Source organism: Coptis chinensis, chromosome 6 (assembly GCF_015680905.1).
Source record: "Coptis chinensis isolate HL-2020 chromosome 6, ASM1568090v1, whole genome shotgun sequence".
NCBI classification, from domain to species: Eukaryota; Viridiplantae; Streptophyta; class Magnoliopsida; order Ranunculales; family Ranunculaceae; genus Coptis; species Coptis chinensis.
Window position 1 is genome coordinate 45,725,781 of NC_141461.1, and position 72,089 is coordinate 45,797,869.

The 72,089-nt window shown below is 37.7% G+C and overlaps 3 protein-coding genes and 1 pseudogene across 4 annotated transcripts; 2 read left to right on the forward strand and 2 right to left on the reverse strand.

Annotated features, from left to right (window-relative positions):
- Positions 1-5,983: 5,983 nt before the first annotated feature.
- Positions 5,984-10,913, reverse strand: LOC147493230 (putative disease resistance protein RGA3 pseudogene; annotated as a pseudogene). The gene is made up of 2 exons (XR_015198993.1): positions 8,525-10,913; positions 5,984-6,200 (listed from the first exon to the last, which is right to left on the reverse strand). The product of XR_015198993.1 is annotated as a putative disease resistance protein RGA3 pseudogene (transcript).
- A 12,899-nt stretch (positions 10,914-23,812) lies between these two features.
- On the forward strand, positions 23,813-24,349 carry LOC147493231 (uncharacterized). Its single transcript, XM_086567790.1, has one exon. It carries the CDS (start codon positions 23,813-23,815, stop codon positions 24,347-24,349), a length of 537 nt encoding a protein of 178 aa, XP_086423916.1.
- A 1,528-nt stretch (positions 24,350-25,877) lies between these two features.
- LOC147493232 (uncharacterized) lies at positions 25,878-26,576 on the forward strand. The gene has a single exon (XM_086567791.1). It carries the CDS (start codon positions 25,878-25,880, stop codon positions 26,574-26,576), a length of 699 nt encoding a protein of 232 aa, XP_086423917.1.
- An 11,174-nt stretch (positions 26,577-37,750) lies between these two features.
- On the reverse strand, positions 37,751-38,764 carry LOC147493233 (protein FAR1-RELATED SEQUENCE 5-like). Its single transcript, XM_086567792.1, has 2 exons — positions 38,452-38,764; positions 37,751-38,382 (listed from the first exon to the last, which is right to left on the reverse strand). The coding sequence occupies exons 1-2, from the start codon at positions 38,762-38,764 to the stop codon at positions 37,751-37,753; spliced, it is 945 nt and encodes a 314-aa protein (XP_086423918.1).
- Positions 38,765-72,089: the final 33,325 nt, after the last annotated feature.

Sequence of the window (72,089 nt, forward strand, 5' to 3'; positions counted from 1 at the left end):
AATTTCAACAACTTCATGCCGATTTTTCTGAGCGAATCTTCCGGGGGAATCTTTCCGAGTTAAACTTTCCGACAGCGCCATTATTTTTTCTAAGACATTGAGCCGATCTTTCTCAACGAAACTTCTTTCAGCTTCTTTCATTCTTCTACGACATTAATTGACACCTTGTTATGCAAAACTTTTCTCCAGTCGACTAGTTGTGAATATATTTTGCTCGTACTACCGCCGTTTCTCCGCGCGGCAAAAATTCAGATTACGTTAACTTTTCGGCGGATTGAAAATTATCTTCACCTCTTATTTATTTTTTTCAAGGCATTGAGATCATGCGGAGCGAAACTTTTCTTCGCGGTATTTTCGTGAATTTCTGTCTCTCGTCGTATCATTTGTTTTACCGCAACGACAAGAATAAACTTTTCGTTAGTTTTCGGACTTAACCAAAATTTTACAATAAGCGATAAAAAAAAAATACTAACATATCATTTCCGGCTAACCGCTTTGTTATATTCTCCCGCGACTTTTCTCCGTTTTCTTCGTCTTCTTCGACAGCCAAATTTAATTTTATTGAAACTCAATAATTTAAGCTTAATATCCTAGCCGATCCAATTTGAAGTCGCTTCGATATCTTGAGCTAGATTATTTTGCCGCTGCCTCTCGTATTCGATATATATGTCACCTTTTTTTTCCACCTCTCTAAGTCCGCGATCGTCATCGAATCTTCTTCTTCTCGATTATATTTCGTTCGTATAGTACGGTCGTTTCTACCTAAAAAAAAAAAAAAAAAAAAAAAAACAAAATTGGTCAAATTGCTCAAAACCAGATTTGCTAACTCCACAAGGGTGTACCGGGCCGATTTAAGAATAGCGATTCACGGTGCCCTTCCTTTCTTTGTCGGTGCAATCGTATCATGTTTTGTTTGCCTACGTACTCCATTACAATAATCCAATCTCATGAAAAAGCCAAGCATCAACTGTTAGATCCATAGCTTCAAAGCCATTCGGATCCTTCCATTTCTCGTACTCACACACACACACACTGAGAAGAGAACATAAAACACATCAATATCAAACATACACACCCATCCCAAACCAACTATTTGTACTCTTTAAAAACCCTTCAAACATACACACTTTTCTTTTTAATCATCGAAGATGTCAATGTGGTTGTTAGCCCAGGTTGACCCTTGGTGTCTTTGGGATCATCTGGCTTTCCCTACAAAATCACAAAGACAAAATCCCAACCCCACCCTAAGCGTTTGTAGCTGGCTGCCATTGGCTTTTACTTCTAAGGTCAGATCAGGGTATGAGGAGAACAGATGTGAAGAGATCCACCGTTTTGCAAGCCTTCAGAAAAAGAGAACTTAAAGGGGTAAGACGGAAAGAATTAGACAAGTATCATTCTAGAATGGGAAGACCCTCACCGGACATGTGGGGGTATATAGGGTAACAACCCCGCCACCATTAATCATGCTAGAATCGATTTGCGGATGAATAGCTCCTTGTCTACGCAAGAGATCCGCTTCATTTGAACATTGTCAACTACAAAGAAAATTTCCATGAGTAAAAGCAAGTATATGCAAAAAATAGTGATACGAAAAAAGTAACAATAATAAAAAGCCTCACATTGCTTTTTCACCATGTTCAGCCCTCTCTCATGCAAGATTTCAAGACGAAATGCATAGCCCGACATAAGAACATCAACATCATCCTCACTAGCAATACATGTCATACCCCAAGTCTTCTGTAGACTGCAAAAACAATATCAGAAAATTTCCATAGCTGGACTGAACTTAGACAAGCGAGAAAACAGTCATCAGACAAAATAGATGGACCGTGACATGCACAAAAAGAGATTGGTTGCCAGCTGTCTTACCTGAATCATGACTTTTCGGTGGTTGAACACAAGTTGGATGAACTTAGGTGATTTTCGGCTAACATCCTTTTCATAGGCCATGGGATGAGGTTCAGGAGGAAAAACAGATGTGAACTCCGGTTACCTATTTCTTTGCGATTGATTCGTCGCTAGTGAAAAACAGTTAAGATTCGTGAATTATGTTTCGGAGTCGGTACATTCTTCAACCTCTTCAGTTCGGTTTCCATGGTGTTGCTCTCGTTCTCTCTCTCTCTCTAAAACTTGAAGAAGGAGCTTTGTGCGACGTCAAAATTTTTTTTTTTTCGCTTTACGCATTTGTTTTGTTGGATGGCGTCCATGGTTTTTTCATAGGTTGGAATATGCGGCCGCAAAGACTTATATAAGGTTCAATTTGTTTTCAAGATCGGTGGGATTCTTTTCTCGTTTCCAAACTTCATCCGTCATCTCAATTCTTATCTACTCCATATTCTTATCACATCCGAACACTTTAAGTCCAATTAGTATTTAACTACCTTTTATTATTATTATTACTAAACTGCCCCTACATTTAATTTTTAACGATATAATCCAAGTATCGCTATTCCGCTGGCACGCGTCGTCGAATTCAAATTTCGTATTTTTACGTGATGCGTTCGGTACAGTTTTCGGCAATCAATTTCTTTTGCAATTTTATTTCTGTGCATATTTTATTTTATTTCTATGCATTTTCGACCATCTTTTATTTAATTACATTGCGTTCGTATACGTTAGTTTGACATTTTTTCGTTCTCGATAATTCACGATTTTTTTTACAGTTAATTTTCCTATCATTTCCTTTTCGCACGCGATGCTTCGTTATACATTCCGTTCATTTTTTTTTTCTTCTTTGCCATATGAACTTTGTTCGCATGCCAAAGAGGGGCGATGTTCGACCCCACCTACGCGGCAAACGTCCCATTGGTAGGAGTCTCAACTTTATTCGTTTAATCGACAAGGCTAAAAGCCCATTCGCAATATCATGGATCAACGTCTGTGCCCATTAACTCATGTGGCTAAGGAGTGGCTTTGCCACTAATGTAATGCGTTGATTTATGTCCGATTCATTTCTTATCAAAAGATAATTATCGGTTGAAAGTTATAGTCTATCACAATTACTCAAGCTACAAGATTACTTGAGCTACAAGGACTCTCTACTCTACCTATATAAATACCGAACTATTTTTCATTCAGAACTACGTTCTTGAGACTTGATCCCACTGATAATTGGGTACGTAGGCAACCGCAAGGTACAGTCTCATTATTCCCCCGATCACCATCATTTTTCTAATTACTTTTCTACGTTCTTCGTCTTTTTCATCAACACTTAGTGTTTTGATCATATTTGGTCGAAACACAACACATTACGTGCGCGTCTGAACAGGAAGACATTTCATTGTTATCACTAATAAATACAAACACAATATGATCATTATTTTTGTAATCAAATTATAACTCCAATACTATACAGTGATCATAATAACTGAATAAGAAACTCTAATTTAAATTTCGATTTCTGAGGGAATAAGAAGACTGAAGCGCAAGTTTTTTTTTTTTTTTTTTTTTTTTTAAGCAACTCTTCTCCTTCATTTACTCACTTAGAAAGAAAATGTTACGACTGTCTTTCATTATAACACCACCTGAGATGTTATGTTACAATGCCAAATGTTTACTTTGTAGTTAAACTTATCGGCAACACTTAATTCGAAGATATTCCGTGCCTAATACATTGTATTGTAAGTTTTTATGGGCATAAAATTTTTTAAGGCCACAAAATACTTAGAGAAGAGGAGCATGTCCGCATCACTACTTAATGCTGAAGATTAGTGGGTGTTTGGTTTTCATTTTTTCAAAAAATAATTTTTTATGAAAAAGTATTTATTCTGAAAACAGTTTTTCAATAAACATGTTTTGTTGTGATTTTTCTTAAAAGCTATTTTATCAAATCAGATTTCGTACTATGTTTCTCGATATATTTTGACATATCGTGGCATAAATCACTAAAGTCTCAAAGTTTTCATACGTACTGATTCTTTTGAGCAGTAAGAATTAACAACAACTCTTCTGAAAGTGTTTCCTTCAAAGAAAAATAGTTTTTTAACTTGAAAAACAAATTTTACCTAATTATCATAAAACAAGTTTTTGGGACCAAAAAGTGTTTTTTAGATGAAAAACTTTTTTTTTTAAATAGAAACCAAACACATTTATTTTTTCAAAAAATATTTTTTCACTAATAAATATTTTTTGGCAATAAATAAATAGAAACCAAACACATTTATGTTAGAACGGATTTTTCAGTTTGTTTCAAGAAAGATCATATAAGAATGGTTTCGTCAGACATTTTGATTAGTCATTTTCATAATTAAACAGACATTATAAGATGTATGTATGTCGGCATTGATTCATATATAAAATAAGTCCATAAAATAAGGCTAAATTTATGGTGCGCGAGATGTATGGTGCGCCATTACATCTCGGTCACTCATACCAAGAGGTGCGTGTGTATTTAATGGCAAAGTACTGATCCAAAAGCCCAATATTACCTGCGCACCATACGACCTGCGCACTGAAGACATGCTCATAAAATAATACTTATTGAACTAACTATGATTTGAATCTACTATTCAGATTTAGTCCTTTTTATTGGATGGTTAGGTCGCAACTTACATTAGCCTCTCAATAGTAAACCAAATTTTCTCCTCTGATAGAGGGAAAAAAAAATGATCAATTTTCTATACTTACTCCTCCTTTAAAGAATCATTGTACTTACTGCTCAAAAGAATCAGTACATACCAAACTAATCATGTTCATGGCCGGGCAGAGTTGCTAGTGGGATAGGAATTCCTGGCCCTCTTTCAAATAGAAACCTTGGAATGTGGGCGATCTTCGGCCAGTCCTCGCCACTTTCTTTCTTGCATCGTCTATGCAATTCAGGATGGCATTTTTCAATCTCTAGAGTTTTAAGACAGGTAAAATGCTGTAACCATGCTGGTAAGAATCTCAAGTTCTTGCAGTACATAATACTCAACGCATGAAGCCTATCGATATGTCTCATACCATCCGGTAAGGTTGTTAATTCTGAGAACCCCCACAATGTTAGACGCCTTAGGGAAATGAGGGACAGGAATTTCAAAGTTGAAATCTCTAGCCTTGGGCTATTCACTAATAAATAATTCTTGGAGGGAGGTTTGATACGTCAGCCTATCTGGCAAAGTCCTCAGACTAGTACAGCTTAAGATACTCAACGTAATGAGAGAACTCCCTAACTCTTGCAAAGAATTCAAGTTACGACAAAATCCAATTTGAATGAACTTGAGGGAGGAGAGGTTTCTTAATCCTTCTGGAAAGGATACCAGCTCATCACATTCGTGGACCTCTAACTCCGTTAGTGCAGTGTTATGCAACATACCTTCTGGGAAAGATATGTGCTCGTTGAAATCATAGATTTGAAGGGAAGAAAGCGAAGGTAAGTCTTTCACTAATTCCCCACAACCCCACAAGTAGAGAGATTCAAGAGAAAAGGAAAACAGGAGCTTCCTCAGCTTGGGGCAATTTTTAATGCTTAACTTCTTAAGACAAGGGAGCAGAATCACGTCGCTCTCTTCATTTACCTTCAATAACGACCATCCCTCCAATATAGGCATATAATGCAATTCAAGTTCTTCCAGTGATGTGAATCCTTCTACCACACCATTTTTGTCGATGAATTTAATGGACTTCATGTTATGCAAACGAAGTTTCCTAAGAAAAGGTAATCTACCAAACGAAGGAAGATCTTGGCATTTTCCACAACTCCAGAGGGATACTGCAACCAACTTCGGGAGAGAAGAAACCTCTAACCAGCTTGGGAAGGTTAGTCCTTGATAAAATCCGATACTCAATATTCTCAGATTTGGTTGAGGTCGGAGGCCTTTTATGACCTCCATTGTCACCGTCCGAATTTCTAAACAATTACAAAGTGAATATTTGAAATATAAATATCTTAAACATCATTATGTTCATCAATTGTCTAAAAACCCAACAAGGTGAATACAACTCATGCTAAAACCGAAAACCCACATCATAAAAGAATCAACTTAACAACAAAATATCTCCAACATTTCTCAACCATCACTTTATTAAAAGACTATCTTCCGTCCAAAAATCATCAATATAAAACTCTAAGAATAAAAGGTCTTCAACATCGTATTCTCATGTTATATGAATATGAACTACGTTATTACATACTTCCAAAAAGATCAGACCTAATAAAATAAATTCCCGGACTGCTTCAGAAACAAATCCAAATCAAACGTCGTGGTTCCATTGCTTTCCACCTATGTTCACAAGAACACACCCACGTTGCCAAAACAAAACAAACATGGGTCAGCAAAATGGAATTTGCTGGTATGAGTAGACTAACAACATAAAAATAATTTCATACTTTAATTATCCAAAGCACACTTTATATGTACCGATAACTTAATCATTCTCAGCTTGAAAGACAGATAGTTCTGTCATTTCAATCGGCATAGTTTCTTCCCAAGCAAGACTTCCATTCTATTAACTCATTATAATAACTCATCTTAATAACTTAGTAATTGAATTAAATCTTATCGATATCCACTTATGTATAAGAGTAGGACAACGTCTCTGTACAAAATATTATTAAGTCCTATCCTCCTGTAAACGGAAGTTAGAAATTCTAAATAACATATATAGATATCCTATAAGTATTCAAATGCAAGTCCAAGCACATCCAATTATCAAATCAATTTCTCTTATTAATTAATTAATTACTTTTCTTATACACCCACATATTAGTACCTATGTACCTTAGGTCATTCCCGCCTCATTCAATGAATACCCGGGTCATTCATGACACAGTCAATGAATACCCAGTTATAATGCTAACGGGCCATTTATGGTACACTCAATAAATGCTCACCTATCACATGACATTTTCAATCATAAAATCTCATTTCCAAAACTTGAGGCGTGGAGAGATTCAAAAAGAGTGTGGTAAATTTGTTGAGAACACTATTGAACTTTATTACATATATTATTTCAGAGAACGGAAGAGTATCTTGTTTCTTGTATTATTGTTTACGCATTATTAATATATCGATGTCTAAGTGTCATAACGTCGTATATCATAAAAGACTGATATATCACATAGTAATTAATATATGTACACACACACACATATATATATATATATATATAAAGTCTTAGCCTAACGCCAAGCACGCATATAGCCCTAGTCCTATCATAATAGACCTAATCATTTGCCGAGTCAAAGGTCAAACTTGGTCAACTGGTCAAAATCAACCTGCCAAGGGTCAACAGCAGTCAACCAGTCCTAAACTCATCCAACCAAAAATTCAAAGACTAAGGCCTAAAGTGCTTAATTAGTCTTTTCCAGGCCCAACTAAACTTAAGTCCATAAGTTTATAACCTGACGCACTTGGATTTATTTTAAGTTCTATGGACATCACCCATCCAAAATAGAACTGGCCCAATACTAATAGGTTTCGGCCCAACACAACTTATTGATTTCGGCCCAACCAAACAAATCAAATCTAAAGCCCAAGCCCAACCGAAACAAAAGTTATTGTTCACCTTCTCCTTCTTCACCTCACCAGCGCCTCCACCACCAACGCAGCCACCATAACCACCACTCGCCACCACTACTAAACCACACGGTTTTAATCCCTACCAAAAACCCAAACTACCTATACCACAAAATCGCGATTCCCTCCCTTATCAAAATTCGCATTTTGTCTGCCATTGATGCTCCTGTCAAGGTTCACAACACTTAAACACAATTCAACCCACATCGAAACCACTCGATTTCAATTTCCAATCAAAACCCAACACTATTGTACCATACACTTGATTTTCCCCACTCACAAAATAACCTCCGACGGGCATTAAAGCTCTTAACAGTATCGCTCGACACCACTGAGTAGTGTTCACTCCACACAAAACCCTCAACCCCTTACCCAACATCCAACATGTTCAATTCAACAACAAACCCAAAAGATCATCCACAACATTTACAGCCAACAAAAATAACTATCTATATCCACCATTAACAATTTATAGGATTTAAATGAAAATAGCTATCAGTTGATTGTTCAATTTACAATGTCGACAAATATGTTAATTCCAAAGTTCGGCAGTATGTAAACTAAATAGAACGAACATAAAATAATGAGCAGTGAAATAAGTTTCGTAAATTTTTTAAATAGCAAACTAGGAACAAAACTATGAGTTCAGTGAAAAGATAAAACTATCTACTCACCCGTGATTAGGTCCGACTATCAGCTAGCTATCAGAAAAATATTCTTCCTTTTCCTCTCTCAATAAAACTCTTTCTTTTTTTCTGTATAAAACTCTCTCTCTTTTTAAAAACTCCGTGTGAACTCCGGCCTTTTTGTTTTTAAACTCCCATAAAAAGGAAGGTTTATCTTTTAACCCTACTGGGTTTCCTATCCTTACTAATAGCTATCCTATTTTGTTTTACCTATTATTATTATTATTATTATTATTATTATAGGAAAAGTAAAAGAAAAACACGGAGTGTTATGTAAACTTCTTCTTGCAACTAAGAAGCGGACCAAGTCAGATTCAGAGAACCAAGGTACAGCTTTCCTACCAAATTAGCTGCTTTAGCATCCATTGAATTCTTCACACACTCGAGCCCAGTTATTGTTAGTTCTCCTCTAAGTTGATTCAGCTCCTGAAACTCTTTGATATGACATCCATCGTTTGAGCTCACAATGAAGATGTTTAATGTTTGGAGGAGAGTCAATCGCCCAATCCCAGCTGGCAATTGAGTTAAGCTATAACATTCCCTGATGTCTAGGTGGCTAAGGCTCCTTAGTTTCCCAAAGCATTTGGGTAAACTTAAAAGTTTTAGACACGTAGCCAACTTCAATGTTTGCAAGTTTCTCAACTTGCAGATTGATTTTGGCAATGAAGTAATATCAGTGCGGGAGAAATTGAGATACCTCAAATGTTCCAGATCACCTATCGAATCTGGTATTGTTACAAGGCCGAAGACCTCCAAACTCATGGCTCTTAAGGACATAAACCTTGTGCAGAAATCGAATTCCAAACTTCTTCCGTTGTTTGTATGATCCAACAAAATAAGTGTGCGCAAGGAAAGTGAGGATCCACTTATGGACTCAATAGTGGCTGCTGATGAAGCTTCATCCATAGTCAAGGACAAATGCCGTGTGCATCAGGAGTACTCTTAAACTTGCCAAGCTCAATGTTACGACATTCATTTATCATGATAGAACACGCAAGGTCATGCATCTTACACCATACTATGTTTTCATCTTCATCTTTCCCTACATCTTGGAAGAAGGACCTCCACAACAATGAAACAAATATCTCACTTCCAATATCTTCCAGTTGCCTTCCTTCTTTAGAGTGAACAAAGCCATTTGCCATCCATAAAAGAATTACTTCTTGCTTTCTGATTATGTGATCTTTTGGAAATATGGAACAAAAGGCAAAACATTGCCTCAAATTTATAGGTAAATGATTATAGCTCAACCTCAAGGCTGGCAAGATGTTGTTTTCTTTGCTTTGTGTTAGATCCCAAAGTCCATTGTCTCTCACAGACAACCAATCGTTTTCTTCACCTTTGAAACGCATTAAACCTCCTAGTGCTTTTGCAGCCAGTGGTACAGCTCCACACTTTTTCACAATCTCTTTGCCAATCCCTTGATTCCCCATCCCAAATGCACGTTGCTTGAACAAAGACCAGCAATCATCCTCAGAAAGAAATTTCAAGCAATATGGAGGGGATGTACCTGTAATTGATGCTACTGTCTCAAGGCGAGTAGTGACAATTACCGAACTTCCTTTAGCTCCACATTTTAATGAATACATAAATCTGTTCCAGTCTTCTTGATTTTCATTCCACACGTCATCTAAAACCAACAAATATCTCTTCCCTACAAGTTGTTCTTGCAGGCGGCATTGCAAAGGATCTAATTCTTCAAGATCACATGCGTTTCCTGAAATAGACGCTATGACTGCTTTTGTAAGTCTTTTTATACCAAAATCTTCAGATACACATACCCAAATTCTGACTTCAAAATGCTCTTTTACCCTGTCTTCATTGTAGACCAGTTGTGCGAGAGTAGTCTTACCAAGGCCACCTATACCAAGTATTGGACAAGTGGAAACATCCTCTTCACTGTTTACATTGTTAAGCAATAGCCGTATAACGCTTTCTTTTTCTTCATCTCTCCCATAAACTTTTGGTTCAGTTAAAATGGAGCTAGTTTCATGGTTTGGATAGAATTCGACTCTTTGTCCTACAACTCCTCTCAAATGAAACTTGAATCTTCCAGCAGCAATCTCATCAAACCTCTCACTCAGCTCATTTATTTTCTTTGCAATCTTCCAGTGAAATTTATATTTATCAATCTTAAAGCAGGATAAGAAAGAGTCACAGACTTGCTTAGAATAGCCTCCAGACCTCATGTCGTACTCTAAATCCATTGATTTAGTTGCCCATTCATCCAGAACATCATCGGCATCATAAGTAGCATCCTTAAGTTTCCTTACCAATTATTGACCGCGTTTTCCGTCAGCTGCTTCTCCTCTGCATCTTCAAGGATATCTTGAATTACTGATAACGTGTTGGAAAGTTTCTTCACCCCAAACCAGACCAACTTCGTTTTGGATCAATGAGCTGAGGTTGTCAAATAGTACTTGAAGAAATGGAAAGACTACCAATTCAACTGCCATTAATTGCTTCTTGGTGAGCTCTGGAATCCTCTGTTACTAGGGGAACAATAGAATGAGTATGAGAAGAAAATTTTCAATGGGAATTCAGTTTAGGAGTGGACGACCACAGCAAGACTTGGAATAGTCAAGTTGATAGTGGATTTCTGTAGTGTCTTCGTAAAGAGCTGCTTGACTTGTTTAACAGCTGTGGTCTGGTGGGGCTTTGTTATTCAGCCACACAAATAACACTATCATCTATCACGTAGAGAAGTAGTTGAGCACTTTAGCAATGTATATTTGTGCTGCGATAATAATAATAACAATTCATCTAGATTATCAGAAAATTCATTGTAATTTAAGCTACAACCTTAGAATGTCTGATTAATTTACTTGCATTTGGATTAAAATGTCTGATATCAACACCCTATATTAAGCTTACTATTTTGAACTAAACTAGTCTTCATATTTCGTAAGCAAACTCGCTCGACTCATTTCTGGATTGCTCTTTCTTGTTGGCAATGAGCGGAGTTACTTTACAAAATGAAACAAGCTTGAACCTAACATACTAAAACTCAGAATAAATCGGTCTAAATACAATCGCAACTAACTGAGTAGACTAACTGATTTACTCGAGCAGCGAGGTCTAAGCGTTTTGGCTCACTCCAAGTGTATATGATGGATAAGAGCGTTACATTGCTCATGGTACTAATGCAGTAATTACTTTTTTTTATGTTAAGATGGCGGTTGTTTGATGAATTCCACTTCCCCATAGTCGAGTGATTTTTTGCTCCGTCTTGGTTCCTCCAAGAGCTCCAAGGGAATTATCAGCCACACAAGTCTCATTTTTTCCACTAAAAAAGAGTAGTTACACCTCGCACAATATCTTCAAAATTTCCAATTTTACTAGTTTGTCCCTCAGTCATAACAAAACAAAACAAAAAATAGGAATCAAAACAAAAAATAGGAATCAAAATATGAAAAACACGAAGGATGCATTAAGAACAAGCTAACAAGAAGATGATAATATAGGTCAAAGTCAACAATATTTGGTCAAAGTCAACAATATTTGGTCAAAGTCAACAATATCGGTCAAAGTCAAAAATTTATAGCGGATATATCGGTCGATATATATTGTTATATCGGAAATTGCGATATATATCGGGAAAAAAAGAGGGGATTCAATATTCGGTTGAGATATATCAAATATATCCATTTCGGTGTACCAAAAAAACGATATATATTAGATATATCGGCGATATTTTGGGCCTTGCTTTCCTCACTTTCACTAACCCAATTAGTCAATATGCTACACTTGGTTCCACACGATTTTAGTGGCACCTTGCTCATAAAAGCACCACGTGGGAATATCTCCCTCTATCTCTTATTCTGATAGGGTGTATTTGAGATCAAACAACACAAACCCTGTTTTGTAAGTACCTCTCGTTACCATTTTATCAAAACCCCACACCCATCAACTTTCTTCTTCGCGCCCTTGCCACCAACAATTAATGCACATCATATCAGCCGCATATTTGTGTCTTTGTTCTGCCTTGTTTTGTAAATGATTACTCTCACAGCAGACTTGAGGACTCAAAACAAACAAGGACGCCATCAACAATATGTCACTATCTGCTCTTATTCAACCCACGTATATAATGGCTCCCCATAACCACTTCTCTCCAGCACTCTAATCTATTTCTCAAAATTACCACTCTCAAGCTCTCTTTACAAACTAAGAGAGAAACTCTAACACTTTCAAGCTCTTCATAGTTCTGAAGTTCTGAAGCAAACATAGTTCTTCTAAGGAAAAGTAAGGACACTAAACTTGCGATGACTAAACTTGGTTTGGCGGTATATATTTTCAAATGCCAACACTAAGTGAAAATGATTAGTGTTGTGAGGACCATAATATTAATGTGAATCAATGCCCCTAAACTTAGTACTCACTTTACATGGTTCGTGTTCTTGGTTCTTCAGATCTATTAATATAGCATATGTTACAACATACTACTATAAGAAAAGGAAAAAATCTGCCTGAGTTGCATATTCTTAACTTGGTTCAGATATGCATATGCCATATTTTGTTGCATATGAGGAAGCCGAGACCTTAAATGACATACTTGTTACTTAGTTCAAATTAAATCACTAATAGTTACATAGTCTGTAGATTTTCTTTGATTATTGGCATGTTGTCTACATATTAAATTGTGAAAGATTGGTTCTTGGACAAATGAAAAATATTTTCGAACTAGAAGACTTTTTGGTGTGTTTGTGTTTAGCTTGCTTCTTTTATACTTGTGTTGAGCACATATATTTTGATATTCATATATTATGATCTTACCTCTCTTACCTTGGTAGCTGTTTTATATGGACTTGTTTCTATTGTAGGTGCACAACACCATCGACCACCCAGAGTACCTAGAAACAACTATAATATTTATGAACGGGTCAATTTGGTGCAATCAAAGTTGGAGATTCTTAAACTTGATGTGCAAGATCTAAAAAAGGCTTTCGAATCGGCACTAGCGGAACTCAAGGACAGTGTTACAACACTTCGTAACCTGTTTTATGAATGGAAGGAACCCATACTGAAAGATATGCATGAAGGCATTGAGATAATTGATGTGGAGAGCTATGGAGAAGATGTCTTTAAGACACCTCCCCTAGTGAGAAGATGCAATATGTTCCCTTCACCGGACACTCCTTTTGCAAAGAGGAGGATAATAACAGAGGTAATTGTGTGAGTTTGCTACTATTTATCTACGTAGATTAAGGTCTTTACTTTCATATTCATGACTTTTGAATGATTTTATAGTCTGATCTATTGATGGTTTGTTGGTTGGGATGTTAACAGAGTGTCAAATTGAAATGTATACCACATAATGTGTCATATTCAGAACTGATTTCATAGTACTGAACACACCTCAATATGTTACATAGAGTATCATATTTAAAAATATACCACATAAAGTGGGATATGCAGAACTGATTTCATAGTAGTGAACACACCTCAATATGTAACATAGATTGTCATATTAAAAATTAGATCACATATAGTGTCCTATTCAGAACTGATTTCACAGTCGTGAACACAGCTCAATATGTCACATGGAGTATCATATTTCTAATTAGAGCACGTAAAGTTTTGGTTATGATTCCAATTATAACTGATTCGAAATGTAAGTTGACTTGTGGTGGTCTGTTTTGGTTATGATGAGATACAATGCTATTATTTCTCTACTTATATTAACTTTCACATTCATGACTTGTGTATGATTTTATAGTCTGATCTATTCATGGTTTGTTGGTTAGGATGTTCATAGACTGTCAAATTGACAATTATACCACATAAAGGGTCATATGCAGAACTGATTTCATAGTACTGAACAAGCCTTAATATACATAGAGTATCATATTGAAAACTATACCACATAAAATATCATATTCAGAACTGATTTCACAGTACTGAACACGATTGAATATGTCACACAGAGTATCATATTACAAATTATACCACATAAAGTATCATATTCAAAACTGATTTCCACGCCTGAATATGTTACATAGAGTATCATATTGAAAATTATATCACAATAAGTGTGATATTCCGAATTGATTTCATAGTACTTAACACACCTTAATATGTCACATAGAGTATCATATTAAAAATTATATCACAATAAGTATGATATTAAGAACTGATTTCATAAACTGAACATGCCTGAATATGTCACATAGAGTATCATATTCAAAATTATATCACAATAAGTGTTATATTCATAACTGATTTCATAGTAGTAAACACATGTAAGTATGTCACATAAAGTGTCATATTAAAAAGTAAAGCACATAAAAGGTGATATTGTCTGAACTGCTTTCAACCATTATATCTTCATTCCAAAACTAAAATAAAGTCAGTTTAACAGAACAGACACCATTTAAAAAGGAAAAGGAAACAAGCCAAGTTTTTGATTTCATAAAAGAGCTCATAAGCTAATACAATTAGTCAATTCTTCAAACAAGTAGCTCATGCAAATACAACTACGATACTTAGCTAACATAACTAAAACAAGACCAACTCGATCCCTAAGTGCTAACGAAATCCGGATACTTCATTCCAACGTCATCACAGTCAAATCCATAGCATCCACAATCAAATCCATAGCACCCACAGTCAAATCCAATGCATCCTCAGTTGTAAGCCCCCAGTTAATCTCATCAACATTCGTTTGCTTTTCGGGGGTGTTGCTTCTATTATGCTTTCCAGCAGTATGATTCATCAGTTAGTAATTTGTACACTAACTCCCCCCTGAAATTAGTCATCGTGTTTTGGTATAATTTTGGGAAGTGATCAATGGAACGTGCCTTCCACTCCATGAATTTGCACACAAATAGTCCGCAGTCCACCCTAAAGCTCAAACAAAAGAAGTATTAAAAATCTCACGTCATATTTCCGGTGTTAGACAAACTTTATCACAAAAGAACTAGGCTAGAAGTACTTACGAATCTGGTGGTTGTTGAGGGCACTTTCAATTTCCAACAATGTAGCCTTTAAAGGGGTTTCTTGCTCTTCTTCTCAGCAATGTGTTCATTTAAAATTGTATAGACCGTTCCATCGTGTTTGCCATTTCAAATTGATAGAAGATATGACAAATATCATCGGTCGAGAAATACTCTAACAAAACCTACTACTTAAGATCGACAACAAAGCAGTTTCACATGCAAGTGCACAAACTCAAGTTTAGTAACTCACTACTTTCATGGCATTCTGTAGGGAAAGCGGATGTGAGGGATATCTTGTGTTCATTAAATCAAAGTGTGTCCATCGTTATCCATCATGTTATAATGTAGGAGCATCAATGGTACCCCCATTTTCTTTATTTGTTTTCCACTATTGAGGAGGAAAGAATAGATTCTTAACATTTTCGTGAAGTTGATGCGATTGGATCAATAAAAAAACCTTCTCAAGGTGTTTTGCCCAAATCACAATGATCTGTCAAAAATATTAATAATAACCTAATAAGAATACTTCATAAGAATACCGTTAAGAATATGTAATGAATATATCAATACCAATAGTATGCAACACTGTGTATTATATAACCCTAGGTTTCGAACATACGCAAGTCATAGTGTCAAAGTAATGGCTAAGTGGTATGTTCTGAGGCTTACGACCAGGATAAATTTTCTTCTCTATCTCTCGAGGATACCAATTTAATACCTGCATAGTGCATCCCAGAAGTAAGTCAATTTTCATCGATGATATATGAGAAGTTGAGAGCAAAATGTGTGTTTGGCTTACCTGGCCATTAACAAATCTGTCAAGCATCAATTCTTCCAACTATTTACCGTGTAGTTGAATTATGTCTCCATCCCAAGCAACAGTGCTGCAATGAAACACATATAATACGTACACCAGTTAATACAATAACATATACATCTCGGTGCTGGCCTATTCAATTGTCATTGCAAATACATACAACTACGCATTCTTTACATTCAAATGAACAGTAGGCATCATAAAAGGTTTTCAGATAGACTTAGATTTTACATACTTGACATGTGCAGACTTGAAAAACCTCCCAACCACTAGCTGCTTTTGAAAATTAAGACATTAAAACGCTGTTGAAGATTCTACTGAAAGTAGCTTTTCACCAAGATTTGTTATAGGCGGATAGTCGTCAACACATATTATCGTAATCAGTTTCTATTTTCCCTCTCTCTCATTCTTCTTCTTCACTTTTTGTGTAGGCATTCTCGTCCTTTTCTTTTGATTTACAACCATTGATTGCAACTCCGGTTGCAGCTCCTCTTTGTTGGCTTCATTTGTTAGCATCACATCCACTGGAACAAACAGTGTCAATGGCAATGCTTGGATATCATTATCTCTAAAAGGTGACATCTCCTTTTCAGCCTCAACCCCAGACTCCTTCTTGGACTTCTCTTTAGCATCCTCTTCTCTTTCTTTTAATTTGGCCTTCAAGGCTTCATTCTCTGCCTGTAGGCTTTGATTTTCTTCTTCCAACTTAATACACCTTCCCCTTAAGTCCTCTTATGTTAGAATTGGATCACTTGTCAACGTAACAAGCTCCACTTCCTTAAATTTGATTTCGGCGGTCACCTGAAAACACCGATAATAACTTCACACAATAAGAATGCAATGTAAAGTGTTCATTTGACATTGAAAATAGGGGATTTGTCTGGACAAAATTACATTGGAAAAAACTACTGTCGAATGTCTATGTACCACTGTACTGGTACCCCTATGAACGACCATCATTGGGTACCACTATAAGAGCCACCCACTAATGAGGCAGGCTTTCTTGCCCGCTAGTCGCTACTGTGGCAGTCCCGCTTGTCTACTAATGTGGCATTCGGGCATGCCCTCTATTGGAGCAATGACACTTCCCACTAATATGACACCCAAGTTATATATAGCAGGTCTGGAGATATGTCAAGGGATTTTTTCCATATGAAGCTTTTGGAAAGATTTCATACAAAGAGAGAAATATCTCATCAAATAAGGAAAGGGTATTTTTAGCAATAAGATTCCTATAAATACCCAACAATCATTTCAAACAAAGAACTACGTGCATTTTTTTGAGACTTGATTCCAGAGAACAATTTGGATACGTAGGCAGCCATTGGTGGTAAAGTCTCTTTCACTCTCTATCAACCTCTCCAACAAGATCATTGGTGTGTTTGTGTGAGTCATCACCCAAACATAATTAGCGCCGTCCGTGGTCCTTATTGACGGGCCCTCTTCCACGTTCCTTCTTCCAAGCACCATTAATGGCAAAAACTACAAGGTCTCAGGCGAACAAGAATGCAAGAACACAACAACAACAACAACAACAAGACGAAAATCCAAAAATACTAATCAATCAGGAGGTGATAGAATAACCGGCTGCAACAGATCTGCAAGATTAGCCTTTTCAACTCCAAGTGCCACGACAACCCAGATCTAGACGTCCGACATCTCAGGCTCCAGTAACTCACCTTCAAGATCTAGACGTTACAAATGTAAACGAAGTAGATCCGGAAAACATGGAGATAGGAGATGAAGACATGCCGTTAGAAGTACTGCGTCAGAGGTTCAGAAAGAGAAGGAGTATAGCAACTACTTGCAGAAGCAACTGGACAAAGGGAAGCAAGTACAAAGGGATGACGCCGATGCTGCATCTTCCACACCGACAAGAGCTCCTAGATCCGGTGAAAATTGGAGTGTATCCAACCGACTATAATTTAATTACGGTACATCCCGTCCATTGGAAACTATCCCTGAGCATCGTCACTCAAGGACAAGCAGACATTCATCCCATTCAAGAAGACAATCCAGATCTCGAAATACCAACAACACTAGGCGTAGAAGTGGTCATAACATGACAAGATCATTGAATGTTGATCATAGCGTATCTGAAAGGTGGACAACATCCACCATAAGATGAAATGCTGGACGCCAAGATCAGGATCTCAGAGACGAATTGCAACATAACCTTAGACATGGCTTGAATGCAGCAAACTGATTCAGACAGGTTAACGACGGTCAGCCCAGAATATGGCCACACCAAAGAAATGGGTCCCCAGTTCGACAGCTGTAGTGCCAGTATTTAAAATACATATTTAGTATTAATTTATTAATTAAATTATTTATTTAAAAATTCGCTAGATTGGATTTGGATATGTGGGCCTGGTTTCTGGGCCCGAGTTTGTGTTGGGCTTGGGGTTTAAAGTCCAAGTATATAATCACATTGTTATAGAGAATAGGGTTTAAGAGAATAAAATATAATAAAAATGGAGGCAGAGATAAAAGTTGGATTGCTAGAGGGTGGAGCGCGACGATTCGGACTACGAGGGATTCGTCGAGTTGTTAGTTAAGGTGAGTAGTTATATTTTTAAAATTTTCACCGAACCTACGGTACTGTCAGAGTTTTGGCTTCGGGCTCAGTATAATTTTGGGTTATGCGTACTATCGATATTTTTTCCTCCTGTCATATTGGTTAAACTGTCGAAACTAACTCTGTTGAGGCTAGGAAATCGACATTGAACTGTCCAAGCTAGGAAATCGACATTGAACTGTCCAAGCTTTATGGCCGGTTAAGGGCAGTTAAAGCCCAATCTATAGAAATCATCATTTTTCTTTGTTTCTCTGTTTGAACTCATTTTTCTTTACTGTGGCTTGGAATGTGGCTTGGAATTTGTTGATTGATGTCGGGGGTTATAGGTTTGATGTTGGTTATTGTGGTTTGGATGAGCTGTTCAAGCTCTGAAGAAACATTAATGGCGGCACCAAGAAATCGCCGATACAATTTTATGTAACTGTTGGGTGGTTTTGTTATAAGTTGTTGGTGATGATGGGGCATGGAGCCGGTGGTTGGGGGTTGGCGGAAGGGCTGTTGGAAGCTCCCAATACTTGTTAATGGCTGCCAGAGAATCGCCAGTAGAACTGTGATTGTTGTGTTTTTTTGTATTGATTGAAGATTGGGGTAGAAAGGGGTTGAGGTTTGGGTATTGATTAGTTGTTGATGTATGATTGAAGTAGCTAGTGTATTGTGCATGGGAGCTGTCGAAGCTCTGTTAATGGCGGACGGTCTCAGATCTAGTTTTGGTCGAGATGTTGAATTCAAGAATTGAGGATTTCGCGTTTGTTAAAGTGGTGGGTGTCACACCCCAAAAAACCTTCACACACCACCTAAATCTATCTAAGCGAAAATGGTGTGGGTGAAAAACCCCACCACTTTGCTTCACCAAGCACCGATTTCGGTTAGAAAACACTTCAAAAATTTGTTAGATCCGACCACCATCACTGTTCTTGGGAGTTTTCGAACCCCCACAAAATCTCTACCACCACCATACCTCATACCAACAACCCTCAATATACCAAAACAGTTCAAACACGAAGTAAAAACAAAACAATCAAAATACTCAAGATTGATTAGTTGTTGGGGCGGTACTAACAATTCTTGGTGTATCAAACATGTACATAAAAATCCATGGTTGATCGGAACAAAAACGGTGGAAATAGAAGCGGTGGTTCTTCCAGTAAAAAAAATGTGGTGGCGAAACAACCAAGACTAACCACTCACAAGAAGAATTTTGAAGAGAAAAGAGCGGACAATGAAGGATGAACAAAACATGGTTTTAAAGTCATGTCTATATAACGGAAAACCGAAAAAGATAAACTACTCACAAAAAGCGGTTTATTTGGGTAGAAAATTCGTAAAATCTAAACCGATGAAAATCATAGTTTAAAGTGGTGAGGGTTAACTCTACTCACTTGTATTAGAACTCAACTAATCCTTCGTCGTCCGAACCGTCGGCTCAACGCTTCCAAACAAGCTTCAAGCTCTGCCTCCATTTTAATTATTCTATTCTATTTTTAGAAAAAAATGTGTTTATATACTTGGGTCGAAACCCTAAGCCCAACACATACCGGCCAAAACCAAGCCCACGATCCCGAGTCCAATCCGAGGAATTTTTGAAAATAATTAATTTAATTAATTAATAAATAGATAAAACGATTTTAAAAATTTATGGGGGTTTGTACCCTCTTCATTTTTTAGTTTTGGGCGAAAGTGGAGATTGTGGTGGCGGGCCGGTGGTGGTTGTGAAGGAGATGACAGAGGGAGAGATCCGGTTCCCCATCCATCACAAGTACAAGTCTATTTCGGTTTGGTGTTGGGCCTTAGTTGGTTTTTGGGCCCGATTTTAGTTTGTTTTGTTTGGGCCTTTTCCAATTAGTTTTTGGGCCAGTTTCTAATATTGCTTGGGGCCAGTCCATAGGACTTAAAATAGAGATCCAAATGGATCTTTTAACATTTAGACTTTCGGGTTCTAAGGTTTGGACTTGGCCAGTTGGGTCCGAACCATTCCTTTGGTCATGAGCCCATAAGCCATGCACATTGCCTTTAGCCATGAACCATGGCTATGACCCTGAACCTGTTGAACATAGAAATGACAGTTTGACTTTGACAATGACAGTTTGACTTTGACAATAATGTGTTAACTTTGACAATGATGGGTTGACTTTGACTTTGACCATTGACTTTGACCGTTGACTGTGGAATATTGACTTTTTCCAGTTTTTTTTCCACATGTTTAAGTATATGGACAAATGTAGTAATAAAATATTATCGAACATTGTATAACCTTGTTTGTCATTATCTAATTAAGTTTTGACGTGAGTAGTGCAATATAATATTGGCACGTAACTAGAGGGGAATTCTGATAATAAGAATTTGATATATATGTTTTTATGAGTATTAAATTATATACGGACTTAGATTTATGGACTTTAGTATTGGGATTTGATTGTGGACTGTGGACTGTTTAATTGTGCTACATTTTATGTTGTAAATTGTATGGACAAATCAAATGCTAAAATGCTGTGGAAGCTTGTATAAATTTGGTTGTCGTTATCTAAAAAAATGATTTGATGTAGATATTGTGTATATTTTGACACGTGACGAGATAGAAACTTTAGGAGATATAATATTCCTAAAACGCTATAAAAATGTATGCGATACGTTTGAAGCAATTGTGACGTTATATAATATGTTGGGATATATATATTAAATGCAATAGTTTTGGAGAAATAAATGTATAAACAATCCATTATTATATATGTGAGATGCTACTATGAGGTAGTATAGTATTGGTGACTATTTGCCCACGGGATTGTGGCTTAGTGCAATAATATATTGGCATGTGAAAGAATGAAAGTGGTTACGAGATATAATTGAGATATTTCTAAATATTGTGGCTTAGTGCAATAAGGTATTTGATCTGCACGTGATATAGTGGAATTATTATGAGTCATAAATGTATGACACCTGAATAAATTACGTAACGAAAATCCTAGAACCTGACTACCACAACTCATGTGATTTGCCCTATGTGGGCGTATGTGATATGATTGGCCCTTGTGTAGGGTGTATGTGATGCTGATTGACCCTTGTGTAGGGCAATCATAGCCGAATAGTGGCTTGATTATTTCGTTCACAAAATTAGAACGAGACGCGCGATATTTTATGCCGAATAGTGACAGTACTTACATAATGGCTTTCGTGTGAGGGTTACCTGGTGTGCGGCATCCTGCTCAGGGTAGTTACACACGGAGTGGTTCATTATGTAAGGGGAGGCATGTGGATATACATGTTCGGCGTTGGGAAGCGATTGTGGTAGCCAGGGAAACTAGGTAAGACATAGATACGACGTGATTTTAGGGACACGCAAAGAAAGCCTTAATTAATATAATTATGGTAACGTGTTGGTTAATGATGTATCTTTAGATAGATGACTGTATATGGTTTTGCAGAAGTGTGGGTCAAACTAATTACTTGTGCAGAGACGACCCACTCTGTAATTGAGCATGAAATATGATAAGTATAGAATATGTTTGGCTGGTTAGTAGTTTAGTTAGAACCTAAGGCGCCTCGTGGAGGAACTAAATGCCTTTTTATTATGCGTATGGTATGTTGTATTAGTTGTTGGAAGTTAAGGCGCCTCAGTGGAGGAACTACCTGCCTTACCTATTGTAGTTAAGAATGTTGTATTAGTTGTTGGGAGTTAAGGCGCCTCAGGGAAGGAACTAACGGCCTTATGGATTGTGTATATATATGTATAATTATATGTTGTATTTTAGGGCTACTCACACCAGCATTTTTATAATGCTGACCCGATTTGCATGTTTGCTTATCGGGTGTGTTCATTAAATGAACATAGTTGATAAGTCTTGGCAGGTTTAGTGTTGAAGAAGATTGGTTGCTGCTTGTGGTTTGCGTTAGCATCGCATTTCAAGATAGGCTTTGTTTTCCTTTGAGGTGATATAGATTTTCAGTTGAGATAAGGTTATTTGCATTTTCATTTGTTAATTTTTGTAATGAAGAGGACTTTTGTTTAAGTTAAAAATTTTATTGGTTTTTAATTATCCGCATATTTAAACTGTTTATGGGTTTTTGGGAGTTGAGAGTGCGTCACACCTCGAAGATCGAAGAGTCGGGAACAAATAATGTTTTTCCGAATTCTGTCGAAATTCGGGGTGTGACAACAGCCTAGCCCGTTTTATCGGCACAGTCTCGCAGCCCAAGGAACTAGCCAAATATAGAAAAGCAAAGAACCGGGAGACAACAACACCGTGAGATGCAACGTAGTGAAGTTACTCCTCAAGTCGTAAATCTAGAAGCCACAGGTGCACCATTCATGGAACAACAAATCAAAGACATCATCAAGAAAACAATGACCAATGTGGGTGTCACTGAAGCACGATGGAAAGACCTTGCAGTAAATGAAGATGTTGTCGGGAGATTTTCTCTAAAAATACACAAACGATCAACGAAGCAGGAGGAGACCCAAACGATCATGTTATGGAGTTTAAAAGTAGGGTAATTCTATGGCGCATAGATGACCCCCTACTGTGCAAACTTTTTCCGTCTACGTTAAAAGGAGAAGCTCTATGTTGGCTTTCCAGCTTGCCAGCTCAATCTATCGCGTCATTTCAGGAATTAGCAAACCAGTTCACAGATCGGTTTAAGCATAATTGGACACGTCCTAAGGATGTCAACATCTTGCTTAACACCAAGCAGCAAAAGGATGAAGCGTTGGCAAAGTTCGTAATTCGTTTCCGCCAAGTGCAAGCAGAGGTCACCAATGTCCCTGATGTAATGATCATTCATGCATTCAAGGAAGGAGTCCATTTCGATAAAAATGGAATTTACAACTCCCTTGTACGGGACCCCCCACAATCAAAATCCGATTTGTTTGCACGAACACAGCAGTTCATTAACGTGGAGGAAGATGTTAGATCAAAAGCCTCAAGAGACAAAGATTTCCGGAGTAAAGACTCAAACGAAGGTAAAGGCAAATAGGAGCAAAACATATCGGAAGGACCACAACAGAAGTCAGAATACAACAAGGTTAACACAGTTCGTGAGGAAATGAAGCTCACTCCATTAAATGCCAAGTACAATGTGATATATGAAAAGATCAAGGGACGCAACTTACTTTTTCCACCACTACCCTTGCCTGAAAACACTAAGTCTACACGTGACAAAAATCTTTGGTGTCACTTCCACAATGATTTCGCCATGAAAGCGGGGAGAGTGTAGATCCCTCAAGGGAAAAAAATGAGAGGCTAGTAGACAAGGGACAATTAGGCGAGTTTGTGCTTTCAAAAGCGGTGAAGCAAAATGTAGCAATGACTAGCCACAATGTCATACTAGCTGGTCATGCCAAAATCAATGATGTTTTCACGAACAAGGCAAAAAAGTGTGAACAACGAGCAAAGTTTGGTTTCTTACGGGAATTTTTTTATCACATCAATAACATTGATTTTGTTGAAGGAATTCGTTCAGAAACCACAGAGCCTGGTCCCCTATGTTTTAGTGATAGAGATCTAATTGGTGTCCATCATCCTCATTATGATGCTGTCGTCATCTCAGCTTTCATTGGATTATGGCGAGTTCAGCGCATCATGATAGATATTGGAAGTTCTGTCAGCGTCATTTTTGCAGGTTGCTACAAGAACATGCAGCTGTCAGAAAATTTAATTACTGCAGAAAGTACTCCAATCATTGGGTTTGACGGAACCGCAACAACTCCAGTAGGAAGAGTCTCTCTACCAGTCACGCTCATGGACAAGTCTATTGACATTGAATTCCTCCTGATGAATTGCAAGTCCCCTTACAATGCAATCCTAGGAAGAGACTGGCTCCACAGCATGGGTATGAAGTGAGTCTCTCTACTTTCACCGGTGATAAAATTCCCATCTCTCGACAAAATTTGTAAGGTCTTGCGGTGACGGATGGCTTCCACACGGTGTCACGAAAAAGTCTTGGATGAATATCGTCAGTCGGATATGCGGGGAAATAAAATTCTCAGTAATTCGCAAGTAGTGTCTAAATCAGAGTCAGCCACGCACAGTATTTATACTGCTAGTTCACAAAATGAAGGACCGCCGACTATCGACCGCCTCTTAGAAGTTCAAATTGGGAATTTAGGCGGACAAACAACTTTCATATCGGCAGAACTGACGGAAAATGAACAAAAAGAAATGGTAGCACTCCTCAGAAAAAACAAAAAGATATTTGCTTGGTCAGTCGAGCAGATCCAGGGATTAGACCAGAGGTTGCATGCCACACACTTGACATGGATCCTACCATCAAGCTAGTTCGGCAGAAGCCTAGGCGCATGGCCCCGGATAGAAAACTCAAAGTCAGAGAGGAAATTGATCGGTTACTCTCAACTCAGTTCATACGACCAGTTTCATATCCGCAGTGGTTGTCTAACGTGGTTGCAGTGCCCAAGAAAGATGGTAAAATGAGAGTGTGCATTGATTTCACGAACCTTAACAAAGCTTGCCCGATTCATCCCTACCCTCTTCCATGAATATCGGAATTGGTAGATGCCACGTCTAGCTACCCACGCTTATCATTTATGGATGCGCATTCGGGATACCACCAGATCCCGCTAGCTGTTAAAGACCAAGAAGCAACTGCATTCATCACTGACCAAGGGATTTTTTGTTACCAAGTTATGCATTTCGGTTTAAAAAACGCAGGGGCTACGTACCAGAGGATGATCAACACCATATTCGGAGATATATTGGGCAAGACAATGGAGGCTTACATTGATGACATGGTTGTAAAATCCAAAGCACGATTGGCGATCACATCTCTCGACTTACAATCGGTTTTTGGCCGAGAATTGGCCGAATTCAACATGCGGCTAAATCCTTTGAAATGTGCTTTCAGACTGATATCAGGAAAATTTCTAGGGTATTTGATGACTCGTCGAGGCATCAAAGCTAACCCAGAACAGATCCGATCCATTCAATCCATGCCCTCTCCAAAAACAAAAAAGGAGATTCAACACGACTTCGTATTTTAAGTAGCACTAAATCGTTTCATCTCTAAATACTCGGACCGGTGTCATCCTTTCTTTCAGACGTTAAAAGACTCAGCAAAGTGGAATGATGATTGTGAAAATGCCTTTCAATCAATTAAGAACTACCTTGTCGCACCACCAATCTTGGCCAGCCCAGCTACAGGGCAAACTGTTGGAGCTTACTTGGCCGCTACAAATACTGCAGTAAGTGCAGTCCTGTTCATCGATGGAGAAGACGGTCGTCCAATCTTCTTCATTAGTAAAACACTAACGGGGGCGGAAAACAGATATTCGAGAATTGAAAAAATTGCTCTAGCCTTGGTTCATGCTACAGACACCTCAAGCCATATTTCCAAGGAAGAGTGATCAAAGTATACATGGAATATCCTCTACGCAAAGTTTTTCGAAGTGCCCAGGAATCAAGTAGACTCGCGGAATGGGACATCTACTTAAGTGCTTATAGCATCCATTTTGAACCTCGCGTTTCAGAAAAGGGTCATGCACTTGCATCCCTAATGGCAGATTTCTCTATTGACAATTTTGTCCCCGAAGTCAACCAAGACAGCAGTATCTATAGCGAAACGGCTATAGTTGGGGGCGAGGAAGCCCTGCCAAAGCATACGGACCCTTCATCCGATTTATGGATTGTTTACATAGATGACTCACACAACAAATCCGGCTCTGGATTAGGATGTGTTTTTATCAAGCCAGATAAATCAACCATTGAGAGCTCAGTTCGTTTTGGGTTCAAGGCCTCCAATAATGTAGCAGAATATGAAGCTGTCATGTACGCAATGCGCACAGCTTTGGACTTAGGAGTTCGAAAATTACAAATTTTCACTGACTCACGGTTGGTGGCAGGGCAATTCTCCGGCTCTTTTGAAGCCCGAGACGATAAAATGGCAGCATACCTAGACTTAATTCACAGACTTGCTCACCAGTTTGAAACCATCCAGATTATACAAAGGCCTAGGAATGATGTTAGACATGCAGATGCCTTAGCATATCTATCCAGCGATGAGACATTGATGGACCAAGACAAGTTAACGTTGATTTCCAGCAAGACCGAGCATTGACTTGTCCTTAGAACAACTTCATGAGACATCTACATCAACGCATGTTGCTTTTTCTATATGGATAGGGAACATATACCATCGGACATTAATATTGTCAATACGAGGAAAAGGAAGTATGATATTCCCTTACAAGACAAGCCCAGTGAAGACGTTTCCCAGAAAGATAGAAACAGGACTCTTCAAGAAAATGATGCAGACTCCTGCCCTATACCTGAAAGTAACGATCAAGGTGACGACGAAATTGCAGAAGAGCCCGACAACTTCACTTACCCAAATGTCGTGGTAGACATTGATGATTGGCGCACACCGGTCATTGCATTTCTACGCAATGGCATAGTCCCTTCAGAACCCAAGATCGCAGATAACGTCAAAAGAGATGCATGGAAAGTTTATACTCGTATCTTCATCCACAGGAACTCTGCAATTGTACAGGAAAGGTAATTCATTGTCTCCTATGCTGAGGTGTCTCACAACACAGGAAGGAGCAGCCGTGCTACAAGAAATCCATGCAGGGATATGTGGAAATCATTCAGGTGGTCGAAGTTTGGCTCATAAGGCAATGACGCAAGGATATTGGTGGCCTTATATGCAATTGGATGCGAAAAACATTTCCCAGACATGTATTCCTTGTCAAAAACACTATCATTTGGGTACTCTTCCAGCCACTGAGCTACACCCGATTTTCTCACCATGGCCATTTGCAAAATGGGGTTTAGACATCATTGGGCCCCTACCTAGAGCTCTAGGGAATGTTCGCTTTCTCCTCATAGCTACAGATTACTTTACCAAGTGGGCAGAAGTACAACCTTTGGTGCACATACAAGCTTCGGACGTCAAACGGTTCCTATGGAAGGATATAATTTGTCGATTTGGTATCCCCATTGAGTTAATATCAGACAATGGAAAGCAATTTGATGCAGAAGAAATACACAGGCTTTGTGTTAGTCTCCATATTCAGCACACTTTTTCTGCACCCTATCATCCCCAAGCAAATGGGAAGGCTGAAGCGACAAATAAATCCATCTTAGCAATCCTCAAACGTCAACTCGAACAAGCTAAAGGCAAGTGGACAAGGGAGTTACCAGCCGTTCTATGGGCGTATAGAACAACTCCAAATTTTCGACAGAATGTCACCATTTAACTTTGGCGTATGGAGCGAAAGCGGTATTACCCACGGAAATTTTTCTTTGGGATGACCAAGACCGCTGCCTTAAATGATGGCCATAAATGGCGAATTAGTAGCTCATTCAAAGGCCAATCTAGATGAAGTCTTGCGAGGAAAGTATTGCTCGTCTCCTCCATTACCAAGCTGCAATGAAGAAGCAATATGACAAGAAGCTTCGCTTGAAAGTTTTTCATCCGGGCGACTGGGTCTTGTGTAGACAATCAAAGATCATCAATGCAGGGAAGCTAGGCGAAAACTGGGAAGGACCTCTTATCATTGACCGTACTACCTCTAAGGGTGCATATTTCCTTCGCACAATTTTGGGAACCCCTCTCCCAAAACCATGGAATGCGTTCCATCTTAGGCATTTTTATCGTTATATTGGTTTCCCATTAGTACAAATGGGTAGCTTGAGTGACAGCTCCTTAATGCATGTCCATGAGACAAACTAGCTATGTTGTTTCAAATTTCAAATCATCAATAAAATTCCATTCTTCCATAGTTGACTTCTTTACTTCCATTCAGCAAGGCACGCATAGTGTATATAAATTCCTCAAAAGCAATGTACAGCAAAGCACTCTAGTTCAGTCACCACCACCTTAGTTTAGGGAGGTTGGTATTTAACCTACACAAATTCAAAGTCGTGATATTTGCGTTTGCAAAACCTTACTCCACGTATCAAAAAGTCGTGGAGTTTGCGTTTGCAAAACCTTACTCCACGCATCAAAAAGTCGTGGAGTTTACGTTTGCAAAACCTTACTCCACGCATCACAAAGTCGTGGAGTTTGCGTCTGCAACACCTTACTCCACGCATCAAGAAATCACGGGGCTTGCATATGCAATATCTTGCCCCACTCACCAGAAAGTCGTGGAGTTAGCATTTACAATACCTTACCCCACTCATCACAAATCATATAGCAATCAAGCGGGAATGACTATATAAATGCAAACTGGTTTATCGTGTCTATCAACAATACGAAATTTCTGTTTCCCAAATTTTACATTATCACCTAGGTGTTCTTCACTATAAAAGAGACTGGGCATGCACCGGCACTTAATTCAAAGCATTCCAATTCCAATAAACAAACAGGCCATACTGGCTAGCAAATTAAAGAAGCTAAACGTTGCAACCTCAAATCGCATTCATCTGAGCAGCTTTAGGTAGTCAAACACCAGGAGTGGCCTAAATTTCCTATTTCCTATTGTTTTTTAAAAAAAAAAAAAAAAAATGATTTGATTCAAGCTCATTATCATGGTGCAAAATATTTCTTAGTTAATACCGGCAAGGGATGCTAATTGGCTTTTACATTATTTGTGGTCTCAGAATTGCATTACATATCAATTTCATGATACTATAAATCTGCATATGCTATACTGTTGGTCGAAAAGTATAGGTTAAAATTAAGTATAACTACATCCTCAATGAAGCAATTGACCAACCTACCACTATTGTACTCAAACAGAAGTCTTGGAAGGTCCATGTGCTCTATTGATGACTTTTAATGGCCACGTATCCTCTAAAATTTAAAATCACTAGTTCCATGTGCTCAATAGATGTGAGCAAATGGTTCATAATTCAGTAGAAATCAAATACTATATCAACTAGAAGATTATGGGGGATCCTCCTACTTACTTAGCTAAACGTGCTCAACAACCCAACAATAATTCGTGAATGCATAAAGTTCATCCAAACAAGATGACACAATCTGCAACACTTTTTTCATTTTTTTTTGTGGTCAAAGTAAAATAGAACAGTAAGATATCTTACTTCTGACATAGAAGTAGCGACTTCGTTAGAACATATACTGCATCTTTGCTATAAGGTCCATGTCCAAGCGAAGCAAGTTTCATAATATCTGCTTCCTCCAGATTCACATCAGCTACCCTACATCACCCACCTTAAATTCGAATCAATCAACATAACTTCACTTGAGTAACGTACAATTACTTTGTACTTTGAAGAAAAGTGGCCTTTTCCAAATTTCCAGTAGCAGCAGTAGCAATAGCAAGAGTATATAGATCCCAAAGAAGACGTGCCATGGCAAGCAACACATCATTGCTAACCTCAGAAGAAGCCCAGACTTACATCGTCCACATGGACCACTCATACAAAGCAGGACATTTCTCAACTCTTTGCACTAGGTCGTCCATGCACAGTCATTTGTAACAAGAATACAGAGTTTACGGTGCAACATAAGTATTTTATTTATCTAACATTCCACTTTACATCCAAACAAAAAAAGATAAAGAAAAACGAAGTGCAACAATTTCCAACCTATCTAACCCCTATCTAGTAGACGTTCGCAAGAACTACTTATGTTACTCCAAATCGCCATATTTTAAGGCGAAGAATCATAACCACCCCCCAATTCCATAGCGCCCTCGCCTACTCCATCTTCAAGCCCAAGGTCTTCTATTGCATCCTCAAAGGCACTTGGAAGCAATATCCCGCAAACCTTTTTCCTCGGGCAGGTCTGGTATAACGAAGTGTAATGCTGCAAGGCGCCATTCATAACATCTCGCGCTCGACTTATCACGTCAACGTACTTCTTTGACACAGCCTCAAGCTGAGCTTTCTCAAGCAGCGCCAATGAGAGTTTAAGAGTCAGTTTAGATAGTGTCTTCTTCTCCTCACACAACTCTCTTATAGCCTTCTTACATTCCTTATCTTTCCCTTTTATCGCCTGCACCATCTCCTCCTTTTCACACGACAAGGCTGCCACCTTCTCTCTCAAAAGCATCGTTTCCATCTGGGCTCTAGCACTCTCAGCCTTCGCTTCCTCTTTCTCTTTCTGTACTAAATCCGCAGCCAGGGGTCCTGGCATTGCATGTGTTTCTTTCTCTAACACCGCCATCAGCTTAGCGAAATTTTCCATAGCCTACAAAAGCAAAGATATATACATATATATACGAGTTGAATACGATTTCAAAAGGCCATGCTAAGTAATATAGAGAGGCAACAGGTATAATGGTATTACCTTTCGCAACGTCTGCATCCTAAGGATACACAGTGCTGAAGTTTCCTCTACCTCTTTCGTGTTACTGGATCTTAATTCTGGTAATAAAAGTTGGTCATGCATATACTCCTCGACCATTTCAGCAGAAAAATCAATGTCGGCATGAGGCCTTAACGCCTCTATCACCTCGTCATCAAGAAAAACTACCGAGACAAGTTCTGATGGTTCAACTGAGGTAATATCTCCAACAGATATGGACACACTCGTTGTATCACGAAAAATTCTTTCGTCCATAGCACCATTGGGGGCGGCTGCCTTTTGCTCTATCTCCACAGACTGAGGTTGTCCTCGGATAATTTCAGAGTTTTTTCAATTACAAGCATATTACTCCCTGCACCTTCATTATTCAAAGGAACAAGAGGTAGCCAACGCCCATCATCGGGAGTACCTTCAGCCCAGGTAACTTCCTTCACACCAACTTCCACACTCTCATTAGCAACTACAGTTTCTGGTCAGTGAGTCCCGTTCAAGTCTTTGTCCGCTTTGCGCTTACTCCGCCTCTCCATTGAAGCGGTAGATTTGGGGAATATTTCATGAGCTTTCAATTCTTCAACGCTATCATTGGCAGCTTCATCTGTTATTTTTCTCTTCTGCGTTTTCAAGCGAGCTTCTAAAATGGGAGACGCAGTTACAAGGGGCCTCTGCTCATTGTCACGCGGCTCATCACCAGCTTGTCGAGCTTCTAATATGGTTACTTGTTGTCGGGGAGCCTGTCGTCGCGACCCATATGGACACTTGGGAACATCAAGGGCATGTCCACAACATTTTTCTTCACTATAATAGTAGCTACGAACCACTTCATTAGGCCATGACAAGTCCCAGATGTTCTCGTCCCTGTCCATGCTAAAGTAAAATCTGAGATGCTCCAAAGCTTCGCTGCTCACGTCAAAGTCCGTGGTACTTAGCCGATCACCTAAAAACAAAAATGTCAGTAACCAGAATATATAGATAATTCACAAGATAGTGATTATGCAGGCGCCCTTCTTGCTCCATACCTATAATCCTATTCGGGACACGGGTTGCATAAGGGTTCCAATTTCCACGTACTAAGAAATAGTACTTATCCCAGTTTCGGTACCCCTTCGGTAATCCTTTAAACTTCATCTCTGGATATGCCCATTCCATATGAAACATCAAGGACCCATCTTCTTCTGTATAGCGTTGCGGCCGTACCAAGAGCAGTAATTCATCTGCCCCGAAGGGACACCAGTATACTTCGGCCAAAGCGCGTGCCCTCGCGAAGACCAACCATAACGACATAGAAACTTGAATCGGTGGAATGTGCCACACAGATAGAACTCGAGACACCTCCTTGTCGAGAGGTAGCATCAACCCATACTCCAATTGTGCAAAAGTCACCACTAATTCCCCCTCCTTCACAAGGTGTCCTTTGTCATATTCCGAAAGCTACTCAATGCCGAAGTTCTTCAAACGGAACATTCTTCTGAGTTCATCAGAGGTCGTACTACGAGCAAATTTGTTAGTTGGTAAGGCGGTACGCTCTATCCATCTGCGTTGCAACGTCTCGCCAGCGAAACTCGTCATCGTCCACCGCGTAGTGCCACCAACTTTAGCCTTCATCTCACCACCGTTTTCTTTCCCATTCACCATATCGCCCTGAGATATATGAAAACTTAAATACTTGGAACGGGTAGCACTTAATATTCAGCACGTACAAATTAACATTACCTTCTTATAGGCAGGTAACCACGATTCGATTTCCCAATTCAAAGGTCGGTAGATTCTTTTTTCTATTTTCATGAGTATCTCTTTCTGTATCAAAAGGCCAAAGCTTGCAAGTACCCACATCTCAACTCTATGTTTGCAAACCCCAACCGATCCTTGTCACACCTTCTTTTTCCGGTCACAATTGTTTTAGATTCATTCCTTCTTAGCAAAACAAGCACTTATCAAACTTATTAGTGTGAGGCACATGTTCCCTAATTTGATTTGCCGTCATCCTTATTTCCATGGGTCCAATTAGCAATCATATGCCATCATTTACTAAATTACCCTTACTAATGTAATTAATTGCACATGGTCAAAGTCACTGAGTTTACTGGATCCGAGTTACCCGCTAGGTCAGTCGATCTCACGATTACAAAGCATTCTAAGTTAAGTTAACCTTAACTAAGTTATTCGCATGGCATCGCAGAAATTTTGATCATACTGTTTCATTCTTTTATAGTAATATGATGTCTATTATTCGCCGCAAAGAATGAATTCCATCCGGCAAAGAGGGGGTGGTGTATGTACCACTGTACTGGTACCTTTACGAACGACCATCATTGGGTACCACTATAAGAGCCGCCCACTAATGAGGCGGGCTTGCTTGCCCGCTACTGTGGCAGTCCCGCTTGTCTACTAATATGGCATTCGGGCATGCCCTCTATTGGAGCAATGACACTGCCCACTAATATGACACCCAAGTTATATATAGCAGGTCCGGAGATATGTCAAGTGATTTTTTCCATATGAAGCTTTTGGAAAGATTTCATACAAAGAGAGAAATATCTCATCAAATAAGGGTATTTTTAGTAATAAGATTCCTATAAATACCCAACAATCATTTCAAACAAAGAACTACATGCATTTTTTTGAGACTTGATTCCAGAGAACAATTTGGATACGTAGGCAGCCATTAGTGGTACAGTCTCTTTCACTCTCTATCAACCTCTCCAACAAGATCATTGGTGTGTTTGTGTGAGTCATCACCCAAACAGAATGCATTTGACATGTGTCATGATCAGTGTCAAGGTCATTTGACATGGGAAAGAAGCTGAACTTCACAAGTGATAAAAAATCAAATCAATATGAAATGAACTTGACATTGTAACAAAGTTCCAGAAAGTGAAAACTACTTCCATAATTGGAATGAAATTCTGACGACATCGAAATTTCAAAGAAGATTGATAGGGGGAAGGGAAATGACTTCAAATTCTAATACATTCGGTCACCTTGTCCACGGTCAAATTTGACAAGGCCTAGGTACGAAGCATTTTGCTGAGTGTTACAATATCCCATCTTGCGAACGAAGGTACATAATCAGCACCTCTATTTGGCATTGCATCAACCAAATTGACGTGATCGCACAACCAGTACTGATATCAAGAGCCACCAAAAAAAAGTTAGTACACATGTAAAAAATGAAATTAATAATAAAATGACAAAAAAACAAGGCTAAACTAGAGTGAATTCAGATTGTAAGTTACCAAAAGAAGAACTGCGCAAGATTTTACTTTTGTAGGCTCACGGTAGTATCTTCATTCGGCACATAAGGTTTTGATGTATCACTTTTGGCCAGGATACTTCATTCATTTTTTTTTTACACTCTCTAAGTACTTTTAAAACCACCATTGTGTTCTTGATGGTGTTGAAAAGAGAAGAGTGGTGATAATGTATAATGAAATAAGTTTGATGAAGTTATCTTCATCCTGCTTGCCATTCCATGAATTCACCACTTTATAAATAACATTTACAATCAATTCCTTGGACAAGTTCTTTTCTCTGCCAAGTGCCGAGTCACAAACCCCATTTTACTCAACTCGTCCGCATCTACGTTTGTAGTCACATGACTCCCATTCATTGGCATACCAAACACTCTAGAAACATCTTCAGCTGTTAATTTGACAAACACCTCTCCTAACTTGGATGATTCTTCCCTTTCATCGTAAGTTTTAATAATATCCACTATGATGCTTGTTTTTTTTACCAACATTTGTTTGTTCAACAAATAATCAAAGAACACTCTAAAAATGTGACCAAATGGTGTTCTACCCATTAGATCATTGAAATCAACACCAACTTTTGACTCACAGAGTTTATTGGCAAGATAAAAAATTGGTAACAAGCTTGAGCGAAAAGGATAAGATTTCATTTCTTTCTTATCTTCATCCACTACCTTCTCTTCCTTCTTGTTCTTGTTATCTTCATCCATTCTCTGAACTACCACTTCCTTCCATTCCCTCTTCTTAACTGCTAATTGTATTTCCAATAGATTATGCATGGAAATAAGTAATAGAATAGAATTTATTCAGATTCAATCATTTAATAGCATTACATTCCTCTAAATAATCCAACCTCAAAAAACTCAAATGCTTATGCTTAAAAATCCATAAATTAACAACAAGCTTAAAAATTGTCTTTGACCTTCTCTCTCGAGAGCATCGCTTTTTTTGCCCCCCTCCCCATTGACTCTAAATGCACATTTTCCGTTTTTTCTCTTCTTTGTTTGTATCAATTTGCTTTCATAGGTGTTGCTTTCGTCCTTGATGGTTTTTTTACTGTTGGTCGTTTTCTTTTTCATCTTCTGTAGTGGATTTGCAAGCTCTGTACTTTTAGGTTGTTTGAAGTTTGGAGTTTGGAGTTTGGAGTTTGGTTCTACCATTTAACTATTGTCAAAAGTTTAGAGTTTGTTGTTTTTACTGTTGATAGAGAAGAAAGAAAGAGAAAAAAACAAGGCTAAATGGGGTTTGACATTCGAATTGTGGGCTTTAGGCCCAAACTCAACTTTAACACACTGAGATATGCCACATAAAGTATCATACTGAGAACCGCTTTCATAATAGTTAACACTGAAATATGTCATATAGAGTATCATATTCCAAATTATACCACATAAAGTGTGATATGAAGACATTTTATCATTTCAAAAGACTCATGGACTGACAAGTTCTAACATTAGTGCACTTCTTCTTGATCTGCAAAATCACAATATCTATCCGATTCCTGAAGCCAAAATAAATACCGTTGTAACAATTGCTCTAACTATTACAACAATCGCTAAATCTTATGAGAAGCTTAGGAACAACTACTTCTAACAACAAAATTACTTTATATTGTTCAATTGCACATCTCTTTCCCTTACATCAAATATCTGTCATGCGTAAAAACACCCGCCCATCCTCACTACAAAAATTCTCAACATTGAATTTTTCTGAAGTGTTGTACCCAATATTAACCTGGAACATCACCACTAGGAACATGACCAATAACTTCACCATTAGGAACATCACCACCACTTCTTCCTGTAAGTTCAACAGAAAATCAAAATAAAATAGTTGCGCGAACCATACAATCTAAGTTTACACTATAACGTCATCCCCATCTAAGTTAAACAAGTGTGAAACCAAAACATGTGTCGTACCTTGCTCACCATTGTGTTTATGCAGATGTGGACACGTAGGCTTTGTGTGCTCCGTAGATTGGCAGTTGCTACACTTGTACCTTCGAGATCCTGGTGTTCCTTTATCCAATCTCACTAAGGCCACGAAACAAGCAACATTTACTTACTTATAATCTAAAGAAATAAAATGTCATGTGCTCCAAAAGGAATTTTCTAAAACTAAAAGTGAGATGTACATGCATGCATGTTATTATGACTTCCCTCACCTTGTAGCAATATATTTTGATGTAGGTAAAAGATAAACAGATACTCTTATCAATGCCAACTATTATCCACAGGTCTATACGGAAATGAATTTTATAACGTCAAACTTTCAACTTACACCCTGTATCTCTGTTCAACTCGTCATCTTCCTCACGTAGGTCGGCAACTCGAGCAGTGCGTTCAACATAGTTATGGTTAATACTTGGACCTGTAAAATAGTGAAACACAACGAAAATGTTGCCAAAATAAAGTAGAATAAACAACTAATCAAAAGATACAATTGGAAATATAGACGCATTACAAAGTTGGGACCATACTAAAGAAAAAATCGCAAAGGTAAATAAAACTTACCTCCGTCCTTCGGATGCAAGAGTGGGCATGTGGGTTTTGTGTGACCTGTCTCACCACAATGGCCACACTTATTCTTATTCGTCTCATTGTGACCTTGAAGTCTGCTAGGATTTTGCGGTCGGCCTTTGGATTTTACATGTGGAGGATCATTAACCGATTGCCGATGTGTGGTTTTAGGCGGAGTAAAAGGCATTTCAAAAGGAACACGTGGGCTGCCTTCATAAGCTGGTGAAGTCTCATTAGTTATTGGATTTTCCATTGGACTGTTACGCATCTCAAAAGGAGCATGTCGATTGCCTTCAAAAGCAGATGGAGTTCGGTTCTTTGTAGAAAAAGAAGCTAAAAAAACTTTGAAAGCTTCAGTGCTTTTTGCTGTTTGGGAGGCCCACGAACATATCTGCCTACATTTGGTTGTAAGATCACTGAAACGTATAACAGAGGCCGCTCGGTCAGAAAAGTTGGGTTCTCCTAATCGAACAACCGATTTAGCATCCCGTGCCCATCTCCTTAAAAAGCAGCCCTGAGGTATCACACCAACGTCCTCATGTTTGTAAACTGAAATGATATGTCTACATGGAAATCCAGACGACTCAAATAGCCCACATGAACAGCTAGCATCTTGCAATACAACATTGTATCTCACAGTCGACTTTTTTTGCCTATTCAAATGGCGACTCATGGTGTACACATGAATATTGTCACCCACATTTTTTTACCGTTTGCAGTGTACATCACTTCGTCCTTTAATTGCTTCATAAAACAATCAAAAGTAGCTCGCGTATATATAGATGCAGCCTAATTTGCATAATCGTTCAAGTGGGTATGAAGGACTGGTTTGGTTACTTTCGTTATCACCTCTTCCTCGTGCTCTCGGTGCTGGATATTTGCAACTACCACTTCCATTTTTCCAAACAGCTCAAACAATTGCATTCCAACTTTCACATGAAGCTGGATTACGAAGTTTATACTTCACAATGTTGGGTGCTTCTGCAACCGGCAAAGAACTCACCATGGAGATATGATTCTGCCCACATCTTTTTTTTCTTCTATATCATGTTCACCCATTTGTTATTACTGACTTGGAATTTCTTCACGAGTGTTTCCCACCTTTCTTCGAACTCATTGGACGAGCACTTCATAAACATAATAGGGCAGAAATCTTTTGAAAATCCAAGGATGTGGATATTTTTTAGGCAATTTTTCATAATGTGCCAACAGCACAAGCGGTGTTTTGAATTTGGGAGAGTAGATCTCACGACCTCGGCGTATCATTTGGGTCACCATCGATGATCATCGACTTAGGGTGTTTGTCATACATCGCGCCAACTAAAGATTTCAATACCCACTCGTAAGACTCCACACACTCACTCGTCAACAATGCAAAACCAAACACTTCTTGTTTTTGTCGATGGTTGTTCACTCCGGCAAACACAACAATCAACATCATGTCTTGGTTGCTCTTGTATGTTGAATCAAACAACAATACATCTCCAAAGCAAGCTGTAGTCCGCAGACGTGAGGTGGAATCGCCAAAACAGTCTAACCAATTTGCCCCACCCTCATTTAAGTTATAATTGTAATGAAATAAGGGATCTCCCTTCACCTTGTTATCCATGAAAGCCAGCAGTGTGTTAGCGTCACCATCAATACATCGATTTCTCCTATCAAGCCCCATATGATTATACAAGTCTTTCTTCAAAAAACCAACACTTGAGAAACCTTTAGCCCTATGTACAAAAATATCCATCACCTTGCATTTACGAATACCAACATCAACTAGGCTCGTAGCAAATTGCAAATCTTCTTCACTTACATTTCTATGTGATCTTAAGAACATCGAGCTCAGATCTGGTACAAGTGGATGTGTGTGTTCCCCAATAAAATCTTTCACAACCCACAAATTTCATTCAAAATTATAACCAACTTCAAAGCGGGCTCTACATTTAAACCTACTGATGGCCTTCAACTCTCTGGATTTGATGTCGCGTTTTCTAGGTGTCACCCTATTTACATTTCGTTCACCAGCAGCTGAGCATAGAAATCTCCGCTTAACACGAACACCATCTGTACGCATTCTATAAGTATCTTTATGAACACTAAAACCGACTAACTTTGCATATTGATTGTAAATTGCGAAAGCCTCCTCAGTCATCTTGAACTGCATAGAATAGAATGTTGCTTTGTCTGCTTCAAAAACTCTACTAGCCTCACACCCCTTTGTCTCTATCCTTGTTCTCATGAATTTCAACATTTTCACCCTCCCCATAGATGTGACATCCACAAAATTACTATCCTCATCACGTAAAACTATCAAAACATGAATTTGAAGCCAATCTTCTTAGCCGTCATCGAGAAGTGATTCATCATCGGATTGCTACATGAAACAAGTGCACTTTTAAGCATATTCACTTTCGTTTTTCTTACTCTACGAAGTAATCCGCGATTGGTAATAGTAAAAAAAAAACACATAAATGCTTGAGCGATTATAATGGTCGAGGAACCAAATAACTATGGTGCTCAAACCATATACCACTTTGGAAAATTTCAATGTCAACTTCATTTAATTCAATGTCAAATTCATTTGACATTAAATCATACACCATTCAATTGTGAAATTTTACCTAGACATGAAAAAGAGAAGGAGCCAAAAAAGAAATCAACTAACCTCATACTTATAATTGTTGAAGATCAAAGTACACTACGAGAAATAGAGGCAAGAGTTCTCAAGTTGAACGGATTTTAGTGAGAGGGAAAAGTTTAGTTCGCGTCATTCTAAATGTTAGAGGGAGAGAAGATGTGTTGTTACTTTCTTACCCTTAACTATTCATTTTGCTTGTAGCATATTCCTATTAAACTACTACATGTAGTATATGCATATTAAATTACTAAATGTAGCATAACACTATTAAACTGCTAGATATAGCATACTAAGATTAAATTACTATATGTAGCATACTACTATTAAACTACTACATATAGCATATAATTAAGTATCCAACAACAAATGACATTGTAGTCTACTTGCCATTAGATATATCATCCGACCTCATATATCATACTATTTTTGTTTTTGATAAGTGAATTCGGTTTATTGAAATGAGGTATGATCCGACCTCAAACGATTCAAGCACAACTCTTTTTTGTCTATTTTCCGACTTTTTGGTTTCGACCATTAAAGCACAACTCTTTTTTGTTTAGAGAAGAGAGAGCATTTACGTTTTTACCCTAACTTATCGCATTGACGTTTTTACCCTCACTTGTTGTTTACTGTTCTTTTTCTTCAAAACTTAAACACTCGGTCAAAAATTTAAAAATGTGTGGTTCACATCCCTGCGCACAGGTGCACCCTGGGCACCCTAGCTTTTCGGCTTTATTTACATAATCACTAAAGGTCAAATATGAGAATTTATATGGGCCCCAAAAGTGGGTCCGAAGTTTGATTTTGGAATAAAACATGGGAGTACAGATTTTGATATGTTTGCTAAGTGGGGGTCCGATTTTTTAAGTTGGCCTAATTCTATTGTGGAAGGTGCAGCATCCTTCGGTGGACCCCCCGAGGATTGTGTATCGCGGATATTTGGAAATACGCCCCCCCCCCCACCTCGTTGGCAGAAGACCCACTCCATACTATTTGAGGCCCCGTTTCCCGGATAAATTGAGAGAAGAGTATTGGTATGAACTCGACGAAAGACAAAGTTTATACAGACTTCCACATTATATTGGCCCCTATAATTACCATCCTTTAAAACTATCTCTATTTCTATACAGACCGCAGTTTGCATAATAATTTGATGGCAAAGGTTCAAAATTGCTCATATATTGGGAAATATCCGTTCGAAACCCCCCCGAACAAGTTGTCTGTTTTTCTTTTTGTACCAAATTTAAAAAGAAAAATAAATTGAAATGTTCCCGAACAATTTACACTTCCACCATGCCAATTTCACAAGAATTGAAAGTTAATACAAGATTTAAAATTAATTTTAAAGGTTAGCATTGTAGGACACAAAAATAAGGGTCCTCTATGTCCCTTCTCTCCTCTATACATAAAAACGCTGATGGGCTATTATGAGGGCCTGGGCCCTTAGGTACGGCTTTAATCCCACAATTTCACACATTATGGTACATTATCTGAAAATGGAAAAAGATGGGCTGGTGGGTATCGGTGAGGAGGAGGTTGTGGAAGGCGATGTTTGTTTACGTGCACTCTTTCAGTTAACGTATGCTTTTTATAGTCCGGGAGATGCTCTTGTCCCGATTGATATTTATGAGCAAGTCTTGTCCATGATTAACAATGCAGCTTCTTTAAGTGAAGACCCTCTTTCGTTGATTCCTCAAGTTGAAAAACTTCTAGAGCCATTAAGATGGTATGCCAGTAGTGATGTTCCTGGACAAGTTGTTGAAGTTGTCTCTGAGATTTTGAGGCTTGTTCCTGCTGCTCGTTCTCAAATCTCAGCCAGGGTTGTGCAAGATAAAAAACAACACGTGGATCCAAGTCTTTCCCAAGATGATGTTCTGCACGAATTCACTGTAGTGGTTGATGATTTTAAGCACCTTCTCCACTCAGAGATACCGGAGGACTATTTTAGACGACTTTCCAGCAAGAAGTTCAAGTGGATGTTGCTCATCTTGAACTATATGTCGACAGAAGTCGTGAATGATCCTCGTCGTGGAGCTTATGTATCATCCTTTCCAAAATTTGGAGAGACTAATACAATGGCTGCATTGAACTATGATGCTTTGCTTCTTCACCTAGTTGTTAGTCTAAGACAACTGAAGAAAGATTTGAAACGAAGAATTGGAACATTCTCTCGGATTATAGAAAGTTATCTAGTGGCATACAAAGGCTCAACTGTGTTTGACAAGCTGATTTTTTTCCTTGAGAAACGTGACCAGTTGGTCGAGGATTTGACTTTGGACTTTGTTTTCTGTCGCGAGTTCCTTAATCATCTCCACCCAGAAATAGCCACCGCATTCAAAGCATTGATCGAGGAGCTTGAGCTGAGGGTTTCGGGTGAAGAATATGGAATAGGGCTAGGCAGTTGTCCGGCCAATGTGCAATTTGTATAATGCTTCCAGCGTGCCTTAAGTTGCTCTGTTCTGCAGCTTTGCGTGGTTCTGTTTGTGTTCTTGGTGTTATTTTTGTTATAGTCATTTGTATTTCTGAAAAAATTGATCTACCAGATGCTACTCTGAGTGTTCCTTGAAGGTAAATATAACTTTTGTCAAAAGGAGACGTAATCTTTAATTCTTTATGAATGCATCTAAAATTTAAATACAACTTTTGTCAAAAGGAGACGTAATCTTTAATTCTTTATGAATGCATCTAAAATCTAAATACAACTTTTGTCAAAAGGAGGTTCGAAGTAATAGAAGGCCTTTCCTTCAAAACTCCAAGAGTCTGCACTCTGCAGCTTCTTTTAGGGACATACAATGCCCAAGAATACCTAAGAGTCCACCTCCTGAACAGTTGCTAACCGCCTTGTCCTTTTAGCTTAGACAAAAAGATGCACTAAGACCCACCCATCTCGGTAAGATTCACTAATAGTTTTCTCAATGCAGATATCATGAGAAGACTCTAGAGTTCCAGTATTATTTAGGCGGAGAGATTCAGAAGCAAAACATGAATATCAGAACCATCAAATGTTTCATAGATTTTGACTGCCATATCGAGATCATTAAATCTGGTTGAAAGGGAGAGGAGAGCGGAGACTTCAATAGAAAAGCGTTCTGGCATGCATCCCGCGGCCCAGACCCATGCACAAAGATCATCTGCCGGCACTAAAGGCAGTCATGAGTTATTTGAAAATGTCGAGTTCCACATAATAGAAACTCTCTGAAACTTTGGGAGCGTAAAAATGAATGGTTTGAAATGGTAAAAGTAAACATAATGTCTATTTTGCTAATAATGCTAATAAGTAGATATAAGGGACTGTATTGGTTTCATTTTTGATTTAGACCGTCCCGAACCATTCCATGTCACATCCCTTGGTTGGAAGAGCAGCGTCATCTACAGCTGAATAGTTAAGCAATAAGGCTCTTCCTGTTCCAGCCAGAGGACCTACCAACAAATTAACTTTTCCTTAAAAGGGACACTCTAGATTTCAGCTACCATTTAAACGACATCAAGAGGAGGCAATACAGTTTCCATGTTAATCAGTCTAGACAGGAGAAGAAAAACTAGCAAAGTTTTGCTTTCGGTGGTTAAGTCTCACCCTCGGATTCTTGGAAAATAAAATCTTCAATCCATGCACAAATATTCGACATTCCAACTGTCATGGTAACAAAATAATAATAAAAGATTAAAACAAATTTCCGCCAAGAAGAATGAACTAAAGAAGTCTTACAACGATTATATTAAAAAAAATATACCTCAAGCACAGCAACAAAAAATAGCAATGATAGCTTCCAAAGAAAGCTACGAAAAATCTTTAACGTTTTGGTGCAAGTTATCATTGACTTCTTCTAAAATCTGAATTACCCTGTTCACTATAAATATTGGAATTCAAATATTTGGAGAGACAACTGAAACCCAAATTCTAATTGTATTCATCAGTAAAACCATAATATGCAGGTATACACTCATATGTATCTATCCTCCAATCATAACAACGACAATAACAACAAAAAACTGATTTTCAAATGATTTTCGGAGCTTAAAACACATTATTAAACAATATCTGAAACGATGTTCCTTGACACAATACTTCAATTCTCCATGAACCTCCACAGTGGAGTGGTTAACCTAAAATTTCAGCAAGCAACAAACTCCACAGGGGTCCGCCTACAGTTCCAGCAAGTAACAAATCACCACAGATTGCATTCGGATAAGGAGGATGGGAACAAAACTGAGACACAAGGGACCGAACAGGGTAATCATTAGTTACCCAAACCTTGCAAGCCCCTGGCCCAAGTTTGACACCACCGCAGATTGCATTCGGATCATCTGTTAGCCACGTTCTTCAGCAACTATATCCTCTTCATCCATCCTGAACAACTTGCACTCAATACCTTCAAAGATGGCTATCATAAAACAAAAACATGAAAAAGTACAATTACACACAGGAAGGTCTGTATAAGTAGACAATCAAACTAGTTCCAAATATAAATCAAACACAGCAGTGAAGGTTGTATACCTGGGGTGGAGATTTAGTTGCATGGACAAATGATGAAACGCCCTGTTTTAAAAGTAAATCAGTATTAATATAATAAATATTTAAAACCGGTAATTGATAAGCACCTAAAACTGTAATATTAAACCCCATTGAGACATATAAATTTGATTAATTATGTGTTTAATAATTATGAAATAAATATATTTTCGTACTTTTGCAGGTCTTCGCAGTAAACATGAAAATATTGGTTAAACCTGCTTTAAAGCATGGAGAACGATGTATATATGAATTCTTCCAAATCAGCCATGTGAAGTTAAACAAAGACGGATCAAAGCTGGGGACTCAAACATGACATAATCGAGTCAGAACCGGACTATGTAAAGGAAAGCGTAAACTTTCTGAGCTCATATCTCGTTAACACGGACTCGATTTGGCAAATAAAATTTTGCCGGATGATCAAGACAGACGACTAGCTCTACCTTAGGCCAGAAATTACAGAAATCGATGTCCGGACCCACCAATGGACATAGCATATGGACCCACATTTTGAGCCCACAAGAAGAAATGAGTCATCAATCATAGAGCATGTCAAGACAAATGTGCCAAATTATTGGTGCAAAATTGATACCTTGCATGTAATTAATAAGATTAGGTGTTAATAATGAAAAAAAGCAAGGTGTCACTTTGTTTTAATGTGGTGGATAAAAGTGAATTAAATGTGTGTGTGTTTTCACGTGGGATGAGGGGGAGAATTCTAAAGAGAAGGAAAAAAAACAAAACAAAGGGGGATGCACTCCATCTACTCCCTTGACTTCTTTTCCTTTATCATTCATTGTTTTTAGTTCATTAGTTTTAGTTTTAGTTTTTATGAAAAGCTTGTAATAGTTTTAATGGAAGAAACTTTTGTTGTTCTTCTTCTAAATAAAATCTAATTTTCTTAAGGTAAGTAATTTCTTCTTTAGTTTCTTCTTCTTTTTGTTCTCCTCTCATTTTACATTTCTATTTTGCATCTTTCATTTTTATCCCTAGGATCATGAGCTAAAACCTTCCCTTTGGGGGTTAATGATGCTCATGTGAAGGATAACCTTTGTGATGTGATTTTAGTAAGTTGTTTAGGAAGAACAACTAGACCTACATCTTATCCCAAAATGGTAGTTGGTGTAGAGTCTAGTTAAGAATCAAGGTGATGATCTTAGAGATAAGTCATTACTTTGGTTCTACATGCTAGCAATATGATCTTAGAGATGAGTTATAGTGTTAGGGATTAAGTTAATCTTTATTAGGACTTGTCTATGAGTTCTAGAAAGATTAAGATGCAAGAACCTACAATCATACAATAGAAGTTATCTTCACATGAGGAGAACTAACTCTCCACACCTATCTAGAAGTCAATTTTTATCTTTAATTTTAGTTGCATGTTTACGTAACTTAAAGTTTTCATTTTTTGCATTAAAAGAAACCAAGTAGTTAGTATCAATTCAACCATAGCTTAAAACTTACTCACTAGTTTCCTAAAAGAGCAAAAACAAGTTGTAAGTTGTCCTAGACTTAGGATGGTTCGAAATCCCTACTCAAAACTATGCACATGAATATCGTGAGTAAGGAAAAATCTTTGTATTCGCACTTTGTCAAATTAGAGAATCAAATCTTTAACATACTCAAAAGGTGAACATCAAAATGGCGCCGCTGCCATCCTAAGGACCAAAAAACCTTCCATTACAAGCTGGAATTGCTCAAAGGGGAAATCCCGAAATCTCTTTCCTATCCATCTTTTTGTTTTTCTTTCTTTTTCATCGTTTTTTTTTTTAAATTTCTCCCGCATTTCGCTACGGATCAGAGTTTGCGTGTTTGGTTGCACTTACAGGAACAACAAATTAGGACCTGGAAAATAATCAACACAGAAGTGTAAGACTTATGGGAAAATTTGGGCTGACTGTGGGAGATTCCTCCGCGTGCACAATCTGGACTCATGTCACCTAGTATAACTTCAGCGTCTGAAAGTTGTTTATTTTATTATTGTTGTTCCTTGTTCACCGGATACATCTCCTGGTCTGCTTTGTTCCAGTATCGAGCCTAACTTTCTGGAACTGTCAAAGCTACTCCAAATATTTTTTGGCGATTTGCAAATTCGACGGGTTGAAACGAAAGTTTTATTTCTTTGGTGGACTTGCAGGACGCTACAGGTTCCCAATTTTATATTGTTTTTGCATGAATACCATGTATGTAGTTATTATGTACTAGTTTATGAATTATTATTTACGTATTAGGCTAGAAATATGCATGAATCATGTTAATACGCCTGTAAATATATATATGCGATTAAGTGGGTGTGAATTGCATATTAATGTATATATACATACAAATGGTATTGTTTTGCATGGTTATCTCTATCTATACGTATAAGTGTCTATTGTTGCATGTTTAGTATTTCTCTACATATAAGTACACGGTCTTGTTTAATAATTCGATTTTGTCAAGAAAGAGAAGAACATTCCAACGAGGGTTAAAATCTGAGTTGGGTAAGTTGTTTCTAAACCTTATGGGGGTGAAGCTTCTCTCTATATGACACTCGCAATCTCAATTAGTATTGCCGAAATTGAATTATTATGCAATACAAGAGTCGTATTTTAGTTTATGTATAATACGTTGCATGTTTAATTTACATTTTTGCATTGTCGTATCTATCCGCGTACGTATATTATCTTTGCATGCTAATGTATCTAGATACGTATGAGTGATTACACTTTGCCTGTTAGTGTAGATATATGTATACGAAATATATATCTACCTATTTGCCTACATATACGTATTACTGATGTGTATTTGCCTGTACGTATCGAAATATTTATTGATGATACAACCTAGCTTGCCTATTTGTATTGCTATACATATGAGTAGAGTATCTTCACATGCTACTACATCTAGTATTGTATGAGTAGGTCGTATTTGCAGGTTTGTACTTTCTCCCTTGCATAAATCTTTAAAAAAAATAAAAAATAAAAAAATAGGACCTTGCATAAATTTTAATTTCATAAATCTTAATCATATTCCAATGGTGTCTAGGAAACTTGAAAGATTGAGGTTACTTAATTAGAACCGTGCTTGCATGGAAAGCCTCCCTCATATCTCTCTTGTGACCTGACTGTTGGTTTATGCACACGTATTCCTAGCTTCACTGCTACGTTAGCAGCAGCTTAGGCCTACGTTGTTCAACTCTAATGATTGAAGATAATCATAAAATTCAAGAAATAATAAGTTCCTTCTGTCAATTAGATCTAATTTTATGCTTGCATGAGATTAATTAAGGTCTGGTTCTACTAAAGAATTTGAACTTACTTATCGTAGGAGAAAATACGATAAGCATTTGAGTAAGTTTTCACCTCCACAAACTTCTTCATCTATTAATCCAAATCAAAAAGATTCCTTGTTACCATTCCCATCATTCATTATGGCTGACGAAAATCCACCAGCTGAGAAGTCCCTTTCGGACTTCTATACAACATTACAGGAAGGACCTTCTTCCTGCATCAAACTCGAGGACATTGTCGGTGATTTTCGAATTCCGCCAAGCATTTTTAGTTTGTTACCTATGTATCATGGTTTGGATCATGAAAAACCGTACAATCATCTTCGTAGGCTTCAACAAGTGGCCACAACATTTCACCATCCAGCCGTCTCTAAGGAACAACTCTTGCTGCGGCTGTTTCCATTCATTTTAGCGGATAAAGCGTCAATTTGGCTAGCAGGACAACAGCCACAATCCATAGACATATGGAATAAACTTGTTCAAGCTTTCATGCTTCAATTTTATACTCAGAAGAAAACTACTGAAATGCTTCAGAAAATTCAATTCTTTCGTCAAAATCCTCATGAATCCTTTACAGAAGCATGGAGTCGCTTTACTGATCTTCTTTTAGAATGTCTTCATCACCAACTAGACAAAGTTGTCCTTGTTCGTTCATTCTTTAATGGACTTTCTGATCATCAAAAAGAAACACTTGATATAATGAACGGCGGTTGCTTCATGGACAAAGGAGCGACTGAAGCATATAATTTTCTTGACAAACAAGCAAAACGAGGTACCCACTGGGGTAACACTGAGTCGCCTAGGTCATCTAAGGATACTGTTACAAAAGCTACATCTATTTTTGAGGTAAAACCCGATCCCGAATTAAAAAATTTGATAGAATCCCTCAATAAAAAAGTAGATGCCCTTGCAGTTCAAGTAAACGATCAACTCCCAAAACAGGTCATGAACGTTGACACATCCCCATGTGTTCTTTGTCTCAGTCCTGACCATCCTGATGCTTATTGTCCCTTGTTATATGTTTCCCCTTCTCAACCATCAGAAGAGGCATGTGCATTCAACATTCCTAATGCACCTTGGAGACAACATCCAAATTTCACTTGGTGCCTACCTCCACCACAGATGGCTCCTCCAGATTTCGCTAATCCACCTGTTCGACTGATAAAAGATAATTGAATAGTTTACCTACGAAATGAACGATGAAGTCAAAACGTAAGTAAACTAAAACTATTTATGAGTCTATATTTATCAAAGTTTCTACTCTCAATTCTATCGAAATAGAGTGGAGTAACAAATTCGTTCCACTCCTAGTTCTCTAGCATGGAATGTTTTCTAGTCTAATTAATCGGTCTTAAGTCTAATGAGAGCTTTACGAAGGGTGTTGTACTACGATACAATATGAAATTGATTATGTTGAATTTAAACTACGAATGCTATGGAAATATGATTGTTTTTGAATCTAGATAAAGGATTAGAGGGGAATTGAATCCACCTCGAATCTAACTTAATAACCTAGCATAGATTCTTGTATCTCGATTCTTACGTTCTTACGGCAAGAATTTCGAGTTCTAATCCCTAGTGTTCATGATATTTCTACAAAATACTAACTAGCATGTGAGGTCGTCCACCCATTCTCATGGCGAATCACGACCTTCTAGAGTGGAATAGATTCTACAATGCTTCTACACTATACCACTAAGTTTTCATCAAAGCTTCATCAACCCCTCTAATGGAGGTTTTAGCCTTGAGTCATCAACCCATCATTTCACATTGAATTATAACTACACATCATATTAAAATTCTAACTTAACTAATTTAACTAACAATGCTTCAATCTACTTAAACTACGTAATGATAATCAACAAGAATTAAAACTAGATCTATAAATTGACATAACAAAAATCGAAATTGACAAAAATAACTATTTTATTTATCTAATCAATCAAGAACAATGATTCAAAGACTTAATCTAAAACAAGAATTGGAAATGGAACTTAAACTTAATTACTCTACTAAAAACTAGATGTAGAGTTCTATATAGTTTTAGGTCTAACTAGCTACCATTAACAAAGAGTTAAGCTTTGGTTTTTATACTTTCAGATCCAAAAATCGTGCATGGGCTTGGAGCCATGTTTTGGGCCAGAGAATCAGGCCCAAAACCCAATTCTTTCAGTCCAAAAAGGCCTCTTCAGCTGCAGTTGGCTTCAACAGACTTTTCATCCACTTCTGCTCCTCTGATAGGATCAAAGCTTAGACCATTGGAAAGCTCTTTCCGAGCCGGTCGTTTTGACATAAGGTAGGCCCCATTCCGAGGTCTGAGTCCAAAGATACGGCCTTTGGAAGTTCTGTTGACTTTGTATTATGCTTTTACGCCCCGGCGTCGACTTTTCAGCTTTTGATCGGGCTTTAGAAAGGCTTTGTCTTCTTGAATCTTGGCCTTTAATCACGGAACTCCTTAGTAACCGACCTTTGCTCCTTTATCTCGCTAAAGTGGCACATTTCTGCACATAATGGACTTTGAAACCGAAATGCATAAAACACGTAATCAGTGTTAACTCTTAATTATTACTCACATAATTGGTCTAAAAGTATGACTGTTACAGGGTTAAAACTACAGTTTTGGGCTCTTATCATCGACCACCCAACAACTTTATTCCATACCACCAAGGAAATAATAAGCAATACCAATAAAGTCAAAATCAATTTCAAAGTAATTCTAATGCTAACTATCACAATAACCGCAGTCTTGTTAACGCAAATCCCAATCCTGGCTATAATCAACAACTTCTCAGCAATAATCGTGAACTAGTACCTTTTGGACAACCTGCGCCACTCGTTACGGATAGGACAAACGAGACTTTCTTAGCTTACATTAACCAACAATCTCAAATTTTAACGTCTATCCAACAATCACTTTAACAATTAGTGCAAGAAAAGAGTCAGAAAGGCGTGTTTCCTGGCCAAGCAGTTCCGAACCCTAAGCCTGCAAACACTGCCTTTGAACTCACCAATGCACCTGGTACAAGTACTCCAAACCAAGGTGAAGTGCACACAATCACTACTCTTCGATCTGGCAAAAATGTAGACAATCAAATACGTATGCCAGATGATCAAACGAAGGTATCCAACGGTTCCACTGAATCTGCTTCCAGTAATAAACCTATGATGGATGCACCAAGTCCAACTAAGTCCCCAATTCAGAAATTAGGAAACGAGCAAGCGGACCCTTATGCCAAATTCCGTCCTAAGGCACCGTTTCCTGCCCGTTTGGCAAAGAATAAACCAAATGAAAATTTTGATGAAATTCGAGAAACTTTTTAGAATTTGACAATCAACTTACCTTTTCTCGATGCCCTAAAGCTATTGCCAAAACATGCAAAATTTCTAAAAGATATGTGCACCACAAAAAGGAAAACTAATGTTCCTCAACAAGCATTCCTCACCGAACAGTTTCCATCCATCACTGAACACAATGATATAGTCAAATACAAGGACCTTGGTAGACCAACAGTTCCATGCACCTTAGGTGACAAATATATGGCTACTGCGCTACTAGACCTAGGAGCTAGTGTGAACTTACTTCCATATTACTTATTTAAACAACTAGGTCTTTATGATCTTAAACCTACCACCATGACTCTATAGCTAGCCGATCGTTCCATTACATATCCAAAAGGAATTGTGGAAAACATTCTTGTAAAAGTCCAAGACTTTTACTATCCTGTAGACTTTGTTATTTTGGATACAGAAGTTGCATGTGATTCCATTCCTATCATCTTAGGACGTTCGTTCCTAGCAACTGTTAATGCTCTCATTAACTGTAGGGATGGTTTCATGACCATGTCCTTCGAAAATCTTTCGGTCGAGGTGAATGTGTTCAAGTTGATGAAACAAATTCTAGAGCCTGACATTGATGGTGAGGTGAACAGGGTTGACAGCATTGCGCAAGAGTATTTAACAAACTCTTTTCCTAAAGCTGAAGTATACCAATTTCTTTCCTTTAACGATTCTGAATTTGAGGATGATGATTATACACAAGAAGTAAACACGTTATTAGAGTCAATACCACTATTTGACCCTACTTCCGTGATATCCAGCGACTTGGACGATCATAAATATGTTTTCTCCATTGAAGAAAACTTTCCTCAAGAATCTTTGATACCCACTCCACCCACCCCTGACTTAAAACCTTTTCCTTCAGAATTAGAATACGTACATCTTGATCCAGATGGTCGTCACCCAGTTATCATTTCTTCACAATTAACTGATGATCAGGAATCTCGTTTAATTAATGTCATTAAACAACACCATTCTGCTATTGGATGGTCTCTCGATGATATTAAGGGCATTGACCCTAGTGTATGCACCCATCGCATACATCTTGAAGAAAATGCTAAGACGTCGCGTGAGCCGCAACGTCATCTAAACCCCACCATGAAGGATGTGGTACGGGAGAAAGCTTTAAGATTACTCGATGCGGGTATTATCTATCCTATCTCCGATGGTGTTTCGGTGAGTCCAGTACACGTTGTTCCAAAGAAATCTGGCATTACAGTTGGGCGCAATGATAACAATGAATGCATCTCCGCTCGTATTCCAATAAAATGGAGAATATGCATCGATTATTGCAAACTTAATGTCGTCACTCGTGAGGACCACTTCCCACTTCCTTTCATCGATCAAATGCTTGAATGGTTAGCCGGTCATGCATATTACTATTTTCTTGATGGTTATTCAGGATATTTTCAAATAGTCATAGATCCTGCTGATCAAGAAAAGACCACGTTCACCTGTCCATTTGGTACATTTGCATATAAATGAATGCCTTTCGGCCTTTGCAATGCACCTAGTACTTTCAATATTTGCATGCTTCACATTTTCAGTGATATGGTTGAACGTTTTATGGAAGTATTCATGGACGACTTCTCAATATATGGTGATTCTTTCGATAACTGTTTGTCCAATCTGGAAAAGGTTTTCACACGTTATGAAGAGAAAAATCTCGTTCTTAATTGGGAAAAATGTCATTTCATGGTTACAAAAGGAATAGTTCTAAGACATATTGTTTCAAAGGATGGAATCGAAGACGATAAAGCTAAGATTGAAAAATTGCTTCACTTCCTATACCAAAAACAATTCATGACATTCGCATTTTTAGGACACGCAGGTTTCTATAGGAGATTTATTCAAGATTTCTCAAAGGTTGCTCGACCTTTAACCAATCTCCTGCTTAAAGATGTCGCTTTTGACTTCACTTTCAATTGCAAACAAGCTTTTGAGACCTTAAAATCTGCCCTAATTACCTCTCCCATAATTCAACCACCTGATTGGTCTAAACCTTTTGAATTAATGTGTGACACAAGCGACTATGCTATTGGAGCTGTACTAGGGCAACGCCGAGAAAATAAGCCAATTGTCATTTACTATGCAAGTAAGACCCTTAATGAAGCTCAACGCAACTTTATCACCACTGAGAAAGAGTTTCTCGCCGTTGTATATGCCTTGGATAAGTTTCGTCCGTACCTAGTGGGTTCTTCCACAATTGTCTACACTGACCATACGACACTTCGTTACCTATTAGCGAAAAAAGATACAAAATAGAGGTTGATCCGCTAGATTTTCCTCTTGCAAGAATTTACTCTATAAATTAGAGATAAAAAAGGTTGCGAAAATGTGGTTGTAGACCATTTATCACGACTCGTTAGTGAGGTCGATAATGATACAGAACCCATCTGTGATTCCTTTCCCGATGAACACTTGTATTCTGTCTTTCCGTCTTCTTGGTACACTGATATAGTAAATTACCTAGTTACCGAGGAAGTTCCTTCATCTTGGTCTCGTAATGATCGAAAAAAGTTCTTATCCACTGTGAAATTTTATTTCTGGGATGATCCTTACCTCTTCAAGTATTGTTCCAACCAATTGATACGCTGTTGCATTCCCAACTGGGAACACAATGACGTGTTATCCTTCTGCTATGAACAATCTTGTGGTGGTTATTTCAGTGGAAAGAAAACAGCGACCAATGTTCTACAATGTGGATTTTATTAGCCAACACTATTAGATGCACATGAACATTGCAAAGCATGCAACCGCTGCCAGCAGCTAGGACGCATTACTCAATGCAATATAATGCCCTTAAATCCCATTTTAATTGTGGAAATCTTTGATGTAACTTCATGGGTCCCTTTCCAAATTCCCATGGCTTCCTATACATACTGGTAGCTGTTGACTACGTGTCAAAATGGATTGAGGCATTGGCATGTCGTGCTAATGATCATAAAATGGTCTTTTTGTTCGTAAAGGAAAATATTTTCTCTCGATTTGGTGTTCCCAAAGCTATAATTAGTGATGGGGGAAAATATTTCTGTAATAAATTTTTTGAATCATTAGTAAAGAAATATGGAGTCACGCACAAAGTGGCAACTCCGTATCATCCTCAGACCAGTGGCTAAGTAGAAGTCTCTAATAGAGAGATCAAATCAATTTTAGAAAAGACAGTCAATCCATCTAGAAAATACTGGTCTCTAAGATTATCTGATGCCTTGTGGGCATATAGAACAGCTTTTAAGACACCTATAGGGATGTCTCCTTATCGCCTCGTTTTTGGAAAACCTTGTCATCTGCCGGTTAAACTTGAGCATCGTGCTCTATGGGCCATCAAAAGCCTCAATTATAATACCAATGCGGCAGGCAAGAAGCAAAAATTACAGTTAAATGAGCTTGAGGAGATTCGGAGTGATGCATATGATCTCTCAAAATCCTATAAAGCCAACATGAAAAGAGTGCATGACAAGCACATATTAAGAAAAAAATTCAAAATTGGTCAAAAAGTTTTGTTGTACAACTCGAGATTACACATTTTTCCAGGAAAATTAAAAACTCGATGGTCTGGTCCTTTCACTATCTCTGATGTCACCCCTTATGGGACTATATCTTTGAAAAATTTAAACGATAACAGCAAATTTCAAGTAAATGGCCAACGTCTAAAACATTATGATGAGTTGTGTTCTTCAGATGTCGAAAAGACTCTTCTTCAAGATCCAATCTACACAGACTAATAGATTCGTTGGTGTACTTCCTTCCATGTGATTAAAACAGGGAAAGTACGCCATTAGGGTAGCCTGGCCCTCTTCTATTTTCTTTTCTAAAAATCTCTAGAGTGTGTGGTTGCAAGCGCCGGAACCTTAGTCCACAAAAACTCTAATCAGAACTGAGTATAAATGTCTTCTGTTAATTGAGCAAACGTGCCTTCTGGTAAACAATGGGTTCCTAAAATGTCCCCTCCTTCATTCTTTTTCCTTTTCTATTCTCTCCCTCGCGAACTTCAGCTCATCATTTGGTGTAAGTCTCACCCATCTCGAATAGCTAATGGTCGTAGTATTTTTGCTCGAAAGCGTCGTGCACGAAGGATGGGGTGGTGTATGAATTGTCAAATACCTTTCTGTCCAGGTCTTGAACTACTATCCGATATGAGCCGGTATAAGGTATATTATTGTCTGACACCAGCTCAGCAGGATAAACTTCATAGTCGTCCCACTGCTCCCACAGGTTGGGATTCGTCTTGAGGATCAGACGTTAAAAGACTCACATTTGTCTTGAGGATTTGACGTTAAAAGACTCACATTCGTCTTGAGGATCTGACGTTAAAAGACTCAACATGTATATACTCATGTTTTTTATCTTTCCCTTAGCACTAAGCATGGTGCCCAAAGAGAGTCGTGATATGCAACATCGGACATTTCCTAGTTCGTACAGGCAATGGATTCCACCAGACCAACCCCGAGTAGTTTTCTATGTAACTGTATTTCGGGGCGGTTTGAGACTATACCATATGTACTAAGGGTAATATTATTATTAGACCATTGCACATTGGTCAAGGATGGTACCATCCTGAACCCTAGGCCCCCAAAACATAATGGTTAAGCCACAACCCCATTTCGATTGGGTTTCGCCCAGAGCGACATGACGGTTTGCTTGATTTTCTGATAATGGTTTTCTTCTTGAAGTCTGGTGTTGTTGACACGTTTATCTCCCCTTGTAAATTTGTACATAAAAAAAAAAGGGGGTTGCATTATGTTTTTACAAATTGAACCCCCTAACAATAAAAATAAATATAAAAAAGGATTGAATGTGCTTTAACCATACTCCATTGGATGTCATTTTTAATGCCGATCGTTTTCACATCTCGTTCGTTCAATTTGAAGTTAAAACGAATTGAAATTCCACGTTTGAAATTTCGGGACATAAGGGTAATTTCCGGATTTTATATGGGCTTGGGCAAAAAATTTGACCTGACCCAAATCACGCGTCCGGTCACAAAAACCATCACGCGAGGCAAACCACGCATCAACCTCCCTTATTTCTTCCCCCTTAAATTACGAATCTTGGTTCCCCTCAAACTACCCTCGCGAACGCGGCTTAGCAAGCCTGATTTCGACCCGCGCACGCGGGCTAATCACCACCGATCCAAATTTGGTACAGCACCATCTACTCCATCAATACAACCAATTTAAACCCTCAGAATAACATCTCGACCTCTCTATGGCAGCACGTCGACGAATCACAGTTGAGAGGAACTTTAAAAATCTATTCGATTTGGGCATGTTTCATCCCTTTTTCATCGAAGAAATTGCGAATAAGGAGTGGGAGTATCTGTTGCACAAAGTGCCGGCTAATTACTCGGAAGATTTAGTTTTAAAGTTTTAGAACAATGGTGGTTTCCGGGGTGATGAATTTTGGATTACGGCGGATGGGATGGAACGTGAACTTGCGTTGGAGTTAATATCGAATACAACTTAGATTCCGATAGTCCAACCCTGTTGATATCAGAGTATCCGAATACGATGGACTTAGTGTTTGACACGCTTCTCAAGGGAGAGTACAATAATGGCTCGAGCTGCGTGTACCAGCACTCGCTTAGACGAAACCAACTAGCCATTACTTAGTGGCTGGCTTACAACGTCATTGGAACTTCAAAGACGTCTGACGTAAACAAGACGTTCTTGCACCTGCTGTGGATACTCCAGGAGAAGAAGGATACCTTTTGTATGGTCCATTTCCTGGGCCATGTTCTTACAACTGCGTCAAACAGGTCAGCTCCTCTTGTTGTACTTGTTACTCAGCTTATGCTTAACTTAGGGTTCTAGTCTACTACTCCTTTCATTCCAACAAGGTCTTTCAAAAAATTTGGAATTTTCGAGACTTGTGTTCTGGATCACTGGGAACCAATAGCTAGAGATGATGTTGAGCGCAATAATATGACTCCTCCTCCTCCTTCACCGCCCTATTATTTTAATGACAACGCCATGCGCCGAATCAACAATCCCATGGAAGTCTTGCGACACATGAACACTAGCATGCGCAGGATGTTTCTTCGTCAGGAAGAAGAGGCTTACTTCCTAAAATGACTTTCAGCAAGAAATGTATAATCACCAAGGCCGTTTCCAGAGAATGATGATGGCAAATCAACGGCAATTCCAAGATCAACTGCTGCAGTCTTTAGGCCACATTCCAAACCAGTCAGTTTAGCCAGGAGGTCGTCATGGCCGACGCCGTCGAAACCCTAGTTCATCTTATGCTAACCCTAAGGATTCCCAGTAGCTGTTTATTTCCCTTAGTTTAGAAATGACTATGTCATTTGGTTATCTTCTCATAATTTTGTAACTCCATCCGGTTTGAATGAGAAATTATTTATGTTATGCGATTATTGTCATTCCTAAAATGGTAGCATGTTCCTTGATGCACTGGGCCTACTCTCTAATCCCAACGGTCAATAGCCAACGGACTGATCCAAACGGTCAGATACCTAACGGTCAGATACCCAACTGTCAGATTTTCCATTATAAATCCAACTCTCCTCTTCAACCTTCACTCATCCCCTTCTCTCACTCTCCCCAAATTCATCTTCACAAATTCTCATTTTCTCTTTCTCTTTGTCGTTTTGTATACTAGTATGGTGTGTTAAATAATTCTCACATATTTGTACGGTTTATGTATTAAATAGAGAAGTTCCCTATTTTATATTTGTGTGTATTAGTTGTATTTTTACCTTCTCCAAAAAACAAAAAAAAAACAACGATCAAAACCATAACAAAGAAGAAAAATCTATAACTCACCAAAATAATTCAATCTCAACTTATTGTTTTCATAATAGATCGCGCACGTTATACGGTACGCTTAACACTTGTCATGCACGCAGCTCAATAATTATATCCAGCTTCCTTTATTGAGGTATGATCATCAATTCTGAAATTACGTGTAGGTCTAACTGACCTGTGAAACCTTCTTCCATACTTTCTATCATTTTAATACCTCATTAATTGTTGTTGGACATCTGACATAAAAAGACATACTATGGATACCCATAGTTTCTGTACATAATTGTGTGTACCAACACCACATGGTTCACTTGTGCTTTCACATATTAATTCTGGACCTAACTGCACTTGGCATCCTGATTTGTACAAGATCTTATATTGGCTATAAATCTCTTTGTTTAAGCCATTTTCATTTCACGGATTCTCCACTATCCCTCCATCACTTACACTTTCAAATGGATCAACCAAGAAAGATAGTGCCCGAGAAGAACTACCTGAAAATTTATGATGATGGCCGATTTTCTCCTTTTTATGACACAGAAATTGTACGTCGAGGATGGATGCCTCTTCTATATCATGTAGAAGTAACTTATTCCAAAGAATTGGTCTTGATGTTCTACCAATTTAGTGGACCTGAAAATGGAAAATTGTATTTCCATGCCTATGGACAACGATTTGAATTAACTAAGGAAATTATCTCTGACATACTTCAAATTCCAATGAATACACAGGAGTTCCACCTTCCAGAGTCATCATTTGATTCCGTCAAATCTTTACTACGTGCCACCGTATCTTGTGGCAAAGTCGGAAATAAAAATCACGTTGTTCTTCAATGCTCTTGAAAAAATCAAATCAGCCGTGGCTCTATCGGGTTGGGACACAATGTGGTGGGTACGTCACACCAATATGAAGTAACCAAGCCTCAACTCCACCTACTCTGGATTATGCAGAATCAAAGAGATGATTTTTGCATAATCCAACACCTCTAGAATGCGATCACTAGGAAAACAAAAAGGTTAGCAGCTCTGCCTACTTAAGTTACAAAAATTATGATGCGTTGGGATTATCCAGCAGTTTCTCCAGAAATACCTCTTCAAAGAGCGGTTGTTACTGTACTTCACAAAGACTGTGCCGGTGGTTCTTGGATGCCAGATACTCCGCCAGATGAAATGGATGGCCAAAACTCAAACTCTGCACATTTCTTTGATGAAAATGTCATGCAGAACATTTTTAACCCCATGGAAGGTATTCAATTTCTTCATCAAGGCATGAGGGAACTACACGCGCGTAAGGAAATTCTCATCAACTCTCTTATGGATTTCCAAGAACGTCAAGCAATGCACGATGCTCAACATGAGGAAATCTTGGAAAATCATTCTCAGTCCTTGCAAAATCTCGATCTCCTAATGGAGAATCAAACTTCACTCTTTGTCAACCAAGGCAACATTCAACTGCAGCTAGGCCAACAAATTGATGCACTGACAAATCTTGTACATGATCTGTGTCTCCATCATCATCATAATAATCCATGATTTTCTTATTGAATAAAAATAAAATAATAATACTAAGTCAATAAATAAATAATCGAATATATTATTACGTTTTTCGTCGTATTATGAATTTTGTTGTTATCTTTGTGTCTTCTTTTGTAAGAAATGCCTACTAGAATTGTCATAATTCACGTTGTGACAAGAACAATTTTAACATGTGATTTTCAATATCATTACAGGAGGGTCTATTTTCTTCCATACTCATTTATCCATCTAGTTTGCATTTATCCTTACCCATTTCTTTACTTCATCCAACATGGCATTTTCATCAAACATTGCATCTTCATCAAACATGACACCTCCACAACTCATTCCTAAGCAATCCTTTCAGTCTATGATGGATTCCAATACTTATGGCCATCTCTTCCGTGACTACATCACTAACATTGGGTGGTCTTCCCTAGTTCTTCAACTTGACCAAACTTATTCTCCGAGTTTGGTTGCATACTTTTATGCTAATATGTAAGACACACCAGCATTCAACCATGCACATGGCTTCTACTTAGACGGTTTCACAATCCTAGTTGGTGACACACGACATATTTTTTCGAACAACAGCTTGCCTTAACTTTGGATCTTCCATATCACGAACCGGCCGCATCATGGCATTACATCTATCATAAGTCTTACCGTTCATTTCATTGGCATGTTTTTCGTGAAGCTTACGGTGATGGTCTTGGGATTACACAAGAAGGAGATGGCCATGTGCCATGGCGCGACATCACCATTCCCTTAGCAAGCATGACCATGAATATGGGGACTGCGATGTTGTTTATACTCCTGAACATCATGGGAGATTGGCACTTTTCTATGTCCAATGAGGATGTCTGCATAGTATTCAATGCACTGGCTCAAGGTCATACATTATTTGATAGCTTAGGTTGTGTTATCTCCAATCTGAAACGAGCTCGCACTCTTCAGGATCAGTATATACTTTTACCTGTAACCGCTTGCCGAATCATGAAGACATATTTCCCATAGTTTTCAGCTACTTTTTATGACTGGGTCAAGGTAGATTCTATGTGCCCAGCAAACAAAATCATTTGTTCATTAAGGTTTAGGTAATGGAAACGTCTCGCTCGGTACTTGAGGCATATTCGTTGTTACCCAAAGGATGAAAAAATGATGACACATTTGAACAAATCTGGAGACAAAGAATGGGCAGAAATTTGGTAGACTATTATTTTTTGGCGCGATGCTAAGAAAATACATTTCATTTTAGAGGACGCCAGACCAACACATCTTGCTGGATGGTAAATTTGAGCATGCCATTGTACATATATCTAACTGTAAATAGTTATGTTTCATGTGCTACTGTTTTTCTTAGTTTATTTATGTATAATATATTAGGTTATCCAAACTTTGTGTTCTAGCAATCTAGCCCTAACTTTGCTCACGGTTCTCAGGTAATTTCTTTCTTTATCTATTGATACTTCGAGGACTAAGCATCATTCTGTTTGGGGGTGCTTTAAACCTGTAGCAAAAATTAGGCAAATTATAGCATGTATATAGTTTTTATTTTCTTGTTAATAATTGTACTTAGTGATAAAGTCTTGTTTCCTTTTCAATGATGAAAATTGTCTAGAAATCTCACATTAGTATCCGAATTAGGATTTGTTTTTAAGAAAATTAAGATAATACATATGCAATAGTTTATACATCTTTTCATGAACATTCATGCACTGAGTATCATCGATTGTACATAGTAATAAGTTTCTGGAACCCACGGTTAGTTACTTAACCAAAAAGCCTCGATATGTGTGATATATGAGTAATGACATAGAGGAGTAGTTTTTCCGAATAGAGAAAATCAAGCGTCTACTTACTTGATCACCATCCGAACCCTAGGCGAGAATTTAGGCCATCTTTGGATCGACATAGCCAAAAATTCATACATGTTAAAAATGTTACCGCTAGTCAATCTACTGAACCTTTCATCAAACCTTTCATTTTCACCAAAAATCCCTTACCCGTCTAGTAACCCTAAATAAATTAAACCTACCCAAATGAGGAGTATGAGAAATAGAATGAAATGTAGAAAAATAAAGAGAAAGACTTGTCCCAAATAAAAGTCAGTTACTTGCTTCAAGAAAGAAAAAAAAAATCATCATCAGTATCCAAAGGCTTAAGAGCAAGGTTGGGAAACTCAGTTAGAAGTAGGAAAGAAAACAAGGATTTCTCTAGTGTAAATATCTTGAAGACCCTATTCTCTCATACTCGTCAATTTTGATTATCTATTTCCATTTTCTTTTACACCATCACCTAAGCCCCATAATACCTAATAAAGACCTCTAGCTCAATTAGGAGTAGGAAGGTGTGATAATAAATAGTAGACGTGATTGATCGACCTCGGCTCCTCTGACTGTCATTGAGATGTGAGGAAACGTGTGCCACTGCACACTGGAGTGGAAAAATTATAAGCAAATTTGTGTTTCGACACATACCTGTGAGAACCCATTTAGGGACGCTATCCAAAAGATCCAGAAATGGCCCTGCTTGTACATTTCAATGAAGAGTTTACTGTATGCATGATCATATGTAGATGTTTTAATTATTGAATGCATATTAACTTGAGTTTCAAAGAAATCAATCCTCGTTCCCTGCTAAGGAGATGTATGGATATCTGAGATTAATTTAGGAAACGAGTTTTTATCACTGAGTCGTTGTAGTATAAATGAAGTTTGTGAGTATCTTCTCTGGAAAACTCTCATGAGGCTATAACTCGTCCACTAGGGAATTCCTAGTGGTTTAAGGCTTTGTTGCATATGGTCAATGCAACCGCACTCTGCGAAACGAGAATTAGTTAGGACTACACATTTTTTGCCACTTATATGTTTTAGTGTCTCTTCTTTGCTTAAGGACAAACAAAGTGCTGTTTGGGGGTAGTGTGATAAGCACCTGAAACTGTAATATTAAACCCCATTGAGACATATATATTTGGTTAATTATGTGTTTAATAATCATGAAATAAGTATATTTTCGTACTTTTGCAGGTCTTCGCAGTAAATATGAAAATATTGGTTAAACCTGCGTTAAAGCACGGGGAACAATGTATATATGAATTCTTTCAAATCAACCATGTGAAGCTAAACAAAGATGGATCAAAGACGGGGACTCAAACATAACAGAATCGAGTCAGAATGGGACTATGTAAAGAAAAGCGTAAACTTTCGGAGCTCATATCTCGTTAACCTGGACTTCGATTTCGGCAAGTAAGATGCCCAAATGATCAGCACAACTAGCTCTACCTTATGCTAGAAATTGCAGAAATCAACGTCTAGGCCCACCAATGGACATAGCACATGGACCCACCTTTTGGACCCACAAGAAGAGATGAGTCATTAATCATAGAGTATGTCAAGACAAATGTGCCAAATTATTGGTGCAAAGTTGACACCTTGCATGTAATTAATAAGATTAGGTGTTAATAGTGAAAAAAAGCAAGGTGTCACTTTGTTTTAATGTGGTGGATAAAAGTGAATTAAATGTGTGTGTGTTTTCACGTGAGATGAGGGAGTGAATTCTAAAAAAAAGGAAAAAAACAAAACAAGGGGGGATGCACTCCATTTACTCCCTTGACTTCTTTTCCTTTATCATTCATTGTTTTTTTTAGTTCCTTAGTTTTAGTTTTAGTTTTTAGTTTTTAGTTTTTAGTTTTTATAAAAAGCTTGTAATAGTTTTAATGGAAGAAACTTTTGTTCTTCTTCTTCTAAATAAAATCTAATTTTCTTAAGGTAAGTAATTTCTTCTTTAGTTTCTTCTTCTTTTTGTTCTCTCTCTCATTTTACATTTCTATTTTGCATCTTTCATTTTTATTCCTAGGATCATGAGCTAAAACCTTCCCTTTGTGGGGGTTTAATGATGCTCATGTGAGGGATAACCTTTGTGATGTGATTTTAGTAAGTTGTTTAGAAAGAACAACTAGACCTACATCCTATCCCAAAATGGTAGTTGGTGTAGATTCGAGTTAGGAATCAAGGTGATGATCTTAGAGATATGTCATTGCTTTGGTTCTACATGCTAGAAATATGATCTTAGAGATGAGTCATAGCGTTAGGGATCAAGTTAATCTTTATTAGGACTTGTCTATGAGTTCTAAGAAGATTAAGATGCAAGAACCTAGAATCACACAATAAAGGTTATCTTCACATGAGGAGAACTAACTCTCCACGCCTATCTAGAAGTCAATTTTTATCTTTGTTTTAGTTGCATGTTTACGTAACTTAAAGTTTTCATTTTTTGCATTAAAAGAAACCAAGTAGTTAGTATCAATTCAACCATAGCTTAAAACTTACTCTAGTTTCCTAAAAGAGCAAAAACAAGTTGTAAGTTGTCCAAAACTTAGGATGGTTCGAAATCCCTACTCAAAACTATGCACACGAATATCGTGAGTAAGGAAAAATCTTTGTATTCGCACTTTGTCAAATTAGAGAATCAAATCTCTAACATACTCAAAAGGTGAACATCAGTAATCATAAATGGAACCAAACTACTTTACACACTTGCCTGACTTTGCATATACCGAGAATCATAAATGGAACCAAACTACTCTACACACTTGCCTGACTTTGCATGTTTTTCATTTGTTCTTGTATTTCCCTCTTTTCAATTATATGGCACGTCCTTTCTCAAAGTTTACATGCTAGTGACCTTCTCGTTTACAACAGAAACTATTTCTTGCAGTTGGGCCACTGTTTCGTTGCTTTGAGCAATAAGTCCTAACATCGATGGACATACACCAAACCCATATCCACTCACTCAGCCACGGCGTTCAGGTCCAAACAACTGAGAAATAACATCTTCTTGGAGAGATAAGGAAGATGACTCTATTTGGATTTCCCTAAATTCTTGTATCTTTTCCTGAACAGCCATATTTGGCTTTACCATCAATAACTAAATAGATGAAACAACAGAAAAATTCAAGCAAACTTAGTCGGTATTATTTTACCACTTTTGCTGCAACTGCTTCGTTAGCTAGTTCACCATTCTTCTTAGTATGTGCTTTCTCCCACACATCAGCTCTCGATACGGAGGAAGGGTTGGAACTCTCTTCTTTCTACATGTAATTAAATAAGTTAAGCAGTGAACTAGACATATTAAGTTCACTATTATCTTAGAAATGGCATACTCAAAATTGAAAGATCTTACCATTTCAGCATCCAATCTAGCATATCCCTTTCGACTACATGTGTGTGGACGATTCTGCTTTGCTCTCATCTTCTTGAACTTCATGCTTGTCACATGGGATGGGAAAAACATGACTCTTTCAAATTTTAAAATTTTATGAACAAAACTAATAAGAACAATAGAAGATACATACTTGAAATTCTTTGGAGAGCCTCTTCTCACAAAACTCTTCCACCATTCGAGTTTAATATTCTTAGGCCTTTTTTTCATTCTTTCCTCATCATTCGCACATGATGCCATTATCATTGAAAATCTAGACTTTGACGATCTCCACAAGTAGCCCAGGGCACTTATGTTAATGTTTTGAAATTTCTGGAATGACAAACTTTTGCTACAAAACAAAATAAAAAAGAAACGTAAATTTTAAGCACTAATAACCATGTGACATTAAACAAAATTTAGCAATATTGAATTAAACAATACCTTTGTCACTGTCCATAACAAATCTTTCGTTTCATCTGGAACTTTCTTCCAGTTGTCGATATTTATATCAGCCATCAGCTGTACTTGAGCTCCCAAGAAACAAACAAGCTTCTTAGACTCTTCATGTATGGGTTGACCCTTTTCGTTGTATGTGACTTTCAACCGTTTTTTTTTTTTTTTTTTTTTTTTTTTTTTTTTTTTTTTTTTCTAGTTGGTATGACATTGCATACAACAGGCCCCCTTTTTGTTGAATTCTTTGTTAATCCTTTTGTAGATGGGATCAACCCACTTCTGAAAGAGTCGCCATGGTGAATCTTATCATTTCATCGACGATTAAAAGTTCTTTCAGTTGGTCTAATATTCTGGTCTGCATCAAAACAGTATAAAAAATTTAACATGAAATCAACAGTGAGGACAAATTGATATAAGGATTCATGTATGCTGGAAGTAAAGAATCGCATGTCCAACGGCAAGGATTTGAAATGTGTACACCACCATCTGAATGTCTAAACAGTGCAGCAAGAATCACATTTCTCTCTTTCTTAACTCTTTTACTTGCACTCTTTGAACTCTATAAAATATAAGTTGAACTTAGATCACCAAATATGTTCTTCCTAATTCAGGTTTACATTAAAAATGCTTACCTCTGCCTCATTGGGTTGTGACAATGTACTATGAGAACCAAGATGTGCTACTCCTTTCTGCAAAAGACCAAAAAAAAAAACACACAAACAACGCATTGAATTAACCTCGTCTTCAAAAGCAATTTCAGTAACTTAGATTTAACAAGTATATCAACATAACCTTACCTTTTCAGGCTTTCTTTTCATGCCTGCAAGTGTTTCATGATTTTCCCCATTATCAACATCCTTACCTCGTTGTTTCATCTTCATGTACATCTCCTCCCCTTTATCAGCAAGAATTTGCTTAAATTCACCTCTCCTTCCGGAAAAAAACACAATATAACATAATTAATTAATTCCATCTTCAAAAACAAAATGATGTAACATTGACAAGTACCCTCACATAAAATTACCTTCTCAAGTTTTTTTTCCCTGCTCGACTCTAGTTCAGGGAATTAATTCCGCCTTATTAGCATATAAACTTACCTCACATAATTAATTCCACCTTATTGGCATGAGCCCCATTGCAATACAGCTGAGATTTACCCATGATGTCGCCTTGGTGAATCTTATTAAATGAAGTTCAATAAACAACATTTAATATATAATCCTTACCTCGTTGTTTCATCTTCATGTACATCTCCTCCCCTTTATCAGCAAGAATTTGCTTAAATTCACCTCTCCTTCCGGAAAAAAAACACAATATAACATAATTAATTAATTCCATCTTCAAAAACAAAACGATGTAACATTGACAAGTACCCTCACATAAAATTACCTTCTCAAGCTTTTTTTTCCCTACTCGACTCTAGTTCAGGGAATTAATTCCGCCTTATTGGCATATAAACTTACCTCACATAATTAATTCCACCTTATTGGCATGAGCCCCATTGCAATACAGCTGAGATTTACCCATGATGTCGCCTTGGTGAATCTTATTAAATGAAGTTCAATAAACAACATTTAAAATATATATATATATATATAATAAAGAAATCTAGTGATACAGAGTTCCACATTGTTGTGCACCCATGAACATAATACATGTGATACATTGATTGTATTCTTAAAGCGAACATAAGGGGCAAGACAGAATTGCATATATATTTGGTAAACAAAATATAAATTCATCAAACATACTTTTCAATACAACAAAATAGAATAGAAGAATCAAAGAAATTCCAACAAAAATGTCGATGCAGAATATTCAATATTCTATCACATTTTTTAACAAAACTAAATCGACCGCCAATTACATGCATATACTATTATACCCATACGCCTTCACAGTCCTTTCTCACATAAGTCTCATCCTCATCATTGATATTCGAGTTAAGGCTATAAACATCTTGTGCTTGTGGGAAAATGTCAACAATGTTCTCGTGCAACACCAACTCAAGGAAACCTTTCGGTGGAACCTTCAATAGGACATACCATGCAGATAAAGCACTCTCCCTAGAGTAAAAAACTTTGTTAGCTTGTGATGCTAGTATGAAAGGCTCTTTTTGTTGGCTTTGTCCTTGGTGAAGGTGAACCCATCGCCAACTTTAACACCATTGGTAACATTTGCCCAATAACAATTAAACAAAGGAACTCGAAAAGTATGATAATCAAGCAAAATAATATCTTTTATATAACCATAATAATAAGGAACCGTCTCAAAAACTTGGTTTGTATCCTTTGAACTAGATCAGCGCAATGTTTTGAATTGATACAAATGCCGTTATCTTGAGTAGATTTCTCTCCATCTATGGTATGGAAGCATTGTCCCTTGATGATATAACATGAGCATGACATTGCTTGATTGCAAGGACCATAAGCAAGCCACTTCAATAAGTTGGATATCTTGGTTTTCTTCTCTTCATCTACAACCTTTTGCCTCAACCAACTAGAAAAACATACTACATGTCTTGCCCACAACAAGCTTTCATTCCTTGAGAGACGTGGCTCTAAACGCTTAACTTCATCTAAGTGCAATCAGGTCTAAGCTCTAAGCTCAATTCAAAAACAATCATGCACGTGTTTGATGTTAACAATTAAATAATAGAAAAGAATCAACAATTAAGCTCTTGTGCCAACCAATATACTTGGCTTTTCTCCAAGTTCTTTCTTCCCATTAAACCAACTCTTTTTCTGCCAATACGAATGGTTACTAGGAAGAAATTCCCTACTACCCATGTATGCAAACATTTTACTAAAAGGCAACTAGCATGAACATGTTTCATTGACACACACAAGACATGTTTTTTTCCCCTTAACTATACATCCAGCTAAATTTCCAAAACCCGGAAAATCACATATAATAGTCCACATCAAAACTGCCTTCAAACTAAAAAAGCTTTTGGTGAATGCATTATAAACTTGAACCCCTTTATTCCACAACTCAAGCAAGTCATCTATAAGCGGCTGTAAGTACACATCTATTTCATCCCCTGGCATTAATAATGCCAATATCATGTTCTCCTTTTTAATGCATAACCACGGTGGCGAGTTGTACATGACTAGCAATCTAGCATTACTGGCCAAATACTATACTTAGAACTCATCCCCGGTAAGGATTCATTCCATCAGCAGCAAAAGCAAGTCTATGATTCCGGACATCATTTGAGAAAGAAAGCCAGTTTTTATTGATTTTGTCCCACACAAAGGAATCCACAGGATGGCGCATGTAGCCATCTTTACTTTTATTATTAAAATGCCACCTCAAAAGTTCCACCTTCTCAACTGACCCAAACATCCTCTTAAACCTTGGAATTATAGGAAAATACCTCAACACCTTTTCCGGAACTTTCTTATAAACTCTATCAGTCCTTTCATTTAATTCCCATCAAGACGAACCACATTTTGGACATGTCCTTTCAAGCTCTAGATCACCCCTGAGAAGAACACAATCATTCACACAAGCACCTCTCCTCTAAAGCAAACTACTTTGGTAGACTTTTAACCGAATATAAAGAATCAGGTAGTGTATGGTTATTTGGAAGCATTTCACACAATATGTCCAATAGTCTATTAAAACTCTTGTTAGACCAGTCACTGATGGCTTTAAATTTGTATAAGACCATTGTTGCCGATAAGTGATAATCTCGTGTATGTTGTACAACCAAGATATAAAGGTAATTCAACATTTCCCACATAATTTGTAAACTTGTCATTGGTTCAATCATCATCAACTACTGATTTCCTCTCATTCTCCATATAAGTAGCTCTACACAAGTTATATGTTTCTGACATTTCAAATTTTTGTATGACTTTATTTGGTTTCTCCCCATGACAGACGAAAGTATCATATGTCATATCCATCCCTTTAATTATCATGTGATCTCATAAAGTTCCACAACTCTAACGCCTTAGGTTATTACACTATTTGCATGGGCATAAGATATTATCTGGGTCTTCTCCAGTTTTCAAAGCATTCCCCTCAGCGAATAATATAAACTCTTGAACCCGACTTTATACTCCTTGGTGTTTCTACAAGTAATAAACAGGAATCAACAACCTAACTACTTAAAAGCAAGTCCAATGGGGTGTTATATGAGCTGCTAAAAGCCATATAGCACCCCAAACACCAAAATGTCATTCCAATAGGGCTTCTAGAAGGCTCCCAAATTTGTGGCCTTGTCTAGCAGCTGTCATAATAAGTTCCGGGATACGGACGACACAATTTCTGCCATCAGTGTGTTAAATTTTGATGGATGGCAGAAATTGTGCTGTCTGTCCAAAAAAAATTCAACTTATATTTGCAACTACTGGACGGACGGCAGAAAGTGTGTCATCTATATCCCTTTAGCACCTCAAAGTTATGAAAGACCATTGGAACAGTTTTAAGGTTTTTGGCCAGCCTAATTTGGCTGGCAAGCTAAAACATGCCAAAAATCCTACGTGGTAGTACTTTAGTAGCTCTATTTAGCAGTCATCCATTGGACTTGCTCTAAGAAGGAAGAAGGTACTGGCGCAGGGTGTTGTTTTACCTATCATATGATATCTACTCCTTTTCCATCTTCTCACGTCACTCTCTCTCTATTCAATTTTGCCAAATAAAAAAGTCCTAGTTTGAAATAAAGTTCAAACAGACTTCCCTAAGTTTTAATCCCTTCAAGGCCAGAAAACTATTGAGGTTATGCTAGAAGTAAGAGAACTTGAATGTTCAAAATCCATAAGATAAAGAAATAACACAAGATACTTCATCGCAACATGCTAATGAATATTCCACAAGTTTTTATAACTAACCCAACAATCATCACTATCAATCTAAGACCATCCAACTTTCAGTATAGCATCCACAGATAAGTAAATAATGTATATATTATCACGCACATACGCGAGCAATGAACCGATGATAGGAGAAACCGTGAACCAAAAGTTCAAAGTCAAGTGTCCAAACAACTAACATTTCTACCAATGACAGTGAATCCATGCATTTTTTTTTAAATTTTTTATTGGCAAGCTTGTTTTAAATGAGATCAATAACTCTTTGATGCTGGCGGGGTTCGAGCCCCAGATCTCTGGTTTCATCACCCAAAAGTTTTACCAACTTTGCTAGTTGGCACCTGCAATTAAGGGTGGAATTTGAGCCGAGGGCTCGGAGCTCGGCTTGGGCTTGGCTCGTTTAAGCTCGGCTCGAGCTCGCTCGTTTACTATATGAGCCGAGCTCGAGCTCAAATTAAAGCTCATGTAACAAATGAGTTTGATGAAGCTCGGCTCGTTTAGCTCAAATAGCATATTTATAGTGTAAAATAACCGAGGGCTCGGAGCTCGGTTTGGGCTTGGCTCGTTTAAGCTCGGCTCGAGCTCACTCGTTTAATATATGAGCCGAGCTCGAGCTCAATTTAAAGCTCGTGTAATTAGCGAGCCGAGTTTGAGCAAGGTAAAGCTCGGCTTGTTTAGCTCGAATTCCACCCTTACCTGCAATTTCAGCATACTCTCACTACTCTTGTTTCAACTAGCAACATTACATCTCACAATTTAAACTAAAATAACTCAATCGAACAATGAAATGAAATCAATATGAAAAATGAATGTTACCTATATATAGAAGAATATCAATCAACACGAACAACTCGAAATCTCCTCGAATTTGAAGAAGAAAACATATACTTACATTAGAATTAGAATAAAAAGAACCCACATTAGAACTAGAATAAAAAGAAACAAATACTTACAATGTTTATCTGGTAATCTTAATTTCAAACGCATCTCCTTTGTAAAAATCCAACTTTTGGAAAGTGCACAATTTCTGAAGAATACAATAAATTTGAGGCTTAAAGTTCTTGTCAGATGTTGTACCAAAAGTTCTATCTATGACGACCTGCTGCACCTCAGTTAAATCCAATTGTGCGTTATTCCACAAATACATAACAGATGTTGCGGATGCCACAATTATATCTATCCCAAACTCCAAAGCCATCACTCTGGACTTCTCATCTCCAAACACATCCAATATAATTACATTGTTTGCAATTTGTTTTAGTTTTTTTATTACCCAACTAACAACTGACCTATCTGAGATAAAAAAACAATGCTTTTGGTTTGGTTTGTGGACTCCTCTATTGTAAACTTCATCTTCCCCAATTTAGCTAGAGCTCTAACAATATCTTGCGAAAGATGATATGTGAAAATATCATCTAAAGAACCTGAATCTGATCATCTAAAGAACCTGAATCTTTTGATTTGGCAGATGAGTTTTATTTGTTTTTTTAGATATAGATAAAAGTTTAGATTTTTTAATGGTGAGTTGGTTTAGTGTTTTTTGTTTTTTTTTTTTAAATTTTTTGTAATGAGTGGGGTAAGTATTGCAAAGAGTTTAATAAGGAGTTGGGTTCTCGGGGATTGTGAGTGATTTTGTTATTTGGGTAGATGAGTTTTATTTGTTTTTTAGATATAGATAAAAGTTTGGGTTTTTTAATTGTGAGTTGGTTTAATATTTTTTTTTTTTAATTGTTTGTAACGAGTAGGGTAAGTATTGTCAAAGAGTTTAATAAGGAGCTGGGTTCTCGGGGATTGTGAGTGATTTTGTTATTTGACAGAAGAGTTTTATTTGTTTTTTTAGATATATATAGATAAAAATTTGGGTTTGTTAATTGTGAGTTGGTTTAGTGTTTTTTGTTTTTTTTAATTGTTTGTAATGAGTGGGGTAAATATTACCAAAGAGTTTAATATAAGGAGTTGGGTTTTCAGGTATTAAGGGATTAATTGAAATCGTGTGTTTATTTTATTCTTAAATATGGTTAGTTTATTTTTTGTCATAAATAAGTGGCAACTAACTGATCGAACTCTTTATTAGAAAGTTTATTGTTTTGTGCCGATAATAATAGTGTGGCCTCTATTTTTTGTTTTGGTTTGGTGGCCCAAAGCTAGGGGTGTGCACGGGTCGGTTCGGGTCGGGTTTGGGCTAAAACCTACCACCGAACCGACCCTATCGGTTTATGCAATATTATAACCGACTCTACCCGACTCTATAGACTCAACCGACCCACACCCGACCCGACCAGATTCTGTTCTATCTGATATCCGACCAAAACCGACTGTTGGTCGGTTTACCCGACTATAACCGACCCGACCCTAAATTCTTATAACCTCTCTGACTCTCTTTGACCAAATTCCAATTATAACATATAAGTTATTGAACTAAGAAAAAGGAGATATTTCCTAGGCCCCGCAACAACCCCCAGAACATTGCCAATGTGAAACTGCTGTTCAATCATTTCAAACATGCCCACGTATCCAAAATGGACTTGGTCCCTGTAGTTGTAGGCAATTAAACAAGAAAGCATCGATTTCGACAAAATGTCCTCAAGCAGATTCTAAACCTGTACCATGTGAAGTTCTACAAAAGCCCTCGTCATTCATTCCTGAAAAAGTAGGCAAGTTATGATAACTTACAATAAGCTTTATAACAAACTGTGTTGCAGACATACCAGTATTCTGTACACTATAAACTTCTATCACTCATCATTATCATATACTTGCAAACAAAGGGCCACAGACACCAAGTCAATCCTGTTCTCCTTCCTTCCACCGTTCATCTTGGTCAAGCACTAACCTCTGGTAGTAGGACTCCACAATTCCATATTATCTCTATTGCATATAGCCTTCGAAGCTGCCTCCATTGCATTCTCAGATACCCCTCTTCTGCTGGACATCAAGACATGCAAAACTAAACTCCAATTGAGCAGTATCTGGCCAGGGATAGGACTATAGGAGCTACAAATTTGCAGTGTTATGGCTAGTGCCATTAAACCAACTATTTCTTATGTGAATGCTCGATCAAAGCGATTGAAGAAAAAAGC

Coding starts and splice junctions, on each gene's coding strand:
- LOC147493233 (XM_086567792.1), bottom strand. CDS start 38,764: ATGGGGAGGGTGAAAATGTTGAAATTCATGAGAACAAGGATAGAGACA. Junction 38,383..38,451: donor CAGAGAGTTGAAGGCCATCA/GTAGGTTTAAAT, acceptor GGGTTGTGAAAG/ATTTTATTGGGGAACACACA.
- LOC147493231 (XM_086567790.1), top strand. CDS start 23,813: ATGACTAGCCACAATGTCATACTAGCTGGTCATGCCAAAATCAATGAT.
- LOC147493232 (XM_086567791.1), top strand. CDS start 25,878: ATGGAATATCCTCTACGCAAAGTTTTTCGAAGTGCCCAGGAATCAAGT.